The sequence below is a fragment of the Neomonachus schauinslandi genome, chromosome X (assembly GCF_002201575.2).
Source record: "Neomonachus schauinslandi chromosome X, ASM220157v2, whole genome shotgun sequence".
Lineage (NCBI taxonomy): Eukaryota > Metazoa > Chordata > Mammalia > Carnivora > Phocidae > Neomonachus > Neomonachus schauinslandi.
In genome coordinates, this window is record NC_058419.1 from 67,901,150 (window position 1) to 67,951,957 (window position 50,808).

Sequence of the window (50,808 nt, forward strand, 5' to 3'; positions counted from 1 at the left end):
GCTGGAACAAACAATCCTAAAATTTGTATGGAATCAGAAAAGACCCCAAATCACCAAGGAAATGTTGAAATAGAAAAACAAAGTTGGGGTCATCACATTGCCCGATTTCAAGCTATATTACAAAGCAGTGATCACCAAGACAGCATGGCACTGGCACAAAAACAGACATATAGACCAATGGACCCTCAACTCTATGGTCAAATAATCTTTGACAAAGCAGGAAAAAATATACAATGGAAAAAAGACAGTCTCTTCAATAAATGGTTTTGGGAAAATTGGACAGCTATATACAGAAGAATGAAACTCGACCATTCTCTTACACCATACACAAAGATAAACTCTAAATGGATGAAAGACCTCAATGTGATACAGGAATCCATCAAAATCCTAGAAGACAACATAGGCAGTAACCTTTTTGACATCAGCCACAGCAACTTCTTTCAAAACATGTCTCCAAAGGCAAGGGAAACAAAAGCGAAAATGAACTTTTGGGACTTCATCAAGATAAAAAGCTTCTGCACAGAAAGGAAACAGTCAACAAAACAAAGAGACAACTCACAGAATGGGAGAAGATATTTGCAAATGACACTACAAATAAAGGGCTGGTATCCAAGATCTATAAAGAACTTCTCAAACTCAACACCCAACAAACAAATAATCAAGTCAAAAAATGGGCAGAAGACATGAACAGACACTTCTCCAAAGAAGACATACAAATGGCTAACAGACACATGAAAAAACGTTCAACATCATTACCCATCAGGGAAATTCAAATCAAAACCACATTGAAATACCACCTTACACCAGTTAGAATGGCAAAAATTGGCAAGACAAGAAACAACAAATGTTGGAAAGGTTGTGGAGAAAGGGGAACCCTCTTACACTGTTGGTGGGAATGCAAGTTGGTACAGCCACTTTGGAAAACAGTGTGGAGGTTCCTCAAAAATCTAAAAATAGAGCTACCCTATGACCCAGCAATTGCACTCCTGCATATTTACCCCAAAGACACAGATGTAGTGAAAAGAAGGGCCATATGCACCCCAATGTTCATAGCAGCAATGTCCACAATAGCCAAACTTTGGAAGGAACCGAGATGCCCTTCAACAGATGAATGGATAAAGAAGATGTGGTTCATATACACAATGGAATACTCAGCCATCAGAGAGGTTGAATACCCAACATTTGCATCAATATGGATGGAACTGGGAGGAGACTATGCTAAGTGAACTAAGTCAAGCAGAGAAAGTCAATTATCATATGGTTTCACTTATTTGTGGGACATAAGGAACAGCATGGAGGACATTAGGAGAAAGAAGGGAAAAATGAAGGGGGGGAAATCAGAGGCGGAGATGAACCATGAGAGACTATGGACTCCAGGAATCAAACTGAGGGTTTCAGTGGGGAGAGGGTGGGGGAATGTGTGAGCCTGGAGATGGGTGTTAAGGAGGGCACATACTGCATGAAGCACTGGGTGTTATATGCAAACAATGAATCATGGAACTGTATGGTGACTAACATATTAAAAAAAATATAAAAAAAAAGAAACACAGAAGCAGTAAGAAATTTTAATATTTTTGTAAAAAAATCAGTGAAGGGACTCACAAAATAAAAGGATGTAAAATATGACACCATATGCCTAAAACAGGGAGAGGAGTAAATAATGGGTTGAAATTTAAAGAATTATCAACATAATATAGACTGCTATATGCAGATGATGTTATATACAAAGCTAATGATAACTATAAATCAAAAACCACTAATAAATATGCAAAGTATAAAGCAAAATAAATTCAAATATATCACTAAGACTCCAGCAAACCAGGAAAGAGGGAAAGACAAGAAATGATCAGAGAAAATCTTCAGAAACAACCACAAAAAGGTAACAAACTGTCAACAAATATATATCTATCAATAATTACTTTGAATGTAAATGGACTAATTTTTATAATCAAAAGATATATGGTGACAGAATGCACAAAAACAAGACCAATCTAAATGCCACCTACAAGAGACTCGTTTCAGACCTAAAGACACCTACATATTCAAAGTCAGGGTGTGGAGAAACATTTATCATACAAATGGATGTCAAAAGAAAGCCAGAGTAGCAATGCTTAAATCAGATAATCTAGACTATAAAAAATAGGACTAACAAGGGACAAGGAAAGGGTACTATATAATCATAAAGGGGACAATCAAATAAAAGATATAACAACTATAAATACTTATGCACCCAACACAGGAGCACCCAAATACATAAAACAGTTAATAACAAAAATAAAAGAACTAATCGATGATAATACAATAAGAGTAGGAGACTTTAATACTTCACTTATATCAATGGACAGATTATCTAAAGAGAAAATCAACAATGAAGCAATGGTTCACTTCAACAGCTGCACAAAAAGTATTTAACAAAGTACAATATCCATTCATGATAAAAACCCTCAAAAAGTAGGTTTAAAGGAGGGGCGCCTGGTTTGCTCAGTTGGTTAAGCGACTGCCTTCGGCTCAGGTCATGATCCTGGAGTCCCGGGATCGAGTCCCACGTCGGGCTCCCTGCTCAGCAGGGAGTCTGCTTCTCCCTCTGACCCTCCTCCCTCTCATGCTCTCTGTCTCTCATTGTCTCTCTTGCAAATAAATAAAATCTTAAAAAAAAAAGTAGGTTTAAAGGAAACCTACCTCAACATAATAAAGACCATATATGAAAAACCCACACTGAACATCATACTGAATGGGGAAAAACTGAGAGCTTTTTCCCTAGGGTCAGGAACAAGACAAGATGTCCTCTGTCACCACTTTTATTCAACATAGTAATGGAAGTACTAGCCACAGCAATCAAATAACAAAATTAAATAAAACACATGCAAACTGGTAATGAAGAAGTAAAATTTTTACTATTTGGAGAAGACATGACACTATATAGAATACCTGAAAGACTCCCCCTAAAATTACTAGAACTGATAAATGAATTCAGTAAAATTGCAGGATAGAAAATAAACGTATAGAAATCTGCTGCATTTCTATACACCAATAATGAAGCAGCAGAAAGAGAAATTAAAGGAACAATCTCATTTACAATTTCACCAAAAATAAGATACCTAGGAATAAACCTAACCAAAGAGGTGAAAGAACCATATTCTGAAAAGTATAAAACACAGATGGAAGAAATTGAAGATGACACCAACAAGTGGCAAGATATTCTATGCTCATGGACTGGAAGAACAAATGTTAAAATGTCTATATTAGGGCGCCTGGGTGGCTCAGTTGGTTAAGCGACTGCCTTCGGCTCAGGTCATGATCCTGGAGTCCCGGGATCGAGTCCCGCATCGGGCTCCCTGTTCGGCAGGGAGTCTGCTTCTCCCTCTGACCCTCCCCCTTCTCATGTGCTCTCTCTCTCTCATTCTCTCTCTCAAATAAATAAATAAAATCTTTAAAAAAAAAATGTCTATATTATATACTACCCAAAGCAATCTACATATTTAATGCAATCCTTATCAAAATTCCAACAGCATTTTTCATAGCCTTAGAACAAACAATCCTAAAGTTTTATGGAGCCACAAAAGACCCCAAATAGCCAAAGCAATCTTGAGAAAGAACAAAACTGGAGGTTTCACAATTCTAGACTTCAAGTTGTATTACAAAGCTGTAGTGATCAAGACGGCATGGTACTGGCACAAAAATAGACACATAGATCAACAGAACAGAATAGAAAATCCAGAAATGAGCACACAACTATATGATCAGTTAATCTTTGACAAAGCAGGAAAGAATATCCAATGGGAAAAAGATGGTCTTTTCAACAAATGGTGTTGGGAAGACTGGAGAGCAACATGCAAAATAATGAAACTGGACCACTTTCTTATACCATGCATAATAATAAATTCAAGATGGATGAAATACCTAAATGTGAGACCTGAAACCATAACAATCCTAGAGGGGAGAACAGGCAGGATCTTGTCTGACATCAGGTGTGGGAACATTTTTTTAGATATGTACCCTGAGGCAAGGGAAACAAAAGGAAAAATAAACAATTGGGACTTCATCAAAATAAAAAGCTTCTGCACAGTGGAGGAAACAATCAACAAAGCTAAAAGGAAACCTATAGAATGGGAGAAGATATTTGCAAATGGCATGTCCAATAAAAGGTTAATAACCAAAGTATATAAAGAACTGATACATCTCACCACCTAACACCAAAATAATCTGATTAAAAATGGGAAGAAAACATGAACAGACATTTATCCAATGAAGGCATACAGATGGCCAACAGACACATGAAAACATGAGCAACATAACTCCTCAGGGCAATGGAAATCAAACCTACAATAAGATACCACCTCACACCAGTCAGAATGGCTAAAATCGACAACACAAGAAACAACAGTTGCTGGCAAGGATGTGGAGAAAAAGGAATCCTTTCTCAATGTTGGTGGTGATGCAAGCTGGTGCTTCCACTCTGGAAAACAATATGGAGTTTCCAAAAAATGTTAAAAATGGAACCACCCTATGATCCAGCAATCGCACTGCTGGGTATTTACCCAAGGAATTAAAAAAACACCAATTATTTACAATAGCCAAGATATAGAAGCCACCCAAGTTTCCATCAAATGATGAATGGTTAAAGAAGATGTAAAAAATACACACACACACACACACACACACACCGGAATATTATTCAGCCATCAAAGGAATGAAATCTTGCCATTTGTAATGACATAGATGGAGTCCAAAAAGAGTATAACACTAAGTGAAATAAGTCAGTCAGAGGAAGACAAATATCATATGACTTCAATCATGTGGAATTAAAGAAACAAAATAAAAATCAAAGTGGGAAAAAAAAAAAGAGAGAGAGAAGCAAACCAAGAAACAGACTCTTGACTATAGAGAACAAACTGATAGTTACCAGAGGAGAGGTGGGTTGGGATGGCTTAAATATGTGATGGGGATTAAGGAGCACACTTATGATGAGCACTGTATGATGTACGGAAGTGTTGAGTCACTATATTGTACCTCTGAAACTAAAATAACACTGTATGTTAACTAACTGGAATTTAAATAAAAACTTAAGAAAATAAAGTAATTATGACTGACAAATTCCCAAAATTAATGATAGACGCCAAATCACAGATCCAGAAATCTTAGCTGACAATAAGAATACAAAATTTCTACACTTTGTAGAATTAAATTAAAGAGGAAGAAAAAATATTGATAAAATTTAGAGGAACAAAACTCTTTAGTTGTAGAACAGCAAGGATATTAATGACACTGGAGTTCTCTTCAGAAACCATGCAGGCAAGAGGAAAGTCCAGTACAATATTTTAAAGCATTGAAAGAAAAAACATACCAATCTAGAATTATGTATCCAACAAAAGTAACTTTCTTTTTTTAAAATTTTATTTTATTATGTTATGTTAGTCACCATTCATTACATCATTAGTTTTTGATGTAGTGTTCCATGATTCATTGTGTATAATACCCAGTGCTCCATTCAATACAATACGTGCCTTCCTTTTTTTTTTTATTTGTATTTATCTATATGACAGACACAGCGAGAGAGGGAACACAAGCAGGGGGAGTGGGAGAGGGAGACGGCTTCCCGCTGAGCAGGGAGTCTGATGCGGGGCTTGATCCCAGCACTCCGGGATCATGACCTGAGCCGAAGGCAGACGCTTAACGACTGAGCCTTCCTTAATACCCATCCCCAGGCTAACCCATCCCCCCACCCCCTCCCCTCTAAAACCCTCAGTTTGTTTCTCAGAGTCCATAGTCTCTCATGGTTCATCTCCCCCTCCGATTCCTCCCCTTCATTTTTGCCTTCCTACTATCTTTTTTTAAAAAAACATATAATGTATTATTCCAACAAAAGTAACTTTCATAGGTAAAAGGTAAATAATCACTTTCTCAGACCAACAAAAATGGGAAGAAGTTGTTTCCAGTAGACCTCTGTTTTAAGAAATGGTAAAACTTCTTCATGAAAATGGAAATTTTTGTAAGTCAGAAAGACCCAGATAGAGAAAGAAACAGTATTACAGAAGGAATAAATGAATGTAAAATAAATACTTTAGTTAGAGAACATAAAAAAAAAAGTGAATGATAAAGAATCAAAAAGAAAGAACAAGGACAATGAACAGAAAAGAGTAACAGATATGACATATATTTCAAGTATATGAATAATAATTTTAAACAGTGATGGTATAAATACACTAGTTAAAAGACAGAAACTGTTATAATGGGAAAAAATGCTGAAGAGCCAAATATATGTTGTTGACAAGAAACCAACTTAAATAAAGACACAGATAGGTTAAATGTAAAATGATAGAGGAAGATGTGCTATGCTAACACTAATGAAAAGGTAACTGGAGGAGCTATGTTAATTTGAGTTAAAGCAGTCTTCAGAACAAGAATAATTATCAAAGATTAGGTTGGGCATTATACAATGATAAAGGGGTCAATTCTCCCAGAAATCATAACAGTTCTTAATGTGTTTGCATCTAAGAACAGAACTCCAAAATATCTGAGTCAAATCTGCAGATGAAACTGCAAGTTGATAAAGATGAATCCACTATTACAGTTTGAGACTTCAGCACTCTACAATTATTAATGAACTAAACTAGCAGGCAGAAACATTAGTAAGAACACAGTTGAACCATGCAACCTCACCAATCAACTAGATTTAATTACCATGTATAGAATATGTCATCCAACAACAGCAGAATACATATTCTTCTCAAGTTCACACAAAACATTCTGCAAGATATGCCACACTTTGGGCATTAAAACCTACCATAACCAATTTAAAAGAATAGATATAATAAAAAACATGCTCGAGGGTGGTTCAATATTCATGAATCAATGTGATATGTCACATCAATAAGAGAAAGGATAAAAACCATATAATTTCAATAGATGCAGAAAAAGCATCTGATAAGTACATCCATTCATGATAAAAGCCCTCAACAAAGTAGCATTAGAGGGAACATACCTCAACACAATAAAAGCCATATATGAAAAACCTGCAGCAACATCATACTCAATGGGGAAAAACTGATAGCTTTCCCCCTAAGTACAGGAAAAAGACAAGAATGTCTTATGTCACCACTTTTATTCAACACAGCACTGGAAGTCCAAGCTACAGCAATTAGACAACAAAAAGAAATAAAAGGCATCCAAGTTGGTAAGGAAGAAGTAGAACTTTCCCTATTTGTAGATGACATGATACTATATATAGAAAACCCAAAAGAACCACCAAAAAACTACTAGAACTGATACATGAATTCAGTAAAGTAGCAGGATACAAAATCAATGTGCAGAAATCTGTTGAATTTCTTCTTTTTTTAAAATTTATTTATTTGACAGAGAGAGAGACAGTGAGAAAGGGAACACAAGCAGGGGCAATGGGAGAAAGAGAAGCAGGCTTTACCCCGAGCAGGGAGCCCAGTGCAGGGCTTGATCCCAGGACGCTGGGATCAGGACCTGAGCCGAAGGCAGATGCTTAACGACTGAGCTACCCAGGTGCCCCAGTCTGTTAAATTTCTATGCACTAATAATGAAACAGCAGAAAGATAAGAAAACAATCCCATTTATAATTGCCCCCAAAATAAGACACCTAGGAATAAACCTAACCAAAGAGGTGAAAGAACTGTACTCTGAAAACTACAAAACATTGACGGAAGAAATTGAAGATGACATTCCATTCTCATGGATTGGAGAACAAATATTAAAATGTCTATACTACTCAGAGCAATCTACACATTTAATGTGATCTCTATCAAAACACCAACATTATTCACAGAGCTAGAACAAGCAATCCTAAATTTTGTGTGGAACCACAAAAGACCCCAAATAGCCAAAGCAATCTTGAAAAGAAAAACAAAACTGGAGGTATCACAATTCTAGACTTCAAGTTGTATTATATTACAAAGCTGTAGTGATCAAAACAGTATGGTACTGGCACAAAAAATAGACACATAGATCAATAGAACAGAATAGAAAATCCAGAAAGGAACCCACAATTTTGTGGTCAATTAATCTTCAACAAAAGAGGAAAGAATATCCACTGGGAAAAAGATGGTCTCTTTAACAAATGGTGTTGGGAAAACTGGACAGTTACTTGCAAAAGAATACAATAGGACCACTTTTCTATACCGTACACAAAAATAAATTCAAAATGGATGAAAGATCTAAATGTGAGACCTGAAACCATGAAAATCCTAGAGGACACAGGCAGTAATGTCTCTGACATCAGCCATAGCAACATTTTTCTGGATATGTACCCTGAGGCAGGAGAAATAAAAGCAAAAATAAACTATTGGGACTTCATCAAAATAAAAACCTACTGCACAGTGAAGGAATCAATCAACAAAAGTAAAAGGAAACCTATGGAATGGGAGAAGATATTTGCAAATGACATATCTAGTAAAGGGTTAGTATCTAAAATATATAAAGAACTTATAAAACTCAACACCCCAAACCCAAAAAATCCAATTAAAAAATGGGAAGAAGACATGAACAGACATTTCTCCAAAGAAGTCATACAGATGGCCAACAGACACATGAAAACATGCTTAATATCACTCATCATCAGGGAAATACAAATCAAAACTGCAATGAGAGATCACCTCACACCAGTCAGAATGGCTGAAATCAAGAATACAAGAAAAAACAGGTGTTGATGAGGATGTGGAGAAAGGGGAACCATCTTGCACTGTTGGTGGGAATGCAAACTGGTGCAGCCACTCTGGAAAACAGTATGGAGTGTCCTCAAAATGTTGAAAATGGAACTACCCTACAGTCAAGTAATCACACTCATGGGTATTTACCCAAAAATACAAAACACTAATTCTAAGGGATAGAGGTACCCCTATGTTTATAGCAGCATTATTTACAATAGCCAAGATATGATAGTGTCTGTCTATTGACTAATGAATGCATAAAGAAGATGTATGTACATATAATGGAATATTACTCAGCCATAGAAAAGAACGAAATCTTGCTATTTGCAATGACATGGATGGAGCTAAAGAGTATAATGCTAAATGAAATAAGTCAGTTAGGGAAGACAAAGACCATGTGATTTCATTCATATGTGGAATTTAAGAAACAAAGCAAATGAGCAAAGGGGGAAAAAAAGAAAAGAGAGACAAGCCAAGAATCAGACTCAACTATAGAAAACAAACAGATGGTTACCAGAGGAGAGATTGCGTAGGTTGGGAGGGGTGAAATAAGAAATGGTGATTAAGGAGTGCCCTTGTGATGAGCACTGGGAGATGTGTGGAATTGCTGAATCACTAAATTGTATGCCTGAAACTAATATAACACTCTATGTTAACTGTACTGGAGGGAGAGGAATAAAAATAAAATAATAAATAAAATATAATATATAAGTCTTCGGTATGAAAAATATAGCATAGAGAATATAGTCAATAATATTTTAATAGCTTTGTATGGTGACAGATGATAACTACAGTTATTGTGGTGAGCAGTACATAATGTATGCAAGTGTTTAGTTGCTATGTTGTGCACCTGAAACTAACACAATGCTGTATGTCCGCTACACTTAAATAATAACAATTAAGAGTAATTTAAAAATAAAAAAGTATGCTCTGAAACCACAACGGAATTGAATTAAATTTCACTAAGTGAAAGACATCTGGAATACCCTAAATACTTGGAAATTAGATTATATGCTTCTAAATAACATGTTGATCAAAGAAGTTTCAAGAGAAATTTTAGAAGTTTGAAATAAAATCAGAAGGTTCTGAAAGAGGAAACATTACAACTGATGCCAAAGTAATATAGAGTATCAAAAGTGACTAGAGTGAACAATTATACACCAACAAATTGGTAATCTAGACAAAGTGGATAAATTCCTAGAAACATACAACCTATCAAGACTGAATCATGAAAAATAGAAAATCTGAATAGACATATAACTAGCGAGGAGACTGAAATAGTAGTCACCCCTCCCCCCCCATTAAAAGTCCAGGATTGAACGGGTAATAAAAAACCTCCTAACAAATAAAGGTCTTTACTGGAGAACTATACCAAACATTTAAAGATTAACATCAATTCTTTTGAAATTTTTCCAAATAATTGCAGAGAAAGAAACACTTCAAAACTTATTTTATGAGGCTGGCATTAAAGCTGGAGGCATCACACTTCCTGAATTCAAAATATATTTCAAAGTTATAGTGATTTAAAAAGTATACTAGCATAAAAACAGACATACAGATTAAAGGAATAGAATAGAGGGCCCAGAAAAATGCATATATGTCAAGGGTGCATATTTTAGAAGAGTGTCAAGAATATACAATGGGGAAAGGACAGTCTCCTCAACAGACGGTGCTGGGAAAACTGGATAGCCAGGTCAAAAATGTGAAATTGGGCCCATGTACTACCCCACAAATACAAATCAACTCAAAATGGGTTAACATTTTAAACATAAGGCCTGAAACTAAAATTCCTAGAAGAAAACATATGAGAAAAATTTCATGATACTGAGCTTGGCAATGATTTCTTGGCTATGACACCAAAAGCACAAGAAGCAAAAGCAAAAATAGACCAGTGGAAATACATCAAACTCAAAAGCTTCTGCACAGGAAAGGAAGCATTTAAGAACATGAGAGGCAACTTATGGAATGGAGAAAATATTTGGAAACAATTTGTCTGAAAGGGGATTAGTATTCAAAATATGTTAGAACTCTTGCAACTCAATATAAAAAAAAACAACTTACCTGATTAAAAAATGGATAAAAGATGTGAATACACATCTCTCCAAAGAAGACATGCAAATTGCCAATAGGTTGATGAAAAGATACTCAACATCAGTAATCACCCAGGCAATGCAAATCAAAGACACAATGAGATACAACCTTACACCCCTGAGGATGGCTATAATAATACTTTTGACAAAACAAAAGACAGTATGTGTTTGTGATGATGTGGAGAAGTTGGAACTGCTGTACACAGTTGGTGGGAATGTAAACTGGTACAGTTTCTATGGAAAACAGTGTAGGGTTTCGTCAAATAATCAAAAATAAAATTACTGTATGATCCAGCAATTCCACTTCTGGGTATGCATCCAAGAAAATGTAAAGAAGGATCTCCAAGAGGTATATTGCACTTCCATGTTTATTACAACATTAGTCACAATGCCTAGATATGGAAACAACCTAAATGTCTATCAACGGATGAATGGATAAAGAAAACATGATATATAAATAACAACAGCACATTATTCAGCCTTAAAATTGAAAGAGAGCCTTCCATATTTGACATGGATGAACCTGGAGGACATTTTAAGTGAAATGCACCAGTCACAGAAGATTAAATACTGCATGATTCTATTGAAATGAGGTATCTAAAATAGTCACAATCAGAAACAGTAGAGGCTAAGGGGAAGAGAAAATAGGGAGTTGCCATTCAAAGTGTATAAAAGTTCATTTGTTGTTTTCTGACTTGTAAATTTTAGCCATTCTGACTGGTGTGAGGATGTAGAGAAAGGGGATCCTTCACACTGTTGGTGGGAATGCAAGCTGGTACAGGCACTCCGGAAAACAGTATGGAAGTTCCTCAAGTAGTTAAAAATAGAGTTACCCTATGACCCAGCAATTGCACTCCTAGGTTTTTACCCCAAAGATACAAATGTAATGATCTGAAGGGGCACGTTCATCCCAATGTCTATAGCAGGATGCCCACAGTAGCCAAACTATGGAAAGAGCCAAGATGTCCATTGATAGATGGATAAAGAAGATGTGGTATATATATACAATGGAATATTACTCAGCCATCAGAAAGGATGAATACTTGCCATTTACATCGATGTGGATGGAAATGGAGGGTACTATGCTGAGTGAAATAAGTCAATCAGAGAAAGACAATTATCATATGGTTTCACTCATATGTGGAATATAAGAAACAGCACAGAGGACCATAGGGGAAGGGAGGAAAAACTGAATGGGAAGAAATCAGAGAGGGAGACAAACCATGAGAGACTCTTAACTATAGGAAAAAAACTGAGGGTTGCTGGAGGGGAGGTGGGTGGGAGGATGGGGTAGTTGGGTAATGAGCTTTAAAGAGGGCATGTGATGTGATGAGCACTGGGTGTTGTATGCAATTGACGAATTATTGAACTCTACATCTGAAACTAATGATGTACTATATGTTGGCTAATTGAATTTTAAATTAAAAAATGGAAAAAAACCAAAGGGTATAACAAGTTCAGTTATGCAAGATGAATAATTTCTAGAGATTTGGTATCTCTAGATTGTGCTTATCATTAATGATAATGTATGCTTAAACATGTAAGACTTTAGATCTCACGTTAAGTGTTCTTACCACAGTAAAATATATTTTGAACTAAATGAAGAAAATACAAGTCATCAAACTTTGTGGGATACAGCAAAACTAGTGCTTAGAAGAATTATAGCATTAAATGCATATGTTAGAAAAGAAAAATAATCTAAAAGCAATAATCTAAGCTTCCATTTCAGGAAACTAGAAAAAGAAGAGCAAAGTAAATCCAATATAAGAAGAATAAAAGAAATAATAAATATTAAAGCTGTAAGGATGTCTGCCTTTACCACTCCTATTTAACATTATACTGGAATTCCTAGTTAATCCAATGATACAAGAAAAAGAAATAAACGTATATAATTGGGGAAGAGGAAATTTTTTTCACATTCTATGATTGTCTATATAGAAAACCTCAAAGAATCAATAAAATATCTCCTGGTACAAGGTTTTTTTTTATGTTATGTTAATCAGCATACATTACATCATTGGTTTTTGATGTAGTGTTCCATGATTCATTGTTTGCGTATAACACCCAGTGTCCACTCAGTACATGCCCTCTTTAATACCCATCACCAGGCTAACCCATGCCCCCCCCCCCCCAAAACCCTCAGTTTGTTTCTCAGAGTCCATAGTCTCTCATGGTTCATCTCCCCCTCCGATCTCCCCCCCTTCATCTTTCCCTTCCTGCTATCTTCTTCTTCTTCTTCTTTTAACATATAATGTATTATTTGTTTCAGAGGTACAGGTCTGTGATTCAACAGTCTCACACACTTCACAGCACTCACCATAGCACATACCCTCCCCAATGTCTATCACCCAACCCCCAGAAATCCAGCAACCCTCAGTTTGTTTCCTGAGATTAAGAATTCCTCATATCAGTGAGAGCATATGATACATGTCTTTCTCTGATTGACTTACTTTGCTCAGCATAATACCCTCCAGTTCCATTCACGTCATTGCAAATGGCAAGATTTCATTCCTTTTGATGGCTGGCTGCATAATATTCCATTGTATATATACCACCTTTTCTTTATCCATTCATCTGTCGATGGACATCTTGGCTCTTTCCATAGTTTGGCTATTGTGGATGTTGCTGCTATAAACATCGGGGTTCACATACCCCTTTGGATCCCTACATTTGTATCTTTGGGGTAAATACTCAGTAGAGCAATTGCTGGATCGGATGGTAGCTCTATTTTCAACTTTTTGCGGAACCTCCATACTGTTTTCCAGAGTGGCTGCACCAGCTTGCATCCCCACCAACAGTGTAGGAGGGTTCCCCTTCCTCTGCATCCCCACCAACATCTGTCATTTCCTGACTGTTAATTTTAGCCATTCTGACTGGTGTGAGGTGGTATCTCATTGAGGTTTTGATTTGGATTTCCCTGATGAGGAGAAACATTGAGCACTTTTTCATGTGTCTGTTGGCCATTTGGATGTCTTTGGAAAAATGTCTGTTCATGTCTTCTGTCCATTTCTTGATTGGATCATTTCTTTGGGTGTTGAGTTTGAGAAGTTCCTTATAGATTTTGGATACTAGCCCTTTATCTGATGTCATTTACAAATATCTTCTCCCATTCTGTCGGTTGTCTTTTGGTTTTGTGGACTGTTTCTTTTGCTGTGCAAAAGCTCTTTATCCTGATGAAGTCCCAATAGTTCATTTTTGCCCTTGCTCCCTTGCCTTTGGTGATGTTTCTAGGAAGAAGTTGCTGCTGCTGAGGTAGAAGAGGTTGCTACCTGTGTTCTCCTTTAGGATTTGGATGGACTCCTGTCTCACATTGAGGTCTTTCAACCATTTGGAGTCTATTTTTGTGTGTGGTGTAAGGAAATGGTCCAGTTTCATTCTTCTGCATGTGGCTGTCCAATTTTCCCAACACCATTGTCGAAGAGACTGTCTTTTTTCCATTGGACATTGTTTCCTGCTTTGTCAAAGATGAGTTGACCATAGAGTTGAGGGTCCATTTCTGGGTTCTCTATTCTGTTCCATTGATCTATGTGTCTGTTTTTGTGCCAGTACCATATTGTCTTGATGATGACAGCTTTGTAATAGAGCTTGAAGTCTGGAATTGTGATGCCACCAGCTTTGCTTTTCTTTTTCAACATTCCTCTGGCTATTCGGGGTCTTTTCTGGTTCCATACAAATTTTAGGATTATTTGTTCCATTTCTTTAAAAAAAGTTGAAGGTATTTTGATAGGGACTGCATTAAATGTGTAGATTGCTCTACGTAGCATTGACATCTTCACAATATTTGTTCTTCCAATCCATGAGCATGGAACGTTTTTCCATTTCTTTGTGTCTTCCTCAATTTCTTTCATGAGTATTTTATAGTTTTCTGAGGACAGATCCTTTGCCTCTTTGGTTAGATTTATTCCTAGCTATCTTATGGTTTTGGGTGCAATTGTAAATGGGATCGACGCCTTATTTTCTCTTTCTTCTGTCATATTGTTGGTGTATAGGAATGTCACTGATTTCTGTGCACTGATTTTATATCCTGCCACTTTACTGAATTCCTGTATGAGTTCTAGCAGTTTTGGGGTGGGGTTTTTTGGGTTTTCCACATAAAGTATCATATCATCTGCAAAGAGTGAGAGTTTGACTTCTCCCATTTGGATGCTGATTTGGATGCCTTTTATTTCTTTTTGTTGTCTGATTGCTGTGGCTAGGACTTCCAATACTATGTTGAATAGCAGTGGTGATAGTGGACATCCCTGCCATGTTCCTGACCTTAGGGGGAAAGCTCTCAATTTTTCCCCATTGAGAATGATATTCGCTGTGGGTTTTTCATAGATGGCTTTTATGATATTGAGGTATGTACCCTCTATCCCTATACTTTGGAGTTTTGATCAAGAAAGGATGCTGTATTTTGTCAAATGCTTTTTCTGCATCTATTGGGAGGATCATATGGTTCTTGTTCTTTCTTTTATTAATGTATTGTATCACACTGATTTGTGAATGTTGAACCAACCTTGCAGCCCAGGGATAAATCCCACTTGGTTGTGGTGAATAATCCTTTTAATGTACTGTTGGATTGTATTGGCTAGTATTTTGGTGAGAATATTTTCATCCATGTTCATCAAGGATATTGGTTTGTAATTCTCCTTTTTGATGGGATCTTTGTCTGGTTTTGGGATCAAGGTAATGGTGGCCTCATAAAACAAGTTTGGAACTTTTCCTTCCATTTCTATTTTTTGGAACAGTTTCAGCAGAATAAGTATTAATTCTTCTTTAAATGTTTGGTAGAATTCCCCTGGGAAGTCATCTGGCCCTGGGCTTTTGTTTGTTGGGAGATTTTTGATTACTGCTTCAATTTCCTTAGTGGTCATAGGTCTGTTCAGGTTTTCTATTTCTTCCTGGTTCAGTTTTGGTAGTTGATACATCTCTAGGAATGCCTCCATTTCTTCTAGATTATCTAATTTGCTGGCATATAGTTGCTCATAATATGTTCTTATAATTGTTTGTATTTCTTTGGTGTTGGTTGTGATCTCTCCTCTTTCATTCATGATTTTATTTATTTGGGTCATTTCTCTTTTCTTTTTGATAAGTCTGGCCAGGGGTTTTTCAATCTTGTTAATTCTTTCAAAGAACAACCTCTTAGTTTCATTGATCTGTTCAACTGTTCTTTTGGTTTCTATTTCATTGATTTCTGCTCTGATCTTTATTATTTCTCTTCTCCTGCTGGGTTTAGGCTTTATTTGCTGTTCTTTCTCCAGCTCCTTTAGGTGTAGGGTTAGGTTGTGTATTTGAGACCTTTCTTGTTTCTTGAGAAAGGCTTGTATTGCGATATACTTTCCTCTTAGGACTGCCTTTGCTGCATCCCAAAGATTTTGAATAGTTGTGTTTTCATTTTCATTTGTTTCCATGAATTTTTTAAATTCTTCTTTAATTTCCTGGTTGACCCATTCCTTCTTTAGTAGGATGTGCTTTAGTCTCCATGTATTTGAGCTCTTTCCAACTTTCGTCTTCTGACTGAGTTATAATTTCAAAGCACTGTGGTCTGAAAATATGCAGGGAATCATCCCAATCTTTTGGTACTTGTTGAGACCTGATTTGTGACCTAGGATGTGATCTATTCTGGAGAATGTTCCATGGGCACTAGAGAAGAATGTGTATTCTGTTGCTTTGGGATGGAATGTTCTGAATATATCTGTGAAGTCCATTTGGTCCAGTGTGTCATTTAAAGTCTTTATTTCCTTGTTGATCTTTTGCTTAGCTGATCTGTCCATTTCAGTGAGGGGGGTGTTGAAGTCCCCCCACTATTATTGTATTGTTGTCCATGTGTTTCTTTGCTTTTGTTACTAATTGCCTTATATAATTGGCTGCTCCCATATTAGGGGCATAGATATATTTTTTTAAAGATTTTATTTATTTATTTGAGAGAGAGAATGAGAGAGAGAGAGCACATGAGAGGGGGGAGGGTCAGAGGGAGAAGCAGACTCCCCGCTGAGCAGGGGAGGCATAGATATTCACAATTGTTAGATCTTCTTGTTGGATAGACCCTTTAAGTAGGATATAGTGTCCTTCCTCATCTCTTATTACAGTCTTTGGTTTAAAATCTAACTTGTCTGATATAAGGATTGCCACCCCAGCTTTCTTTTGGTGTCCATTAGCATGGTAAATGGTTTTCCACCCCCTCACTTTCAATCTGGGGGTGTCTTTGGGTCTAAAATGAGTCTCTTGCAGACAGCATATCGATGGGTCTTGTTTTTTTATCCAATCTGATACCCTGTGACTTTTGATTGGGGCATTTAGCCCATTTCCATTCAGAGTAACTATTGAAAGATATGAATTTAGTGCCATTGTATTGCCTGTAAGGTGACTGTTACTGTATATTGTCTGTGTTCCTTTCTGGTCTATGTTACTTTTAGGCTCTCTTTGCTTAGAGGACCCCTTTCAATATTTCTTGTTGGGTTGGTTTTGTGTTTGCAAATTCCTTTAGTTTTTGTTTGTTCTGGAAGCTTTTTATCTCTCCTTCTATTTTCAATGACAGCCTAGCTGGATATAGTCTTCTTGGCTGCATATTTTTCTCATTTAGTGCTCTGAAGATATCCTGCCAGTCCTTTCTGGCCTGCCAGGTCTCTGTGGATAGGTCTGTTGCCAATCCAATGTTTCTACCATTGTAAGTTACAGATCTCTTATCCCAAGCTGCTTTCAGGATTTTCTCGTTGTCTCTCAGACTCATAAGTTTTACTATTAGATGTTTGGGTATTGACCCATTTTTATTGATTTTGAGGGGGGTTCTCTGTGCCTCCTGGATTTTGATGCCTGTTTCCTTCCCTAAATTAAGGAAGTTCTCTGCTATAATTTGCCCCAATATACCTTCTGCCCCCCTCTCTCTTTCTTCTTCTTCTGGGATCCCAATTAATCTAATATTGTTTCATCTTATGGTATCACTTAACTCTCAAATTCTGCCCTTGTGATCCAGCAGTTGTTCATCTCTCTTTTTCTCAGCTTCTTTATTTTCCATCATTTGGTCTTCTATATCACTAATTCTCTCTTCTGCCTCATTTATCCTAGCGGTTACAGCCTCCATTTTTTATTGCACCTCATTAATAGCCTTTTTGATTCTGAGTTGGTTAGATTTTAGTTCTTTTATTTCTTCAGAAAGGGTTTCTCTAATATCTTCCATGCTTTTTTCAAGCCCAGCTAGTATCTTTATAATCGTCATTCTGAACTCTAGTTCCAACATCTTACTAATGTCCGTATTGATTAGGTCCCTTGCAGTTGGTACTGCATCTTGTTCTTTTTTTTGAGGTGATTTTTTCTGTCTTGTCATTTTGTCCAGAGGAGAATAGATGAATGAGAGAACAAAATATTAATAGGGTAACAACGACCCCAGAAAAAGATACACTAAACCAATCAGAAGAGTCCTGAAACTGGGGGAAAAGAAAGGGAAAGAAAGAAAAAAAAAGAAAAAGAAAAAGATTTAAAAAAAAAAAACAGAATATGATCAAATATGATCAGGCTGGTGAATTGATCAGTGCCACACACTAGATTTTGGGTGTATTTTGGTCTGTTAGAAGAAAGTGCCTCCCAAAATTTTAAAGAAAGAAAAACTTATATATGTACAAAAATAAGGGTAAATATGATGAAGGGATGGAATATGACTGTAAGGATGAAAATTATAAAAGATTTTATAAAAAGAATTGATAAGAAGTTGGTTGAAAAAAGAAAGAAGAGGATTTAAAAAAAAAAAAAGGGAGAGAATGCGATCAGGCAGGAGACTAGATCAAAGCCATACCCTGGAGATTTAGGGTATATTTTGGTCTGTTAGAAGAAACTGTATCCCAAAATTCTAAAGAGAGAACAACTTATATATATATATATATATATATATATATACCAAAAATAAGGTTAACTACTATGAAGGGATAAACTATGACTCTAAAAATGAAATATAAAAAGGATTTTATAAAAAAGGGATTGATAAGATGTTGGTTGAAAAAGGGAAAAATAAAAATTCAAAAAAAAAATTAAAAGAAAATTTAAAAAATTAACTTTGAATGACTAAAGAATCATGGGAAAAAGCTACGAATTCTATGTGCTGTATTCCCCTAGCCCTGGAGTTCTGCCGTTCTCATTGATTGGTAAACTTGGTCTTGGCTGGCTGTTCTTGCTGATCTTCTGGAGAGAGACCTGTTGCAGTGATTCACAAATGTCTTTGCCAGAGGCGGAATTGCCCCGCCCCTGCTGGGGGCCGGGCTAAGTAATCTGCTCGGGTTTGCTCTTGGGAGCTTTTGTTCCCTGCAAGCTTTCTGTACAGCTTTGGGGGATGAGAGTGAAAATGGCAGCCTCCCAATCTCTGCCCCGGAGGAGCCAAGAACTTGGCACTCCACTCCTCAGCGCGCCCCCAGAGAAAAGCAGTCAATCACTCCCATCTCCCTGGTCTCCAGCCACACACTGTGCTCACCTGGTCTGTGACTGAGCGTTTCTATCTCTGGCACATGACCTCGTGTGGAGTCTCTAAACCCAGCAGATCCCTGTGGTGCGCTCCTGCTCCGTTCCTCCTGGGGGAGGAAGGGGAGTCTCCCCGGATCTGCCACTTGTTGGGTCTCTGCTGGAAGAGCAGTGGCCCGACTGTGCTTCGGATCATTGTTTATGGCAACCCCGAGCTGAGAGCCCACTCCTCGGCTCCATCTCTGCACCTGCTTCCCTGCTCTGACACCTGGGAGTTCTGCTGCCCTCAGGCACCCCCGGTTTTTCTGTGACCCCAAGGGTCCTGAGACCACACTGTCCCAGTGACGGTTCCACCGTCCTCTTAGCCACTGGAGTGACGTTCCCTCAGTGGAGCCGACTTCTAAAATTTCTGATTTTGTGCTCTGTTGCCCTATCACTTGCCGGTAGCAGCCGACGGAGGCCCCCTCCCCCGCCGTCTATCTTTCCGAATATCGCCTCGGATTCACTTCTCCACACGTCCTACCTTCCAGAAAGTGGTCGCTTTTCTGTTCAGAGAGTTGCTGCTATTCTTTTCTTCGATCTCCTGTTGAGTTCATAGGTGTTCAGAATGTTTTTGATCCCTATCTAGCTGAATTCCTGAGACCAGACGAAATTTAGGTCTCCTACTCCTCCGCCATCTTGCTCCTCCCCTGGTATAAGGTTAATATACAAATGTCAACTGCTTTCTTATAGACCAGCTATGAACAACTGGGATTTTAAAATATAAATACCATTAAAATACAATACCATTTACATTAGCAAAAACCAAGTGAAGTACTTAGGTATAAATCTAAGAAAATATGTGAAATATTTGTATGAAAAAACTATAAAGCTTGGATGTAAGAAGTCAAAGAAGATGAAAATCAATATTGGCTTATTTTTTAAAAAGGTTTTATTTATTTATTTGACAGTGAGTGAGAGAGAGAGAGCGCACAAGCAGGCAGAGCAGCAGGCAGAGGGAGAGGGAGAAGCAGTTTCCCTGCTGAGCAGGGAGCCTGACATGGTGTTTGATCCCAGGACCCTGGGATCATGACCTGAGCTGAAGGCAGATGCTTAACTGACTGAGTCAGAGGCAGACACTTAACTGACTGAGCCACCCAAGTGCCCCAACAGTAGGTTATTCATTGTTTAATAAAGAAATCTCAAACTTCCTCAAACACCTTAAAAAACAGAAGTAGTTGGAACACTCTCTAACTCATTTTCTGAAGGTTGTATTTACCTGATACCAAAGCTGTAAAATGACATCACAAGGAAAGAAAACTATAGACCCATATCTTTTATGATTATAAATGCAAAAAACTTAATGAAATTCTAGCAAACAGAATCCCACAGTATATTAAAAGGATTGTTCATCATGACCAAGTAGGACTTCTATCCTAGAAATGCAGGAGTGGTTCAAATATGGAAAAATCAATTAGTGTACATTAACAGAATGAAGAAAAATTTTCACATGGTCATTTTTATTGATGCAGAAACAGCATTTCATGATAAAAGTCACTTGATAAACAAGGAATAGAAGGTGTATTAAAGTTAACCAAAGCTTTCACAACAAAATGTCACAGACTGAATGGCTTAAAAAACAGAAATTTATATTCTCAGTTTTGGAGCCTAGAAGTCCAAATTGAAGATGTCAGGAAGTTTCTTTTTTTCTGAGTTCTTTCCTTGCTTTGCAGATGGTTGCCTTCTCACTCTGTCCACACATGGTCATGTGGGTGTGCACTGCTTGTATGTCTTTGTATCCAGATTTCCTCTTCTTGTAAAGACACCAGCCAGGTTGGATTAGAGCTTACCCTAATGGCCTAAATTTAATTTAACCCCCTCTTTAAAGGCCTTGTCACCAATTACAGTTACATTCGGATGTACTAGAAGTTAGTACTTCATCATATGAATTTTGGGGGTATGTAATTCAGCTCATAACAGAAGGGAACTTGCACAACCTGGTAAAATGCATCTATGAAAAACCCACAGCTAACATACTCAATGGTAAAGGACTAACAGCCTAACTCCCTAAGATCAGAAATGAGATGAGGATGTTTACTTTTACCACCTCTATTCAACACTGTACTAATAAGATATAGCTAGAGAAATTAGCCAAAGGAAGAAATAAAAGGCATTGAAATTTGAAAGGAAAAAGTAAAACTATTTTAGTTCACAAATGACACATTCTTATACATAGATAACTTCAAAAAAATCCAAAACATCTTTCAGATTGTAAACATATTCAGCAATGTTGCAGGATACATTGCTGAATATGTATGCTCTACATACAAAAATCAGTTGTATTTCTTTTTTAAAAAATATTTTGTTTATTTATTTGACAGAGAGAGAAAGCACAAGCAGGGGGAGTGGCAGAGGGAAAGGGAGAAGCAGGCTCTCTGTTGATTAGGGACTCTGACATGGGGCTCAATCCCAGGACCCCAGGATCATGACCTGAGCCGAAGTTAGGTGCTTAATTGACTGAGCCATCCAGGTGCCCCAATCAGTTGTATTTCTATATGTTAGAAATGAGTCATCTGAAAATGAATTATGGAATATGCCTCATAAAAAATAAAATTCTGTAGCACTTGGGTGGTGTAGTCGATTGGGTGACTGACTCTTGGTTTTGGCTCAGGTCTTGATCTTGAGATTGTGAGACTGAGCCCCGCATAGGGCTCCACACTCAGTGTAGCATCTGCTTGAGATTCTCTCTCCTTCTCCCACTGCCCCTCCCATTTGCTCTCTCTCTCTAGAATAAATAAATAAATCTTAAAAAAAAGAAAATAGAAAATACTTAGGATTAATATTAACCAAGAAGATGCAAGACTTGTACATTGAATACTACAGAACATTGAAAGAAATTAAGTAAAACATAAATGAATGGAAGGATATTAAATGATTATGGATTGTAAAAATGAATATTGTTAGATAGTAATACTTCCCAAACTGATCTACAGATACAATGCAATCTGTATCAAATTCTCTACTACCATTTTTACAAAATGGACAAGCTGATTCTAAAATTCATATGAAATTGTTAGGGACCCCAAAGAGCCAAAACAATGTTCATAATTAGAAGACTCATAATTCTTGATTTTAAAACTTACTACAAAGCTACAGCAATCAAATTTTTGTAATATAGGCATAAGAATAGGTGTATAGATTAATGGAATAGAATTGAGAATACAGAATCAAACCCATTTTTGACAAGGTGGGAAGACCATTAAATAATCAAGAAATGATGCCAAATAAGATGAAATCAGAGAGGGAGAAAAACCATAAGAGACTCTTAACTCTAGGAAATAAACTAAGGGTTGCTGTAGGGGAGGTGGGTAGGGGTTTGGGGTAACTGGGTTATAGGCATTAAGGAGGGCACTTGATGTAATGAACACTGGGTGTTATATGCAACTGATGTATCTTTAAACTCTACCTCTGAAACTAATAATACACTATATGTTAATTAATTGATTTTAAATAAAAAAGAAATTAAAAATCTTAAAAAAAAATAACCCATTGGTGAAAGATGAAGTCCCAAATTAAAAAAAATATATATTAAACTTAATTAAAATGAAAATACAAGACTTAAAAATTTGTGGAATGTAACAGAGCAGTGCATGGAGGAAAATTTCTATTGCTAAATGCCTATAGTAAGAAAGAGGAAAAGTCTCAAATTAATAATCTAACCTAGAAAGAGAAGACAAAATACATTCAAAGCAATTCAAAGGGGGGAAATAAAGATAAGAACAGACATCAATGAAATTGAAAAGAGAAAAACAGAAAGAAATCAATTAGACAAAACATTGTTTCTTTTAGAAATCAACTAAATCCACAAACCTCTAGCAAGGCTGACAAAGAAAAAGGAGAAAAAACCCAAGTTACAAATATCAGAATGAAAAAAGAAATTGGGATATCACCATAAATTCTGCAAACACTGGAAAAAGGTAAAGGAGCACAGTACCATGAACAATACAACACACAGAATTTTGACAATTTAGATGAAAAGAATCAACTCCTAAAATTTACCCCACAGATACAGAGGTAGGAAAAAGAAGGGACACATGCACCCGAATGTTCATAGCAGCAATGTCCACAATAACCAAACTGTGGAAGGAACCGAGATGCCCTACAATAGACAAATGGATAAAGAAGATGTAGTACATATATACAATGGAGTATTACTCAGCCATCAGAAAAGATGAATACCCACCATTTGCATTGACATGGATGGAACTGGAGGGGATTATGCTAAGTGAAATAAGTCAAGCAGAGAAAGACAATTATCACATGGTTTCACTCATATGTGGAACATAAGGAATAGCATGGAGGACCACAGGGGAAGAGAGGGAAAACTGAATGAGAAGAAATCAGAGATTTTGGACTCCAGGAAACAAACTGAGGGTTACAGAAGCAAGGGGGCTGGGGGGATGGGGTAACCGAGTGATGGGTATTAAGGAGGGCACATGTTAGGATGAGAACTGGGTGTTATACACAAGTAATGAGTCATTGAACACTACAACAAAAACTTATGATGTTCTATATGCTGGCTAACTGAACATAAAAAAAAGTACAATCTGCCACAACTCACCAAATATAAAATAGATAATTTGAACATCCTTATAATTATTAAATAAACTTAGTTCATATTTAAATTTCTCAAAAAAGAAATTTCAAGGCCCACATATTTTCACTGGAGAATTCTACTGAATGTTTAAAAAGGAACCAACACCAATCTTTTTGAGAAAATGGAAGAGGATATAACACTTCTCAACTAATTTTGTGAAGCTAATTTTCTCTGATACCAAAACCAGATGAAGATAGTTTAAAAAAAAAAACACAAATGAAACCAATATTATACACCAATAGCCCACATGAACATAAATATAGAAGTCATTAAAAATGTTAGCAAATAGAATTAAACAATATTTTAAAAGAATTACTCACTTTGAACAAGTGGGATTTATGCAAGAGGCACAAGGCTGGCTCAGTGTTTAAAAATCAACCAATAATAAGACCGGCTCCAGGCAGCGCCCGGGGCGGCGGCGGCGGCGGCGGCAGCGGCGGGGTGCGGGCTGAGGGAGCCGGGCCTCGACGCCCCCCCTTACCCCCGTACCCCAAGAGCTGTACTAGTCCAGGAGGGACTGGGGGGCCTCATGGAGGTGAGAGGCGGAGACAGTTGCCCGGCCCCTCACCCCCCAGGCCTGAGGGAGGTACTTGAGCCCAAGGTGGCGTTCCGCGGAGGTGCGAATCGCTGCTGGAACCTCGGTGCGGACCCCAGCAGTAGACTAACGGATGTGTTCAACAGCGTGATGCTGACTGGCTCCACTTCCTTCTATGATTGCTACAAATCGCAGAGTGAAGACAGTGTTGACCTACGGCAGACCTATACTCCACTTTCTTCATCAGCAGAATAATCAAGTTCTGTAGATTCTTCACTTTTCTATGCACCATGGTCTACTTATGGAGATGATATTAAACAGCCTTCTAATTCTCAGATCAATGTAAAGAACAGGATTCAAACGGAAAAAAATGACTATGGCAGTGAAACAGACTTATATGGACTTGTGTCTAATATTTTGGAAGAACAAGATAAGTCACAGCCATATTTTGCTGAGGGACCAATTAAAACCCGTAGTGGACCAGCCAGTGAACTTCATATTCGACTAGAAGAGTGCTATGAACAATGGAGAGCATTAGAAAAGGAGAGAAAAAAGACTGAATTGGCCCTGGCCAAGAATTACCCAGGAAAAAAGTATCCAGTACTAACAACACCCCAATTCCAAGGCTGACCTCCAACCCATCTCGAGTTGATCACTTAATTGTGGATGAACTTCGGGAACAAGCCAGAGTTGTGACTCTACTAGGCAAAATGGAACGTCTTCGAAGCTCTCCCCTTCATGCCAATATCTCTACTGCTCTTGATAGACACCTGGAGTCCATTCACATTGTACAGTCACGTAGAAAGGATGAAATTGTAAATGCTTCAAATCGGCAAAGGCAAGGAGTTCCTAGATGCCAAGATGACAGAGATGTTTTTGCCCTTGCTTCAGCAATTAAAGAGATGTGTGTGGCTACTCGGAAAGCACGCACTACCCTGTGGTGTGCACTGCAGATGACCTTGCCAAAAACAGCCAGTACAGCTGGCCAAACAGATGTGGAAAAGGCTTTACAAGATATAGTAAACTGTGAGGATAAAGTCCATGAAAACATAAATAGTAGCAATCCAATGAACCAGAGAGGTGAAGCAAACAAACATTAAGGAAATGCCAGCAGAAAGAAGAATAAAAAGCTGATAAGTAAATGTATCAAGACATGCTAAAAAATTTTAATGAACTTGTCAAACTTGAAAATTTCAATACATTAATTTTCTTTCAGATTTAAAGTTAATACCTTAATGAAGTCTAACTTCTATTTAAAAATCTTCTATTTGGAATGAATCAGATATAGTTTAAAGTGAACTCAAAGGGAAAGTTGACTACTCTAGGAGTTCCGAGTAGCCAAAAATAACAAGTTTAAGTAAATTAAATATTTCCTAACAGCTAAAATATTGCTTAAGCCCATTCTGCAGTGCAGGTAAATGCGAATGTGAAATTGTTCTAGAAGATAAGTTTCATTTAGGTCTGCCTTAGTAAGTATAAGTCCAAATAATGAATCTAAGTGACTGTAACCCAATTATGGCTACAGTCTAGTAACCAAGACAAGTTTTGATTGTGATATAAAAGTATTTTCCTTACAAAATTGGATAATACCTAGGAAACAAAGGAAAACAAGGATGAACCCAATATTCATGTAAAAATTTAATATTTAAAATACTACCATATTTATAAATTTGAAATCTTAGTGCCTAAGTATATGGAGGGAAATGCATCTGATTCTCCTAAATTAGTGATAAAAGTGCCAGTGTAAAAACCATGCAAGTTACTGAATATAAAACCTGTTCAAATCATTTGTGTATATTCTTTAAAATTTAATTATACTATCAATTATTACATATTTCCAATTTTAAAGTATTTAAACTGAATCAAAAACAAATTTCCTTTATCTGGATCTTTTAGAGTTGATGCACAGTAACTAAAATAATGACTATTGTTTTAATACCCTTAGTTTGCTGCATTTTATGAGGGTATCACGAAGTTCTAAAATGTATTTTTTTAAGGTTAATCTTTAGTTTAGTTTGCAATTGGTTAGTGTATATTTTGTGTAGTTGTGTTCATTAGTTTGCTTCTGTATTTTTTTTAAAAGCTTTTGAAAGCTTGGCTTTTTCTGTTTCTCATCACTTAATATCTTTGTATGTAACCCGAGTAATTTATTCATTAATATGAAATGTTGGTATTATGTGACTCAGAAGATCTTGGGTTTTAACATTTCTCCATGAGTTAAACTATAATATAATGTACTGATCAAATTTAATTGAACTATCCTTGACTAGAAACACTGATGTTTTAAATGTTGGTATTTTTCCTAGTTTTAGAAATCTTGGTATTAAAGAGTGTAATCACACCACATAAATTTTCTTTAGATGATGTGCGGAAGAAACTGATTGAGAATGCAGGAGTAACTGTAGGGAGAAACATTTTGATCACTGATACGCTTTAGAACTACCCAAATGAATTACATTGAGGGTAGTCAAATAAAATAGATCACCCCACCACACTCACTGCATAGAAAGTGGTTAAGTTTGACATAAGACATGTTGGATGTTTTGAAAACAAATACTGTACTGAATTTAGTCTCTCAGGAAAAAATAAATTACTTTGTTGAAAATAAAAAAAAAAATCAACCAATAAGGTGGAAATAACCCGAACATCCATCAACTGATAAGTGGATAAACAAAAGGTGGTCAACCTGTAAAATGGAATGTTATTTGTCATAAAAATGAACGAACTACAGATACATGTTACAGCATGGATGAACCTCAAAAATATCATGCTCAGTTAAAGAAACCAGACACAAAAAATCACGTTGCATGATTCCATTTATATGAAATGTTAGGAATAGGTCAAATCCATAGGTATAGAAAGCATATTAATGGATGTCAGGGCCTAGAGAAAAGGGGGAATGTAGACTGACTGTTTAATGGGTACAGAGTTACCCTTTGGGGTGATGAAAATATTTTGAATCTGATAGAACTAATGGTTGCACAACACTGTTCATGTGCTAAATGCCACTGAATTGTACACCTAAAGTTAAACATTGAATTTTATGTTAAATGAATTTTATCTTATAAAGAGAATAGGTGCTCTAGAACTATGAGGTCTAATGGGGAAAAACCACTTATGTTCCTGGGATATATTATACATTTTTCTAAGTTTCTGTAGAGAGAACATTTCCATAATAAAGTTTAAAAAGAACAAAATAATGTAATTCACCATATTAACAAGCTAAAGAAGAAAAGTCTCATAATCATATCAACTGATATATAAAAATCATCTTATAAAATCTAATACTCTTTTATGATAAAAATGAAGCAAAACTAGGAATAGTGGGAAACTTCCTTAACTTATTAAGGAACATCTAAAAAACCTACAGCTAATATTATATTTAATGTTGAAAGGCAAAATGCTTTCCCCCTAAGCTTGGGAAGAAGACAAGTATATCTGGTCTTCTATGTTTATTCAACATAATACTTGGAGTTCTTGCCAGTGCAATAAGGCAAGAAAAAGAAATGAAAGACATACAGATCATGAAGGAAGAAATACAAATGTCCCTAATTGCAGAAGATATAATCGTCTATGCATGAAATTCCTAGGAATTTTTACACACACACACACACACACACGCATACACACACACACAAAATCTCCTAGAACTAATAAATTTTTTCACCAATGTTTTAAGGTACAAATTAACATACAAAATTTTAATTACATTTCTACATACTTATAATGAACATATGGGAAGTAAAAAAATACAATAGCATTGACAACTGCTTTAAAAATTAAATATGTAGGCATATATCTAATAAAGGTATAGTACTTAAATGCTGAAAAATGTAAACACTGGTGAAGGAATTGAAGGAAGATTAAAATCAATGGAGAGACATAGTATGTTTATGTATTGGAAGATGCAATATAGTAACTATGTTAATTATTCCCAAATTGATACACTAGTTTAACACAATCTTTTCAAAATCTGTTAGGGCTTTTATAGGTATAGATAAGCTAATTCTAAAGTTCATATGAAATGCAAAGGAACTAGAATAATTAAGACAATGTTGAAATGGAAGAGTGAAATGGAACAAATTAATGTACCTGATTCATTGACTCATTGTATAGGTACAGCATTGAGATTACACACTCTTGGTACAAGAATAGACACATATATAAGTGGAAGAGAAGGGAGAATCCAGAAATAGACCCACACAGTATTGGCAACTGGCTTTTTTTTAAAAAATGAAAGTACAAAAATAATTCAATGAGGATGTATATTCTTTTCCACAAAATAGTGCTGGAGCAATTAGATATCCACAGGCAAAAAATGAACTTATACCTAAGCCTAACATCTTATACAGAAATTAACTTGGAATGGATCATATATTCAAACATAAAACTATAAATTTTCAGAAGGAAGCAGGAAATAATCTATGGGATCTAAGCCTTAGTGAAGTATTCTTAGCCATAACATGATTCCTCAAAAAAAGAAAAATAAATGAATTGAACTTCATCAAAAACCTTTTCTTTGTGAAGAAATGCTCTGTTAATTGTCTGTTAAGAGGATGAAACACAAGCTACTACATATTGAAGAAAAGGCTCACATGTACATGTGTGATGTTGCAAGAATAGACTTGAGATTCAACTGTAAAAGAGCAAACAATCCAGTTAGAATTTGGGCAAAAGACATGAAGAGATATTTCACCAAAGTAGATTTATAGATGGCATATAAACATATGAAAAAATGTTACACATCATTAGTCACTGAGAATTACAAATTAAAACCACAATAAGATATCATTACACACCTAGCAGAATGGATAAATTTGACCATGCCAATACCAAATTTTGGCATGAAAATACCAAATGCCAGTGAGGATGCAGAGAAACTAGATCTGTCATACATTGCTAGTCTGAATATAAAATTGTATAGTCGCTCTGGAAAATAGTTCAGTATTTTATTAAAAAGTTAAACATACCATATGGCCCAGCAGCCACACTCTTGAGCATTTATTAGAGAGATGACAATTTGCATTCACATAAAATACATACCAAAATGCTTATAGCAGGTTTATTAATAATATCCCCAAATTGGTAACAACCCAGATGTCCTTTCAACAGGTGAATGGTTAATAAATCAATGGTACATCAATTCCATGGAGTACCACTCAGTGATAAAAAGCAACAAACTTGGATGGACCACAAGTGCATTCCTGTAAACGGTCAATTTCAAAGGTTTTTGAAATGACAAAATTATAAAGATGAAGAACAAATTAGTGGTTACCAAGGTCCAGGAATATGGTAGGGGTGAGCAGTCCCTGTGACTTTAGAGGGGTAATACAAAAAAGATCTTTGTGTTGATGGAATACTTCGGTATCTTGATTGTGGTCCTGGGCGCATAAATCTACACATGTGATAAAATAGCATAGAATTATACACATATTGTATCAGTAATAATTTTCTGGTTTTGAAATTGTATTATATTCATGTAAAATATAACCATTGGGGGGAACTTGGTGAAGGGACCATGTGTCCTCTGTACTATTTTTTGCAATTTCCCATCAATCTATAATTATTTCAAAATAAAACGTTAAAAATATACACAACCTGAAAGAAAGAAAGGTTGAGAAAGGAAGAGTCAGAGAAAAACAGATTGGACAAATAGAACAAATAGCAAAATTATAGGCCTAACTGAACCATATCAGCAATTACATTAAATATAAATGAAATAAGCACTCTAAAGTTTAGGATAAAATCACACAAAGAAAGAGGGTCTGGAATGAGTAATCCATAAGACACTGAAGTATTTGGTGTTTGTTTAGAGGTGGAGCCCAAAGGAGACTGGAAAGGAGTAGCCAATAATTTGGGAGGGGAACCAGAAGAGTATACTGTGACAGGAGCTAAGAGAATGGTATCTTCAAGAAGAGAGTTGACCATTGAGTGAATCTTGCTTATCACATTTGGAATTGTTCCCAATTGAGGGATTTTTTTTTGGTGACATTGCACTACTTCTCACTGAATTAATCATATTTATAGTTCTGACCAGATAAATATGCTAGCTCAAAACATTTTAGCTCTATATTCTATATTCCTCTATATTCTTCCCATTCCCCCAACCTCTTCCATATTACCTCTTCCACAACACTAATCTTCCTATGTTGTATCATCATATCAACTTAAAATTTGAGTAGGTTTGATGGCACCAAGTACCCTGTCATCCAATTGTTATGCTATGTGTCGTGAGGTATTTGGAGCACTAGCAATACTATGCACCTTGCAGAAGAATCCCATCTTGCTTCCTGGCCAACCTTATATAGATACTGATCTTGTGTCTCTTGAGGTGATATATGTTAGCTTCCAGAGTACATCTCTGATCTGTTAGAACAGATCTAGTCACACTGCAGGACCTTCTAATATTCCCAGAGCTATTATCTGTAGTTTCACTTACCTGCAATGATCACTTTGTATCTTTTAAAAAAAGATTTTATTTATTTGTTTGAGAGAAAGAGCATGAGAGAGAGAGCATGAGCAGAGGGGAGGGTAGAGGCAGAGGGAGAAGCAGACGCTATGCTGAGCAGGGAGCCTGATGTGAGACTCAATACCAGGACTCTGGGATCATGACCTGAGCTGAAGGAAGATGCTTAATCGACTGAGCCACCCAGGCGCCCTTGTACTTCCCCCCCCTTAATTTGAGTATAGTTTGACACATACTGTTACATTAGTTTCAGGTATACAATATAATGATTCAAAAACTGTATGTTATGTTATGTTCACCACCAGTGTAGTTACCATCTGTCACCATGCAATGCTATTATAATACCATTGATTATATTCCTTCTTGTGACCTTGCACCTTCTTTTGGAAGTTTTGCTACAGAGGTTTATAATTTCAATCACTGGCACCAGGTACCTTGGCTTTATGGATATATAGAATGATTATTATATAGAAAAAATATAATTACTTATTTTTATAAATTATTTTTCCACAATAGTTCAAATCAGAATGTATTGAAATCTGGCATGGTAGAGTAAATACCACAGGTCTCCAGAAAAGTAGCCTGTAAGCTCTTGATCTTTTGACCTGTTTACCTGGCTAGCCTCACGTATAGTTCATGATTTGGAACCATTCTACAATTTGGAATTAGTGTCTTGCTTGTGATTCTAGAAATTGTTACTGTTGTAAGACTCTGTATTATTTTTCATGGGTCTATAAAAAATTCTACACAAATAATGGTAACCCAATGTTTTGAATTGATTTCTAATAATTATTTGGCCAATTAAAGGAACGTTAGCAGCCTTTGTTCATTTCATAAGACCTGACGACAAGCCTTCCTTCATTTTGGCACTATTGATGCTGAAATGTGACCTAAACGCTCCCAAGGAAGCCACTTTCTCACCAGCATGGGACAAGACACACACACCAGAATGAGCCTTCCTGACAATGAGGGCTTAATGAGTTTCTCTGGCAATAAGGGATTGAAACTTAAAACATGAGAAAGCCCAATTCAAATGGTTGATCAGTGATGCTTTTGGAGAAAGTTCTTGAAAAAGGGGGAAATATGAAAAATGACATAGGTAGAGCCATTTTAAAAATAGAGCTGTAGCAACTGCCTTGCATGTCCTGTTTTTTAAACCTTTGAACTGGGTCAAACGTCCAAAATTCCAAGAAGTTAGCAACAATGAAAAATCTTGTTTGAAAAGGGTGATAAAAGTGAACTTTTGCTTAGTGACCACTCTGCCTGACCAATTAATGAACTACAAATCTAGCTCTGCTTGTCAGCACCAATAAACTCTTCTTAAAAACAACCTACCCATTGTAGTTTTGATTTGTTTCCCTGATGATGAGTGATGTTGAGCATCTTTACATGTGTCTGTTAGCTATCTGGATGTCTTCTTTGGAAAAATGTCTACTCATGTCTTCTGTCCACTTTTTAACTGAATTATTTTTTGGGTGTTGAGTTTTATAAGTTCTTTACATATTTTGGATACTAAACCTTTATCATATATGTCATTTGCAAATATCTTCTCCCATTCTACAGGTTGCCTTTTAATTTTGTTGATTGTTTCTTTCACTGTGCAGAACCTTTTTTATTTTCATGAAGTCCCAATACTTTATTTTTGCTTTTGTTTCCCTTGCTTCAGGAGACGTATCTAGTAAGAAGTTGCTATGGCTGATGTCAAAGATGTTACTGCCTGTGTTCTCCAAGAAGATTTTGATAGTTTCTTGTCTCATGTTTAGGTCTTTTATCCATTTTGAATTTATTTTTGTGTATGGTGTAAGAAAGTGGTCCTGTTTCATTCTTTTGCATGTTGCTGTCCAGTTTTCCCAACATCATTTGTTGAAATATGGATAGTGCCCCCCCCTTGGATAGTCTTTCCTGTTTTGTTGAAGATTAATTGACCATATAGTTGTGGGTTCATTTCTGGATTTTCTATCCTGTTCCATTGATCTATGTGTCTGTCGAGTCAGAATGGCTAAAATTAACAACACAGCAAACAACAACGTGAGGATGTGGAGGAAAGGGAACACTCTTGCATTGTTGGTGGGAATGCAAATTGGTGCAGCCACCCTGGAAAATAGTATGGAGGTTCCTCAAAAAGTTAAAAGTAGAACTACCCTATGATCCAGCAATTGCACTACTAGGTATTTACCCAAAGAGTACAAAAATACTAATTCAAAGGGATATATGCACCTTTCATGTATAGCAGCATTATCAATAATGGCCAAATTATGGAAAGAGCCCAAATGTCCATTGACTGATGAATGGATAAAGACGATGTAATATATAGGAGAGAGGAAAAGATGGCAGAGGAATAGGGGACCTTATTCCAACTGTGCCTGGAATTGAGCTGGATATCTACCAGACCACTCTGAACACCCACAAAATCAGCCTGAGATGTAAGAAGATATATCTGGATCTCTACAAACAGAATATCGCAGGTGGTTGTTTTCGAGGTATGAAGTGGGGAGCCATGATTCTGCTGGCTCATATCTGAAGATAAAAGGAAGGGGGAGGAGATGAGCTGTTGGGATCCTGCACCACCAGGGAGCGATAACCTCCCACGCTGGGGATGGGGCACAGACATGCAGACCAGTAGCGGTAGTGGCAGGGAAAGGACTTTAGGGCAGGCCCCTGGACTAAAACCTAGAAGGGTGGGGCCACACGTGCAAACTGGGGTGGCTGGTGGTTTTAGAAGCACAAAAGGCAAAGACGTGCCCTGACCTGGAGGTGAGGACTGGGAGTACTGCTGAGGGGCGCACAACACAGGATGCTACAGTTTTTAGCAGCATAGACAGAAACGGAGATAGTGTGGCCTGGAGAGCTCACTGAAGAACAGACTGCAATCTCTCTGTTCTGAGGCAGAGGATTGGAAACGATCTCTTCTGCTCTGACTCTCAGAAGAGATGGGAAAGCCATGAGGGAAAGCAGCCAGAGAACAAAAGCCCCCCAAAACCAGTTTTCACTGAGCTCCCCCCACCACAGGGGGCAGGGCAACTCTGCCCAAACAGGGTTGCCTGAGTAACCACCTGGCAGGCCCCTCCCCTAGAAGACAGGCTGGGAGAACTAGAGACCAACAACCCTAATGTCCCCATAAAATAGGTGCATCTTGCTTGGGTTGTGGTCAATAATTTGGACTCTGTACATTCCCTCAACCACCCCTCAACAGAATGACTGGAAGGAAGAACCCCCAAAATAGGAAAGACTCAGAGATTATGATTTATGCCACAGATTTACAAATGGATTCAGATATAACCAAGATGTCAGGAAATGGAATTCAGGGTAGCAGTTGTGAAGACAATAGCTAGAATGGAGAAATTGATTAATGGCAACATAGAGTCTCTAAGGGCAAAAATGAAAGCTGAACTGGCAGAACTTAAAAATACTATCAATGAGATCCAATCTAATCTAGATAATCTAACAGGGTAAGCAAGGCAGAAGAATGAATTAGTGATCTGGAAGACCAATTGATAGAAAAGAAAAATAAAGAGGAGACCTGGGAGAAACAACTCAAAATCCATGGAAAAGAGAACCAGAGAAATAAGTGACACCATGAAACGTTCCAATGTCAGAATTATTGGGATCCCTGATGGGGTGGAAAGAGAGAGAGGACTAGAAGATATATTTGAGCAAATCATAGCTGAGAACTTCCCTAATCTGGGGAATGAAACAAGCATTCGTGTCTTAGAGGCAGAGAGGACCCCTCCCAAGATCAAGGAAAACAGGCCAACACCCTGGCAGGTGATAGTAAAACTCGCAAATCTTAGAACCAAGGAAACCATCTTAAGGGCAGTTAGGGGGAAGAGATTCCTTACATACAGAGGGAGGAACATCAGAGTAATGTCAGACTTATCCACAGAGGCCTGGCAAGCCAGAAAGGGCTGGCAAGACATATTCAGGGTAGTAAATGAGAAGAACATGCAGCCAAGAATACTTTATCTGGCAAGGCTGTCATTTAGAATGGATGGAGAGATGCAGAGCTTCCAAGAATGGCAGAAACTGAAAGAATATGTGACCACTAAGCCGGTCCTGCAAGAAATATTAAGGGGGGTTCTATAAAAGGAGAATGACCCCAAGAGTGATATGGAACAGAAATTTACAGAGACAATCTATAGAAACAAGGACTTCACAGGCAACATGATGACAGTAAATTCATATCTTTCAATAATCACTCTCAAGGTGAATGGCCTAAATACTCCCATAAAATGGCACAGGGTTAAAAAAAAAAAAGGCACAGGGTTGCAGATTGGATAAAAAGACAGCACCCATACATATGCCGTCTACAAGAGACTCATTTGGAACCTAAAGATACATCCAGACTGAAAGTGAAGGGATGGAGATCCATCTTCCATGCCAGCAGACCTCAAAAGAAAGCTGGGGTAGCAATCCTTATATCAGACAAATTAGATTTTAAAGACTGTACTTAGAGACACAGAAGAACACTATATCATGCTTAAAGGGTCTATCCAACAAGAAGATCAAACAGTTGTAAATATCTACGCCCCCAACATGGGAGCAGCCATCTACATAAGCCAACTGTTAACCTAAATAAAAAGTCATACTGGTAATAATATGTTAATTGTAGGAGACCTCAGTACTCTACTCTCAGCAATAGACAGATCATCTAAGCAGAAAATCAACAAAGAAACAAGAGCTTTGAATGACACACTGGACCAGATGGACCTCATAGATGTATACAGAACATTCCACCCTAAAACAAAAGAATACTCATTCTTCTCGAGTGCACATGGAACTTTCTCCAGAATAGACCACATACTGGGTCACAAATCAGGTCTCAACTGATACCAAAAGATTGAGATTATACCCTGCATATTCTCAGACCATAATGCTTTAAAACTGGAACTCAATCACAAGAAAAATTTTGGAAGAAATTCAAACACTTGGAAGCTAAAGACCACTCTGCTCAAGAATGTTTGGGTCAACCAAGAAATAAAAGAACTTACACAATTCATGGAAACCAATGAGAATGAAAACACATCGGTCCAAAACCTATGGGATACTGCGAAGGCGATCCTAAGGGTGAAATACATAGTCAGCCAAGCCTCACCCAAAAAAATAGAAAAATCCTAAATTCACCAACTTACTTTACACCTTAAAGAACTAGAGAAAAAGCAACAAAATGATGCCTAAGCCATTCATTAGAAGAGAAATAATTAAGATTAGAACAGAGATCAATGAATTAGAACCCAGAAATACAGTGGAGCAGATCAATGAAACTAGAAGCTTGTTCTCTGAAAGAATTAATAAGATCGATAAACCACTGGCCAGACTTATCCAAAAGAAAAGAGAAAGGATCCAAATTAATAAAATTATGAATGAAAGGGAGAGATCACGACTAACACCAAGGAAATAGAAACAATTATTAGAAATTATTATCAACAACTATATGCCAATAAACTGAGCAATCTGGATGAAATGGATGCCTTCCTGGAAACCTATAAGCTGCCAAGACTGAAACAGGAAGAAATTGACAACCTGAATAGGCCAATAACCAGTAACGAGATTGAAGCACTGATCAAAAACCTCCCAAAAAACAAGAGTCCAGGGCCTGATGGATTCCCTGGGGAATTCTACCAAACATTCAAAGAAGAAATAATACCTATTCTCCTGAAGCTGTTTCAAAAAATAGAAACAGAAGGAAAGCTTCCAGACTCATTCTATGAGGCCCGCATTACCTTAATCCCCATAACAGGAAAAGACCCCATCAAAAAGGGGAATTTCAGACCAATAACCCTTACAAATACAGATTTCAAAATTCTCAAAAAAATCCTAGCTAATAGGAGCCAACAATAAGTTAAAAGGATCATCCACCATGACCAAGTGGGATTTATCCCCGGGATGCAAGGGTGGTTCATCGCAAATCAATCAGTGTGATAGAATACATTAATAAGAGGAGAGAGAAGAACCATATGGTCCTCTCAATTGATGCAGAAAAATCATTTGACAAAATACAGCATCCTTTCCTGATTAAAATTCTTCAGAATATAGGGATAGAGGGAACATTCCTCAAGTTCATAAAATCCATCTATGAAAAACCCACAGCAAATATCACCCTCAATGGGGAAAAAAATGAGAGCCTTTCCCTTATGATCAGAAACACATCAAGGATGCCCACTCTCGCCACTATTGTTCAACATAGTACTAGAAGTCCTAGCAACAGCAATCAGACAACAAAAAGAAATAAAATGTATTCAAATTGGCAAAGGATAAGTCAATAGATGACATGACACTTTATGTGGAAAACCCAAAAGACTCCACCCCCAAATTACCAGAACTCACACAGCAATTCAGTAATGAATTGACATGACACTTTATGTGGAAAACCCAGAAGACTCCACCCACAAATTACCAGAACTCACACAGTAATTCAGTAATGTGGCAGGATACAAAATCAATGCACAGAAATATGTTACTTTCTTATACACTAACAATGTAACTGTAGAAAGATAAATTAGGGAATCCATTCCATTTACAATAGCACTAAAAACCATAAGATACCTCGGAATAAACCTAACCAAAAAGGTAAATGATCTATACTCTAGGAACTACAGAACACTCATGAAAGAAATTGAAGAAAACACAAAAAGATGGAAAAACATTCCATGCTCCTGGATCAGAAGAATAAACATTGTTAAAATGCCTATGCTACTCAGAGCAATCTATACCTTCAACACCATCCTGATCAAAATTCCAATGACATTTTTCAAAGTGCTGGAACAAACAATCCTAAAATTTGTATGGAATCAGAAAAGACCCTGAATTGCCAAGGAAATGTTGAAAAAGAAAAACAAAGCTGGGGGCATCACGTTGCCCCATTTCAAGCTATATTGCAAAGCAGTGGTCACCAAGACAGCATGGTACTGGCACAAAAACAGACATATAGACCAATGGAACAGAATAGGGAGCCCAGATATAGACCCTCAACTCTATGGTCAAATAATCTTCGACAAAGCAGGAAAAAATATGCAATAGAAAAAAGATAGTCTCTTCAATAAATGGTGCTGGGAAAATTGGGCAGCTATATACAGAAGAATGAAACTGGGCCATTCTCTTACACCATACACAAATATAAATTCAAAATGGATGAAAGACTTCAATGTGAGACAGGAATCCATCAAAATCGTAGAGGAGAACATAGGCAGTAACCTCTTTGACATCGGCCACAGCAACTTCTTTCAAGATACATCTCCAAAGGCTAGTGAAGCAAAGCAAAAATGAACTCTTGGTACTTCATCAAGAAAAAAGCTTCTGCACAGCAAAGGAAACAGTCAACAAAACAAAGAGACAACCCACAGAATGGGAGAAGATATTTGCAAATGACACTACAGACAAAGCACTGATTTCCAAGATCTATAAAGAACTTCTCAAACTCAACACCCAAAAAACAAATAATCAAGTCAAAAAATGGGCAGAAGACATGAACAGACACTTCTCCAAAGAAGACTTACAAATGGCTAACAGACACATGAAAAAATGTTTAACATCATTAGCCATCAGGGAAATTCAAATCAAAACCACATTGAGATACCACCTTTGAATGGTGGTATCTCACCAGTTAGAATGGCAAAAATTGACAAAGCAAGAAACAACAAATGTTGGGGAGGTTGTGGAGAAAGGGGAACCCTCTTACACTGTTGGTGGGAATGCAAGTTGGTACAGCCACTTTAGAAAACAGTGTGGAGGTTCCTCAAAAAATTAAAAATAGAGCTACCCTATGACCCAGCAATTGCACTCCTGCGTATTTACCCCAAAGACACAGATGTAGTGAAAAGAAGGGGCACATGCCACCCCGTGTTCATAGCAGCAATGTCCGCAATAGCCAAACTGTGGAAAGAGCCGAGATGCCCTTCAACAGATGAATGGATAAAGAAGATGTGGTCCATATATACAATGGAATATTACTCAGCCATCAGAAAGAATGAATACCAAACTTTTACATCAATATGGATGGGACTGGAGGAGATTATGCTAAGTGAACTAAGTCAAGCAGAGAAAGTCAATTATCATATAGTTTCACTTATTTGTGGAACATAAGGAATAGCATGGAGGACATTAGGAGAAAGAAGGGAAAAATGAAGGGGGTGAAATTGGAGGGAGGGATGAACCATGAGAGAGTATGGACTCCGAGAAACAAACTGAGGGTTTTAGAGGGGAGGGGGGTGGGTGTATGTGTTAGCACGGTGATGGGTATTAAGGAGGGCACATACTGCATGGAGCCCTGGGTGTTATATGAAAACAAGAATCATGGATCACTACATCAAAAACTAATGATGTATTGTATCGTGACTAACATAATAAAATAAAATTAAAAAAGAGATGTAATATATATGTATATAGAAGATATTGAAGATAAAGAAGATGTTTTATATATATTAAAGATATAGAAGATATTAAAGGTAAAGAAGATATCATACACACACACAGGAATATTACTCAGCCATAAGAAGAATGAAATCTTGCCATTTACAATGATGTGGATAGAGCTAGAGAGTATTATGCTAAGCAAAATAAGTCAGTCATAGAAAGACAAATACCATATGATTTCACCCATACGTGGAATTTAAGAAACAAATCAAATGAACATGGCGGGGGGTGGGTGGGAAGAGGCAAACCAAGAAACAGACTCTTAATTGTAGAGAACAAATTGATGGTTAATGGAGGGGGAAGTGGGTGGGGGAATGGGTTAAATGGGTGATGGATATATGTGGTCTTTTGTGACTGTCTTCTTTCATTTAGCATAATGTTTATGAGGTTCATTCATGTTGCAATACTTCATTTCTTATATTGCCAAATAACATTCCATTCCTCTGCATTGATATACCACCTTTTGTATTTAATGGATAGACATTGGGTTATTTCTACTTTTTAGCTATTATTAATACTGTTATGAGCATTAGTGTGCTGCTTTTTGTATGGACATTTGTTTTCAGTTCTCTAGGGTATATACCCAGAAGTAGAGTTGCTGGGTCTATTATGGTAATTTTTTTTCTTTTTTTTTTAATTTAAATTCAGTTAGCCAACATATAGTACATCATTAGTTTCAGATGTAGTCTTCAATGATTCATCAGTTGCATATAACATCCAGTGCTCATCTCATCAAGTGCCCTCCTTAATGCCCATCTTTTTGAAAACTTGCTGATCTACTTTCCTCAGTGGCTGTACCACATTTTGTATTCCAACCAGCAGGGTAAAATAGTTTCAATTTCTTTACAACTCACCAACACTTATTATTACATATCTTTTTACTTATAGTCATCCTAGTGGGTGTGAAATTGTATGCCATTTTTTTTCATTTGACTTTCATTTTCCTAATGAATAACTAATAATGCCAAGCATTGTTTCAGAGGCTTAAAGGCCTTTTGCAGCTCTTCTTATTTTTTTAAACAATTAAAATTTTAATTCCAGTGTAGTTAACATACAGTGTTAGATTAGTTTCAGGTGTACAGTATAATGATTCAACAATTCCATATATGACTCAGTGCTCAACAAAGTAAGTGTACTCTTAATCCCTTTCACCTATTTCACCAATCCCCCTACCCACTTCCCCTCTGGTAACCATGTTCTCTTTAGTTTTTTAGTTTGTCTCTGTTTTCTGCCTTTGTTTTGTTTCTTAAATTCCACATATGAGTGAAATCATATGGCATTTGTCTTTATCTGACTGACATTTGCTTAATGTTATACTCTCTAGCTCCATCCATGTTGTTGAAAATGGCAAGATTTCATTCTTTTTATGGCTGAATAATATTACATTGTATATATATATACACCACATTTTCTTTTTCTATTCATGTATCAGTGGACATTTGGGCTCTTTCCATAAATTGGCTATTGTATATGATGCTTCAATAACCATAGGGGTGCATATATCCTTTCAAATTACTGTTCTTGTATTCTTCTGGTAAATACCGAGTAGTGTGATTATTAGATCACATGGTAGTTCTCATTTTAATTTTAATTTATTTTTATTTTTTAAAAACATTTTATTTATTTATTTGTCAGAGAGAGAGAGAGAGATTGAGAGAGAGTGCAAGCAGGGGGAGCAACAGGCAGAGGGAGAAGCAGGCTCCCTTCTGAGCAAGGAGCCCGATGAGGGACTCAGTCCCAGGACCCTGGGATCATGACCTGAGTCAAAGGTAGACACTTAATGGACTGAGCCACCCAGGCATCCCTCATTTTAATTTTTAGAGGAACCTCCACACTGTCTTCCACAGTGACCGTATCAGTTTGCATTCCCACCAACAGTGCATGAGGGTTCCTTTTTCTCCACATCCTCACCAACACTTGTTTCTTATGTTTTTGATTGTAGACATTCTGACAGGTGTGTGGTGATATCTCTTTGTGGTTTTGATTTGCATTTCCCTGATGATAAGTGATGTTGAGCATATTTTCATGTGTCTATTGGCCATCTGTATGTCTTCTTTGGAGAAATGTTTGTTCATGTCTTCTGCCCATTTCTATATTGGATTATTTGAAATTCAAACAATTATTTTGATTAGAGAATATTATGAAAAATTATATGTCAACAATCTGGGAAATCTAGAAGAAATGGATAAATTCCTAGAAACATACAAACTACCAAATCTGAAACAGGAAGAAATAGAAAATTTGACTAGACCAATAACCAGCAAAGAAATTGTGTCAGTAATCAACAATCTCCCAACAAACCAAAGTCCGGGGCCAGATGACTTCCCAGGGGAATTCTACCAGAAATTTAAAGAAGAATTAATACCTACTCTTCTCAACCTGTTCCAAAAAGTAGAAATGGAAGGAACACTTCCCAGCTCATTCCTTTTTTTTTTAAGGACACATTTATTCAGCGTCATGATCAGACTATTATATTTAGCAATCAACAGCATGGGTGCAAAAAAAAAAATCTACATTAAAACCCTTTGTTGGAATGCTTTACACTTGCCACAGAACAGAAACTAAAATAAACTGTTATACAATTATTCACAAATACAGTCCTTGAGTTTTTTGCCCATACACATGAGTATTGTCTAAAACATGTTTTCTTTGTAGTAGCTAGGCCCTGCCACCACTGTGCTTGGCTGAGTTCACAAATCCGTTGTAACCTGTAGCTTCCCTGTCACTTCTCTGGCACTTCTCTCCTGCTAAGTTTTGTTTCCTGGCAGTAATTAAAACCTTCTGCCACAGCCATAGCTACTGCTGCTGCTGGAACCGCCATAGCCACTTTGGTTTCGTGGTTTGGCAAAGTATTGGCCTCTACCACCACAGGGGCCAGAACTTCTGCCTCCATAATTTCCTCCTTTCATGGGTCCAAAATTTGAGGATTGATTGTTGTAATTGCCAAAATCATTATAGCTTCCACCACCTCCAAAGTTGCTTCCATCATTACCAAATCCATTATAGCCATCTCCACTGCCACCATATCCACCACCACCTCGACTGCCACCAAAGCCACCTCGACCACTGAAGTTCCCTCCACGACCAAACTTGTCATTCCCACCAAAACCACCTCCATGACCATCACCAAAGTTTCCAGAACCACTTCGATCTCTTTGGCTGGATGAAGCACTAGCCATCTCTTGCTTAGATAGGGCTTTCCTTACTTCACAGTTGTGGCCATTCTCAGTATGGTATTTTTGAATGATAGTCTTGTCTAGAGAGTCATGGTCATCAAATGTTACAAAAGCAAATCCTCTCTTTTTGCCACTGCCTCGGTCAGTCATGATCTCAATCACTTCAATTTTCCCATACTGTTCAAAATAATCTCTTAGATGATGTTCTTCAGTGTCTTCTTTAATGCCACCAACAAAAATCTTTTTCACAGTTAAGTGGGCACCAGGTCTTTGAGATCTTCTCTTGAGACAGCCCTCTTTGGTTCCACAACTCTTCCATCCACCTTGTGTGGCCTTGCATTCATGGCTGCATCCACCTCCTCCACAGTGGCATATGTAACAAACCCAAAGCCTCTGGGGTGCTTGGTGTTTGGATCTCTCATTACCACACAGTCTGTAAGCCTTCCTCATTGCTCAAAATGGCTCCTCAGACTCTCACCGGTTGTTTCAAAGCTCAAACCTCTGATGAAGAGCTTCTGCAGCTGTTCAGGCTCTTTGGGAGACTCTGACTTAGACCTGACGGTGATGGGAGGGGAGGTTTTAACGATGCTTACATATTGGAGTCCATGGGCAGAAAGGTGTAATCTAACGAAAGTATCTCTTCCCAACTCATTCTATTGGGCACCATGACCTTATTTTCAAAACAGGACAAAGACCCCATTAAAAAGGAGAGTTAAAGGCCAATATCCCTGATGAACATGGATGCAAAAATTCTAAACAAGACACTAGCATATCGAATGCAATGGTACATTAAAAGAATTATTCACCACAATCAAGTGGGATTTATTCCTAGGCTGCAGGGATTGTTCAATATTCACAAATCAATCAATGTGATACACCATATTAATAAAAGGAAAGGATAAGAACCACACAATCCTCTCAATAGATGCAGAAAGTATTTAATACCATTTTATTACTTGTTTTCTTGTTGTTTCTGGAGATTTTTTCTGTTCCTTTCTAGTCTTTGTCACTTTTGGTCTTTCTTTCCCAAAGAGTCCCCTTTCATATTTCTTGCAGGACTGGTTTAGTGTTCATGAAGTCCTTTAGTTTTGTTTTGTTTTTTTTTTTTTATGTCTGGGAAACTCTTTATCTCTCCTATTTTGAATGATAGCCTTTGAGGAGTTATTCTTAGAAAATATATTATAAGTCCTAAAGAGTGAGTGTGGAAGCAGCTGAAACGTCAGCAGCGGTCCTGTTCTCGGGCTGTTGAAGACAATGGCCGGATAGGGGCAGGGCATAAGTTAGGAGCTATGAAAGAATGTGACCCTCAGTCTCCGCTTTCTGCACCTGGTGATTGCTAGCCCAAACATTCCGCTCCTCCCTTATCCCGTGACTGAACTGGTTGCGTGCCCACGTGTAGGGGAAAATGCAAGCCTGCTTCAAGATATTTGCCATCCCTTTGTGCTCCTTTCCCATGCTCAGAGGCATCTGTCCTTGCTTTTCTGGTGAAAAAAATAAATAAATAAAAGCTACGTGCAGGATTCAGCTGCTGCTGCTTTCCCTTGCAGAAGCAGCTCTTCACTGCCGCTCAGATTGGTGTCTGAGAATTTTATTTCAGTGCGTGACGACATTGGGCACCCGAACAGGGACATTTTCAGGGCTCGATAGAGTCCTGGTCCACAATGTGGGGCGACATTTGGTTCCCGAGGGTGGGGCTTTTTCAGGGCTCAATAGAGTCCCCGGCCGCAGTGTGGGGCGACATTTGGTCCCTGAGGGTGAAGCTTCTTCAGGACCTGATAGAGTACTTGTCCGCACGTCACTCCTCAAGCCCAAGAAAGGGAAAGAACGTTCACTCATCCAGGTAGGAACTACAGGCACTCGATTCCTGCGACGGAGTGACCATTGAACTCATTTTTTCTTTCTTTCAGGTGTGCAGTATTTAGTTTCGATTTCTCTCTGATCTATTTTTCCGTCTGTTATAAACCTGTTAGTCATGGGAACATCTTTAAGTGTAGCTGCTCATAAAAAGCAGCTACATATGTTGCTACATTCTATAGGATGCAAAGTAACTGTTAAAAATTTAACACAATTTTTGTCTGTAATATATCAACACTGCCTGCGGTACCCACCTGAAGGCTCTTTTTCGGTTGAGGACAATGTACGCATGGGCAAAAGGCTAAAAAATGCCTTTAAATGTCCTGTTAAAATTTCTCATTTGCATACATGGAATCTTTGCCGGATGGCTATCCACTCTTTACAGAAAAAACCGGCTGAAGCTAGTTGGCAGGACCTTATTCCTCCCCCTTCAATCTGCCATCACTGTCCCCAGTCATGGCAAGAGCCCCTAATACCCCACTGGAGGCTCCAATATGATCCCCTAATAAATTGCCTCCTCCTTCGCCCTCTCTAACAGCAAAAAATAAACCTGTCAAAAGAGAGTCCCTCCTTTTCCATAAAAAGGAAAAAAAATGTTATAGGAAGCCCCCAAACAATAAGGCTTTATTGGAGCATTTCCTGTCCTTTAAGCCCAGGAACAAGCTCCAGGGCACAATCATTTGCCATTCCAGGTCTTCAAAAAGCTCCATTGGAACGTCCATATGAATGGACCTTCTCTCTTCAGTTCCCAAGGACTCTCCCTTGGGATGCCCTCTAACTCATTAAAAACAATCTGAATTGCAAAATTTTAAAAAGGCCTGATCTCCTGTAATACTGCATGGCCTCAATGAAATCTATCAATTAAATCTCTTCTGCAGAAAACAGAGCTCTACATCAGAACCCGGACCTAAGGGCCTCTTGCAAAATGTGTTTGCCCAAATATGTCTGGCTGGTAAACTCTCTCCTATTGGATGATAATTATCTAAGTAGCCTCCTCCGAATAAACCCAGGTTGCTGGAGGAAACACAGGCCCTCCCTAGCAAAGGGGACACTGACTCTTACTCTCTCTCTCTCTCTCACTGTTCCTCCTAATAAATGTGGGGGCTTCTCCCTCATTTCCTGGGTTTTAATGGCTATGGTTGGAACCCACTATGTTTGGTTAGTCTACCTCAGGACGGAAACTTTACGGAATATTCCCAAGCAGGTACCAAAACTCTTTTTGTTTCGGGGAAGTTCCCTGTCTTTTCTGGCCTCACATGGACTGCCTATTTCCACTTTGGTGGAAAAACAAATAAACAAAAATCTATGTCTGCTCATCTGTCTGAGCTGACAGGCTTTAAACCAGGAAATTTTTTCTCTGCCTTCTGGCAGCACTCTGCCTCTTCAGCCTCCCCTCCTCCTGTTCCTGTACCACCTTGATGCAGCCTACATACACCGCTCACTTCAGATTTCCCCATCAGTGTCTCCAACAAAAATTGACGATAGGAAACAAACCAATTAACTTCTACAAAAAAAAAAAAAAATTCCAGGTGAAATATAATCTGGTATTTAAACTAATTAAAGTTTGTTGGTTTAATTAAAATAAACATGTCTTTAAAGTTATCAGCATTAAATGTGAAACTTTTATTCTACCAAAATTTACTAAAGCTCAAACAAGCTTATGTTATCTCTGTTGCAATTTGCTAGCCAAAAATCAACTTAAAATAATGGTTAATTTTCTTTCTTAAAGTTTTCATGGGTAATTGTTAAAACAGCTTTAGAAGTCTTTGGCAACCTAAAACTTCAAAGTTTTGCTTGAATAATAACTTAGAATTAAATTCATTGGACATCTATGTCTTCTCCAAACAAAATGAAGTACTAGAACGTTGATTACTAAATGTAGGTTTATGCTTTTGACTTCCTATTTCAAAAAAACTAAAAATATTTAAATCTGTTGGCAAACATGCTTTATGCTTAACTGATTCATAAATTTGACATCTAAAAAGTTTTTAATATAACAGTTCACACTTAGTTACTACTTAGTTTTCACTAAAGACTAAGGTTTCTAAAAATGCAAAATTCTGCTAAATGTAATTAAAACTGACAAAAAAGAGGGGCTCTTAAATACTTTTACAAAAAATACTCCTATTTTTTATATCCCCAAAAACCAGGCAAATGGAAATTGTTACATAATTTACCAGCAATTAATGCTCAAATAATTCCCATGGGGCCCTTGCAATTTGGTCTTCCAAAACCTTCCTTACTTCCTTCAACTCATAATCTCATTGTGATTGATCTTAAAGATTGCTTTTTTACTTCCCTTGCACCCTAAAAATAAAAAGAAAAAGAAATATTTGTTTTCTCAGTCCCTAAAATTAACAGTCACAGACCTATACAAAAATACCAATAAAAATATTTACTTCAAGGGATAATAAATAGCCCCACCATATGTCAGTCTTTTGTTATCCCAACCCAACCCAAACATAAGGTTGCCTCTTCCTTTTCTCTCCAATTGCAGCTCCTACAAAATGGTTGAGATGATCAGAAAAACAAAATAAACAAAACAACTCAATTAACTGGATTTAATCCCCAATATATCTATTTAGGCATCAACAACAAAAAAATTGGATCTTTATTCTCCTCTGCTTTAAATTCTCATTCCTTTTTTTCACCAAGGGGCAAGGGCTTTGACTAAACAGTTTTCTACCCTCCTTCACAGGCAAAACACATCATACGTTCCTGTCCTGACTGCCAACGATTTTCTTCTGCTCACCTTCCTGGAGGAATTAATCCCCGCAGTTTATCCGCAAATCAACATGGCAAATGGATGTTACCCATTTCCCCTCATTCGGCGGACTACAACGGATACATGTTACTATTAATATTTACTCTAAATATATATGGGCCTCCGCTCAAAGAGGTAAACTCTACTCTCATGTCATTAACCATCTCTTTAAAATGCTTCGCCATAATGGGCATCCCCCAAAAACTTAAAAAGGACAATGGCCCAGCTTATAGGTCCAATCACATAACCAGTTTCTAAATGATTGGAAAATTACACATTCTACTGGCATTCCCCACAATCCTCAAGGTCAAGCCATTGTTAAACGTGCCAATGGTATCTTAAAACTACTTTTATATAAACAGAAAGGGGGAACTGAGGCCCTCAGAATAAGAATAATGAAGGCACTGTTTACTATTAATCACTTACAACTAGGCAAACATTTTAATTCTGCTCATTCAAAGCATTTTTGGGTTGAGGAACCCCTTCCCAAGCTACAAGTATGGTATAGACTGCCCGGTGGGGGACCACAATGGAATGGCCTGGCACCTTTACTCACATGGGGGAGAGGTTATGCTGCTGCGCTTTCTCCACAAGGTCCTATATGGCTACCCGCTCGGCTGATTAAGCCTCATCATGAGCTGGTATGAAGAATTCAAAAACCTGCTTCCATGCTTCAGCCTGATGTCGGTGACTCTCTGCCTTTCCACCTTTAACTTTTTTGCAAATGAACATTACCCATGTATATGTTGCTAAGCAGCAAGCCCAAACCTGGCTCTCAGTTCGATTGTCCAGGCCCTGGCAAGGGGGATCCCCCCTACAATAATTGGTCTGTGCTTTAGAAGAAAGAGAAAAAAACCCAAAACCGTTCTTAGGTATCCCACTGGCAGCTATTTTAGCCATCACTGCTATAGCCACTACTGCAGTAACTACTGCCACATCTTTGGTTATCTCCCTCCAAGCAGCACAATAAGTGCATTCATATATGTAAAACACTACAACTACTTTAGAAGAACAGGTTAAGATTGATCAACAAATTTTTGCTAGACTGCAGACTTTAGAAGCTGCTGTTGTCTGGCTAGGAAAACATCAACAGGCACTCTGGACCAGATCCCAATTAACTTGAGACTCAGAGTTTATCCCCTACTGCATTACTTCAATTCCCTATAACAAGACTTGAGGGAAATTGAAAACTCATCTTAATCAAGCTTTTTTCTCCTCTTTGAATCTCTCCATTAAAAATCTGAAACTCAGATTATAAGCACAAATACAAGAAAGTCAACAAGCTACCATTAATACTCTCAATGACATTTCTATCTGGCTCATTAAAAGAAAAATGGTCCTCTGGGTTCAATCGCCACTCTTGGTTTTACATGGCTATACTGCTTTTAATGATCTTCTTTCTCGTTATAGTCATCAAGGCAAGCCTATCCTGCTGTTCTGCCTGGAAGACCTGAAACACACTCATAGCAACCATCATGCAGATCCTCATCACCCTCTTTACTAGCCCACCTAAAAATCCCAATAAATAGAAAGGGAGAACTGTGGAGTTATTCTTAGAAAATATAAGCCCTAAGGAGTGAGTGTGGAAGCAGCTGAAACGTCAGCAGCGGTCTTGTTCTCGGGCTACTGAACGCAATGGCCTGGTAAGAGCAGGATCCCACGATCCCCAGGGGCAGGGCATAAGTTAGGAGCTATGAAAGAATGTGACCCTCAGTCTCCGCTTTCTGCACCTGGTGATTGCTAGCCCAAACCTCCCGCTCCTCCCTTATCCCATGACTGACTTGTTGTGTGCCCACGTGTAGGGGAAAATGCAAGCCTGCTTCAAGATATTTGCCATCCCCCAGTAGGAGCAGGATCCCATGATCTCCTGGGGCAAGGCATAGATTGAGAGAATATATTGTAAACCCTAAGACGACAGCCTTGTGGATAAAATATTCTTGGCTGTAGATTTTTCCCATTTAGCATGTTGAATATATCATGTCACTTCATTCTGGCTTGCCAAGTTTCTGTGGAGAGATCTGCAGCTAACCTTATGGGTCTTCCCTTGTAAGGTAGAGACTTCTTTTGTCTTGCTGCTTTTAGGATTTTTTCTTTATCACTATATTTTGCAAATTTAACTACAATATGTCTTTTTGTTGGCCTGCTTTTGTTGATTTTGATGGGATTTCTCTGTGCTTCCTTGATTTGGATGTCTGTTTCCTTCCCCAGATTAGGGAAGTTTTCAACTATTATTTCCTCACATAAAGCTTCTGCCCCCCCTTTTCTCTCTCTTCTTCTTTTGGGACTCCTGTGATATGAATGTTATTACATTTGATGTAGTCACTGACTTCTCTAAGTCTATTCTCGTGATCCATAATTCTTCTATCTTTTGTTCAGCTTCATTATTTCCATCCTTTTTAAAAAAAGATCTTATTTATTTATTTGACAGAGAGAGAGAAAGCACAAGTAGGCAGAATGGCAGGCAGAGGGAGAGGGAGAAGCAGGCTCCCCTCTGAGCAGAGAGCCTGACGTGGGACTTGATCCCAGGACCCTGGGATCATGACCTGAGCTGAAGGCAGACGCTTAATGGACTGAGCCACCCAGGCACCCTTCCATTATTCTTTTCCATCACTTATTTGTTCCTCAGCTTCTTCTATACTTGTGGTCATTACATTCAGCCTGTTTCAAATCTCAGTTATTGTATTTTTCATTCCTGACTGATTGTTTTTTAATTCTTTTTTCTCTGTGGTAAGAGTCTCCCTGATGTCTTCTATGCTTTTCTCAAGCCCAGTGTGTATTCTTATGATTGTTGCTTTAAATTCTCCATCAGGCATATTTCTTATATCTGTTTTGATTTATCTCTGGCCATGACCTTTTCTTGTGTTTTCTTTTGAGATGAATTCCTCTGTTCTGGCATTTTGTTTAAATCACTGTCTTCTTCTCTGTGTTAGAATATCCTGTTATGTTTCCTGCTCCTGAGAGTAATAGCTTTATGAAAGAGGTCATATTGTGTCCAGGGCCTGGCTCTTCAGGATTTGTTTGTGGTGTGTGCTGCATGCCCTCTGCTGCTGTGTTTTGGCTCCCTTACCTATTCGGGCCAGTTGTCTGCAGAGGCTTTCCTTGCCTGCATGGGCAGCGTGTGGACCTTGGCCAGAATGTGTTGAAAAAAAAAACGATGGTTAGATGCCATGAAGTAGGTGGGAATGCCTTCGTTGTATGTGTGTTATGGGGCCTCTTCCATCCTTGTCAAGGGGAATGCTAACCTCTCCTTTCATACAACACTGAAGATCTTTTTGAATGGTATTTGTTTGGGAACCTATGAACTTCATGAACTTGGATGTCCAATCCTCTTCCCAGATTTGAAATATTCTCAGGCATTATTTCTTTAAATATGTTTTCTATCTCCTTCTGTCTCTCTTTTCTTTCTGGGACTCCAATTATTTGCTCATTACTTCATTTGATTATAGCCCATAGTTTATTTAGGCTTTCTTCATTTTTTTGATTGTTTTTTTCTTCGTTCTGTGACTGGGTTATCTTAAGGGCCTGTCTTCTACTTTATCGTTTTTTTCTTCTGCTTGATCCATTCTAGGGTTGATCCTCTCTACTGAATTTTTCATTTAATTCACTGTATTTTTCAGTTTTAGAATTTCTGTTTGGTGTTTATTTTTTGTGATTTCTATCTCTGTTGAATTCTCATTTTGTTCATGTGTTGTTTACTGGATTTTCTTGCATTGTCCTTCTGTGTTTTCTTGTAGCTCATTGAGTTTCCTTAAAACAACAATTTTGAATTCTTTTCAGGT

The 50,808-nt window shown here is 37.6% G+C and overlaps 3 pseudogenes; 1 reads left to right on the plus strand and 2 right to left on the minus strand.

The window, feature by feature from the left end:
• The first annotated feature begins 24,354 nt into the window (after positions 1–24,354).
• LOC110576846 lies at positions 24,355–25,460 on the plus strand (annotated as a pseudogene).
• A 16,546-nt stretch (positions 25,461–42,006) lies between these two features.
• Positions 42,007–44,021, minus strand: LOC110572166 (annotated as a pseudogene).
• Positions 44,022–50,175: 6,154 nt separating this feature from the next.
• On the minus strand, positions 50,176–50,290 carry LOC123323551 (annotated as a pseudogene).
• Positions 50,291–50,808: the final 518 nt, after the last annotated feature.